At 53.9% G+C, this 61,481-nt stretch overlaps 1 protein-coding gene, 1 long non-coding RNA gene and 13 other non-coding genes across 20 annotated transcripts; 9 read left to right on the top strand and 6 right to left on the bottom strand.

Moving 5' to 3' along the window:
* Nucleotides 1-802: 802 nt before the first annotated feature.
* On the bottom strand, nt 803-26,063 carry LOC132244782 (uncharacterized). Of its 2 annotated transcripts, XR_009456540.1 has the most exons (9): nt 25,200-26,063; nt 7,524-7,638; nt 5,417-5,577; nt 4,889-4,981; nt 4,062-4,115; nt 3,112-3,192; nt 2,207-2,260; nt 1,532-1,622; nt 803-1,008 (listed from the first exon to the last, which is right to left on the bottom strand). It is a non-coding gene; the product is annotated as an uncharacterized LOC132244782 (long non-coding RNA). The 2 variants fall into 2 exon arrangements; XR_009456539.1 differs by lacking the exon at nt 5,417-5,577.
* On the top strand, nt 25,792-25,864 carry TRNAF-GAA (transfer RNA phenylalanine (anticodon GAA)). Its single transcript has one exon. It is a non-coding gene; the product is annotated as a tRNA-Phe (tRNA).
* Nucleotides 26,064-27,136: 1,073 nt separating the features above from the next.
* On the top strand, nt 27,137-27,209 carry TRNAF-GAA (transfer RNA phenylalanine (anticodon GAA)). The gene has a single exon. It is a non-coding gene; the product is annotated as a tRNA-Phe (tRNA).
* Nucleotides 27,210-27,462: 253 nt separating this feature from the next.
* On the bottom strand, nt 27,463-27,550 carry TRNAY-GUA (transfer RNA tyrosine (anticodon GUA)). Its single transcript is given in 2 exon segments — nt 27,463-27,498; nt 27,514-27,550. It is a non-coding gene; the product is annotated as a tRNA-Tyr (tRNA).
* Nucleotides 27,551-29,061: 1,511 nt separating this feature from the next.
* TRNAF-GAA (transfer RNA phenylalanine (anticodon GAA)) lies at nt 29,062-29,134 on the top strand. Its single transcript has one exon. It is a non-coding gene; the product is annotated as a tRNA-Phe (tRNA).
* Nucleotides 29,135-30,406: 1,272 nt separating this feature from the next.
* Nucleotides 30,407-30,479, top strand: TRNAF-GAA (transfer RNA phenylalanine (anticodon GAA)). Its single transcript has one exon. It is a non-coding gene; the product is annotated as a tRNA-Phe (tRNA).
* Nucleotides 30,480-30,732: 253 nt separating this feature from the next.
* On the bottom strand, nt 30,733-30,820 carry TRNAY-GUA (transfer RNA tyrosine (anticodon GUA)). Its single transcript is given in 2 exon segments — nt 30,733-30,768; nt 30,784-30,820. It is a non-coding gene; the product is annotated as a tRNA-Tyr (tRNA).
* Nucleotides 30,821-32,331: 1,511 nt separating this feature from the next.
* Nucleotides 32,332-32,404, top strand: TRNAF-GAA (transfer RNA phenylalanine (anticodon GAA)). The gene has a single exon. It is a non-coding gene; the product is annotated as a tRNA-Phe (tRNA).
* A 1,272-nt stretch (nt 32,405-33,676) lies between these two features.
* Nucleotides 33,677-33,749, top strand: TRNAF-GAA (transfer RNA phenylalanine (anticodon GAA)). Its single transcript has one exon. It is a non-coding gene; the product is annotated as a tRNA-Phe (tRNA).
* Nucleotides 33,750-34,002: 253 nt separating this feature from the next.
* On the bottom strand, nt 34,003-34,090 carry TRNAY-GUA (transfer RNA tyrosine (anticodon GUA)). The gene is given in 2 exon segments: nt 34,003-34,038; nt 34,054-34,090. It is a non-coding gene; the product is annotated as a tRNA-Tyr (tRNA).
* A 1,511-nt stretch (nt 34,091-35,601) lies between these two features.
* On the top strand, nt 35,602-35,674 carry TRNAF-GAA (transfer RNA phenylalanine (anticodon GAA)). Its single transcript has one exon. It is a non-coding gene; the product is annotated as a tRNA-Phe (tRNA).
* A 2,253-nt stretch (nt 35,675-37,927) lies between these two features.
* TRNAF-GAA (transfer RNA phenylalanine (anticodon GAA)) lies at nt 37,928-38,000 on the top strand. Its single transcript has one exon. It is a non-coding gene; the product is annotated as a tRNA-Phe (tRNA).
* A 1,236-nt stretch (nt 38,001-39,236) lies between these two features.
* On the top strand, nt 39,237-39,309 carry TRNAF-GAA (transfer RNA phenylalanine (anticodon GAA)). The gene has a single exon. It is a non-coding gene; the product is annotated as a tRNA-Phe (tRNA).
* Nucleotides 39,310-39,562: 253 nt separating this feature from the next.
* TRNAY-GUA (transfer RNA tyrosine (anticodon GUA)) lies at nt 39,563-39,650 on the bottom strand. Its single transcript is given in 2 exon segments — nt 39,563-39,598; nt 39,614-39,650. It is a non-coding gene; the product is annotated as a tRNA-Tyr (tRNA).
* A 10,612-nt stretch (nt 39,651-50,262) lies between these two features.
* On the bottom strand, nt 50,263-59,742 carry LOC132244764 (uncharacterized). Of its 5 annotated transcripts, XM_059717193.1 has the most exons (7): nt 55,717-59,742; nt 55,434-55,501; nt 55,235-55,262; nt 54,463-54,987; nt 54,101-54,303; nt 53,704-53,922; nt 50,263-52,975 (listed from the first exon to the last, which is right to left on the bottom strand). In XM_059717193.1, exon 1 carries the CDS (start codon nt 59,338-59,340, stop codon nt 58,021-58,023), a length of 1,320 nt encoding a protein of 439 aa, XP_059573176.1. In that variant the 5' UTR covers nt 59,341-59,742; the 3' UTR covers nt 50,263-52,975; nt 53,704-53,922; nt 54,101-54,303; nt 54,463-54,987; nt 55,235-55,262; nt 55,434-55,501; nt 55,717-58,020. The 5 variants fall into 5 exon arrangements, with proteins under 5 accessions (XP_059573176.1, XP_059573175.1, XP_059573177.1 ...); XM_059717192.1 differs by having other exon boundaries at nt 54,463-55,262; XM_059717194.1 differs by having other exon boundaries at nt 54,463-54,539; nt 54,889-55,501.
* Between the last annotated feature and the right edge of the window lie 1,739 nt (nt 59,743-61,481).

Genomic DNA, 61,481 nt, shown 5'->3' on the forward strand with positions numbered 1-61,481 from the left:
GTCTCCTGTTGGAGCTTGTGCAGTACCGGGGCCAGGTGCCGCAAACCTCCCCCCAAAAGAACGTGTCTCCTCAGCAGCCTGGTGTCTCCCTGCTACCCCTGCACACACGGAGCTGCCAGCGGCTCCTGGCTCTTATTTGACTGAGAAAGTCACAGACCAGGGGAGCAAAAGCCCTTCTGTGAAAACTCAGCACATCACCTCATCCACCACTGTGCTAAACCCCTCCTGCCTCTCCAGCCAGGCACAGCTCTTGTGTCACTCGGCCCTGCTTCCTTTCTTGATGCTGAGAGCAGAACAGACCGCGTCTCTGCTTCCCAGCTCCTGGGGACTCACTGGAAGGAAAAGCCAGGTTTCACTTCGGCCTTGACTACCCCAAAAGCTAAGCACCTCCTGCTCCCCTCACGCTGCAGTCCCCCTGGGCAGCCCAGGCACAGCCCCAGGCAGCAGGGCTGAGCACTGCATGACCATGCACAGGCTGTGCCTCTGGTCTGCTTGTTCCCAGTGTATTTCCCCTCCTGCCTTCCAGAATGTGCCCAGGCCTGAAGGAGCTGTGCACCAGCACTGGGGTGGGACAGGGAATCAAGGCTGGTCCAGTGTAGCTACATGCACTGCACAGCCCAACACAGAGGGAGCAGGATGGAACAACTGCTGCTTTGTACCCAGTTGTCCCAGATGGATGTCAGCACAGTTGCATGTTATGGGCAGGCTACAACAAACAGCTGCTTCTGTCTAAAGAAGCACAGAGGCGCACAAATAACCAGCATCTAATATATACTACAAGGCAGTTCACCACAATACCATATAATAGGAAATAAAACAATATAATATAACTTAACCTAGCCTAACCTAACATAATATATAGGGGGAAAGGAGAGGCAGGGAGGGTGGTGAGGGCTGGAGAGGGAAGGGGTAGAACAGAGGGAGTAGCTTTCTGGTGCTGATTTTCTGCCCTACATCATACAGCCCCCACATCCACTCCTTCATGCTTGATGTCCTGCAGACCAGGTCCTGAAATACAAAAAGGCAACAGAGAAACTTTCAGCAACTTCCCAGGTGGCAGAGGAGGGAGAAAAAACAAAGGGTGATGTATAGGGGTGTGCAGAGACCACCACACAGCTAGAATCACTTGTCAAGACCCTTAGCAAATACTCTGAGCACAGCCTTGCTGTTCCACAGGGCACCAGCCCATCAGAGCTGTCTTCACCCATCCATCCTGCCCAGCTGCCTAGAAGTTCGTCCTGACTAACATCAGCTGAGTCACAAGAGTAGAAACTTCTACCAAGGAGACAGGGTGGACCCCACAGTGTGCTGGGGTTCCCACAGCACTGACACCTGCTGCCTGCCTGGGACATATGTTGGAAATCCAGTCTCTAGCAGTGGGAACTGTCCCCAGGGGTAGGGCAAACAATGCCCCCATGCAGTGAGGAAGCTTGCCCAAGGTGCCAAGAAGAGGCAGGCACCAAACCCTAGGCTCTCTCCCCACTGAGCTCTACCCAGCAGCCACTGGGGCTCTACTGTTCTCGCATCTTACCAGGAGAGAGCTGGGGGTCGCGGGTCACAGTCCGTGTTCCCAGAGAGGCGTGGGAACTGCCATAGTACAGCCGTAGAATCATCTTTAGTGGCTGCGGTGAAAGGCATCGTGACATGGCATCAGTGAGAGAGAAGAAAACTCATGGGATTAAAACCAATACAAAGCCATGGCCACACCCTGATCCCAACGGGGCGGCACCCCCGGCAATGCCCATGGCTGTGCCTGGGTGAGTGCACTGCTGCCAGTGAAAGCTGCTGTCTGTTGCTAACCCTCACTTCCATCCAGCTATTCGTTCCCGGTCCCTATTCCAGGGTTAGACCCCCTAAACCTCTCACTGCTGCTTTCAATTCCTGCCCAGGGCCCCTTCCCTAGAAGATGTGTCCTAGAAGACTTCCTCGGAGTCCCAGCTGTGGGGCTCCTAGGTGTCAAGAGATATCTCTGGTGAGTAACACAAGACATGTCTGAGGGGAGAGGTGATGGAGCTGCCTCCAAAACTCAGCCATCTTGTGTGAGCGCAGCCACTTCTGCTTTACACAAAGTTCCCATCACTGTAAATAATTTCAGGGCTTGGAAGCCCCCAATGCATGCGCTTCTGGAGATAATCTCTGTACAGGCCAGAGGCTGCACAAAGCAGTTGCTGTAAGGGGATACTGGGAAACTTAAGAGGAGACCAACCATAGAAAGCAGATTTCGGATGCTGCACCAAGCTGCACAGTTCTTGCCTGGAATCTGGAAATAAAATACAAATTATTTCCGATGGACTACCAGTTCTCAAAAGTAAAAAGAAACATTCACTAATAACTTCACGTGAACAACTTAAAACATAAAATCATAGAGAAGTGGGGCTGGAAGAAGGGACCAGCAGAGGTCACAGCCAGTCCAGCCCCTGCCTGAGAGAGGAACATCCCTATCCAAACCATCCTATACAATCCATCATCTAAACTCTACATCAGACTGCCCTCAACCCTGGCATGACGCAAGACGTAACACCCTCACCTGCCACAGGTGAAGCAGGAGAACCATGGCAGCCAACGTCCTGCTTCTATGAAATGTTATCAATATACACTTGAGAGATCTTGCATACAAGTCACACTCCCCACTACAGAGGAAAGAACCCCGCACCCCGACAGACCATACCTATCTCACCACAGGGTAAAATTCTTTCCTGACCCCAAATGTGGCGTTGGTCTGATCCTAGGCAGATGGGTAAGACCCTCTAGCCAGGAGCCTCTGGCTTTGGTCCCAGCAGGAGCATTGGCACAGCACAGTCAAGGTCCCCAGCCATAACACCCTCAAGGCACATATGTCCCAAAACATAACACCTTCACCTGCCTGTCTCCCCTGACTTCATAAAGAGGAAGAACAATCTGAGTGGCCTCAAGCTAATTCAATTCCCTTGCTTGAAGGGGTTTCTCACTTGAAGCTTGGATTCTCACTTGGATTCTCACTTGAAGCTGAGATGACATGTAAACATATTCCAGCCCAGCACATGAAAGGGCAATTTCAGATACATCCTTACCACACGGGCCATTGCTGGAGTGCAGAACTGGAAAATCTGTTACCACTAACAGACATGATACCTTTTGCAATGACTCCAAGACATGCTGGATCCTCCCCTTCCCAGTGGGTCGAAGCTGACCAGGACTCCAAGTTTTTCCTGTCTGGAAAGTTTAACATGATGTTACTGGCAGAACTGTGAAGTCCAAGAGGTGCCCAGGAGGCCCGCTGTGTTAGGACTCGGGCAAGAGAAGACTGTGCACCAACCCAGCACTTCCACTCCCAAGGGATGCAGTTGGGAAAGGTGGAAAAATACAGGAGCTACTGCATGAAGAACATCTCCACAGGAGCTTTAGGATTTCTGTTCCAATTGTATGATAAACAGCTGACAAAAGCCTCCCAGTTGCTCGGCAGTCTCACCTACCCATTAAGGCTGCCATGCTCTGCCACCTGATCTTGCAGGTTCCAGGCTTGGAGACATTGGCCAATAGCTCCTAGGCAGAATGGGGTTTTCTACATGTCTGTACAAAACATGAATTATCTCAGTGGGAACCTCTGAGAAAGGCAAAAGCTGCAAAGGGACATTCATGGACAAAGGTTCCTGCATCATGAGTCTAGAGGAGGCCGGGGCACAAACCTCTGCTTCCAGCAGTACCAAACGTCTGATCTTGCATCACAAGGTTGGCTTCCCTGGCAGTGGGGCCAGGGTGAGTGATAGCACTGGCATGGTGTCATATGGGAATTGGAGGGCACATTGTATTTCCATCACCTTCTCTCTCTGTCCATCCTGTCCATTTGGCTAGAAGTTGATACTTGGGATACTGTAAGCATCCCAAGAATCAGAAACTCCTGTTAGGGAGACAGGATGGGTCCCATGGGTTTCCGTTCCCACAGCACTGATAGGTGCTGCCTGCTAGGGACACTTGTTGGAAATCTAGCTTCAAGCAGTGTGAAGTGTCCCCATGGGTAGTGGCCTGAAGGGATCCTAGCCTGGGTTCAAAGGCACAAGTGGACAGCTGGGAGAAAAACTCACCTCTGCCTGCCCTGGCTTCTTCCCAGACATGGCATCATCCTTGGTTCATGCCCTCTGAAAAGATCAAGGCCATAAACAAAAGGTACTTTCCACCAGCTAAGGTGGTTGCTGATCAAACAAGGGGTCCCTCCACCTCCAGGCCTTCAGCTTTTCCCTGAGGAAAACCCCTTGAGTTTGCAGATTCTGCCCAGGGCCAAGTGATCTTCTGGTTCTGCCTTGGTCTGCACTTGAGCTCAGCCCTGGTCCTCAGCACGGCAGGGGAGCCCCAGCCCTGCCTCTCTCAGCACAAGAGAGGGCTCGTGCACACATGGTGTCTGGGGGGAAACTGGGTGCTCAGGCAGCAGCTGTCCCAGCAGCAGAACAGCAGCACATCCGTGCAAAGGGCTCATTTGCTGGAAGCAGTGCGGCTTCTAAGTACCAAGAGATCTGGCTGGGGAGCAACACAGGCCTAGTCTGAGGGCAGACGCTAGGACCACACCAGCCCTTTCAGGTTGGGGTGGGGGATGAAAAGAACTAACCAGTGCTGGTGTCTCCCGCTGCCACAGCTGCTCACTTTTGAAGGGTGCCAAAGCACCTGTTCCACCCTGCCACCCTCCCCTGCAGCAGGTTGGCCCTGCTGGACGCTGCCAGATGCACCTTGAACATCATATTACTAGTTGGACCTTGAGACATTGCAATCTCAAAGTACTGAGACAGAAAGGTATCCAACGTGACAGCAAAGATTTCCCAAGATGCAAAAAGGAGGCACACACCAAGCCCCTAGGTCCTCTCGAACCTGGGCTCTGCCACTAAGCAGCTGTTGATGTTCTACTGTTATTGTGTCTTACCGGGAGGGCACCAGGAGGTCGTCTGTCCAAAATCCTTTTCCTGGGAGGGCTTGGGTACTGCCATGGTACAGCCCCCAGAAGCATCTTAAGTATCTGCAGTGAAAGACATGGTGACATGATGTCAGTGACGGAGAAGATGAAGCATTTGATTAAAACCAATGCAATGCCCAAGCCACAACCCCACTCCCAGTGACAGGCACCCCTAGCAATGCCCCTGGATGCGCCTGGGTGAGCACTGAGACAGCTCTCAAGTAAAACGTAGTCAAAGCTGCTGACTGTTGCTAATGAGCATTTCCATCCAGTCCTTCACTTCCTGGTCCTCCTAAACCTCATGCACCTGCTATCAGTACCTCAAGTATGTCTCCCACCACCTCAAGGTTACTGATGCTCCTGATCCAGGCCACAGCCACCCCAGGCAGGAAGAGCCCTGTGCCCTTTCACTGGGAATAGCTCTGAGGGGATCTTACAAGTCAGATTCAGCAGAGCCCTTGGACAAGGACAACTCCTAACTCCAAAGTGTTTTCCTACCTGCTAGCTGGATGCCGTGGGATGTATTCATGGCACCTTTCCAGCCTGAAGTGGGGGTACTTAGCCTGCAGGGTGCTCAATTGCTGCATTTTGTAACTTCACAAACAAAGCATTTCTGTTTAGACCCTGCAATCCTTGCCACAGGGCTGCGTCCCACTCACCTGAGGAAAAACCATGGATTGGGCCTTGTCACTAACCTGATGCATGGGATTAAAGGAGTAGGACAGAGGGTATTTCAAACCAGTTATGTCTTGTGTGGATTGATAGTATTGCAGAAGGCTGCCCCTGAGACCCAGAGTAAGCCTCAGTCCTCAGCTGTCTAGTGCTCCATGCGCCCAACTGCTACCAGTCTTGTCCTTAGCCACTATATCTCCTGAGAGGCATAAGTGGCTCCATCTGTCCCTGTAGCCATACCCATGCCTTGCAGGTGGTACTTCATATCACTTCAGGGGGTCCCTGGCTCCATCACAACACTTGGACCGCTCAGGCCTCAAATCTTTGTTGGGGCTTCAGCCTTCCTGGCTTTGGTCCCTTTTCTCTGGCTGTGCTCCGTCAGCCAAGGTCCATGGCCTTAGACTTCAGGTTCTGGACTTCAATCCCGTCTTGCCCTTCTCAGCCCCCTTAGGCCCCTGACCCTGGTCTTGCCCATCTTGGGCTACTTGGGCCCCTGGCCCTGCTCTCAACCATCTTGAGCTGCTTGGTCCCCTGGCCCTAGCCCTGGCAAAGCTGCTGCCTTGCATCCCCACCCCCAGGGTCCCTGACCCAGGCTGGGCTGCTCTCATGCTGCTCAGGCCCTTTAAGGTCTCTCCCCTCTGCACAGCTCTATGCTGGGTGTCTCGCAGGTGCCCCCGTGACTTCCATAGCACCCCCATAGCCACAACCCAGTCCTCCAGTCTTAGACTTCAGTGTAACACAAGTATAAGCAAGCAGCTTCCCAAGCTAAACTTTACCCTCACTCTGGGTCAATGCCCCACCACAAGGCATACCTCCCTTTAGCTAGGCTGACCATAACAAGATCATGGACATCCGGGACATTGCCCCAAACCTCTCCTCCCGCACTCTCACAAGCTGGCAGGGGGCTGGGTCGCTTTTAGGTGGGCAGCCGTTCCTGGCTGCTGCCTGCTAGCTGGGTTGTGCCACTCAGTGCTGTTCTGACTCCCTACCCTGCACCCCTGCATTCCCGAGGCACCCATTATAATTCTTCTCAGCCAGCCAGGCTGACCTCTTTAATCTGGGACTGTCTCGGCAAACCAGGCCAGGTGGTCACCCTTCCTTTAGCTGCTCTGTCTAGCACCCCTGGGTAGCTCGGGTGTCCATGGCACTGTTCCATGAGGCCTCTCTCTCTCCCAGGAGCTCCTTCCCCCCAGCATGCAGGGCAAGACTGCCCCTTTTGCCACAGGCCCTGGGCTTATGTACCTCTAAGCCGCACCCCTTCCGGTCATGTGGCTCACCAGCCACACACAGGGGTTTCCCCTTTTCCCCATGGCCAGCACGTGCTCTCCTGCTGCAGCTGCACACAGCCCACTTGGCCCGCTGCACCCTCATTAAAGTGACAGGAGCCTCTGGCTTCCTGCCACGCCATTGATCCACACAGGAAACGGGTGCCGAGGGCGTTCCCTCTGACCTGATGATTTATTCTCTGACCAGGAAGATGAGCTGGAGAAAGATCCAGTCTGACAATGGAGGAGCAAAATGTTGGGAACACAGAGGAGAGGAGAGGAGAGGAGAGGAGAGGAGAGGAGAGGAGAGGAGAGGAGAGGAGGGCTGGCCGCCTCTCAGCAGAGGGTCACACAGCCCTGGGGCCCAGCACTGCCAGCGATGGGCCCTTCTTATTCCCATACCCAAGCCGAGGAGGTCTCCACTACTACCACGTGAATTCAGCTGCACTCTGCGAAGCAACTGTTTTGCCAGTGGTGGTCTCTCTTCTGTGAATCGTACTGACCAGAAGCCCAGGGGTCCTGGACACGGCTGCCTGGGGCCCCATGGAAAACAGTCCCAGCCGTCCACCTCTTAGGAGAGGCAGCGAAGGTAGGAAAAGCCCCACATTTCTCTCACTGCTCTCTCTGGAAAAATGTAACGTGGTATTTTCCCTAAACATTTCTCTTACCTCAGCAGATGTTTTGGGGGACTCAGCCAGGCTCCCTCTCAGGGCTGATCCAAAACGCCCACAAGGTAGCAAACAAATTGCTCTCCGAGCTCGTCTCCTGTGCCATTGGCAGGCCCTGAGTGGAGAGAGGGGGTTAGCTGTGTGAGACTGGACTCGGGCAGAAGGCAGCGCAGGGGTCTGTATTTCAGACTACTAGAGTTGCAAGTCAATGCTTTCACATGGAGATGGAGCTAATTGTCACGTGCATGTGAAATCAAGGCTGTTACAGGCAGGATGGCATGACCGATTTCTTGGCACTAAGCTTTGTTGCCAAACAGTGCCTATTAGGGCTAAGCAAAGCAGTTTGCGATGGCATTTCGAAATCCTCCACTTGCATGGCCTAAGAAACTGGGGAAAAGGAAAAAACAGAAGTAAAGCCTCCCTTTGGTATTTTTGAAGTGAGATGGTTCACACTATACCTGCAAACTATATTTCTGCTTCAGTCTTTACCTGAATGTATTTGTTTTGAAATGCATCTCCCCAAATTCAAATGAAATGCTTCAAGTACACACCAACTGCTGAAACTTCCTTAGCCTGACGAAGGGTTTTTGAACTTGAAAGCTTGCTTAATAACTATTCTCCAACTATTTGGGTTGGTCTAATAAAAGATATCAAATTCACTCAAGGAACCTTGTCTGCCTCATTCAAGCAAAACATTCGTTGCCTTCTTAGCTTGCCTTGGCTACTGCCTGAAAAACCAAATCCTCAGACACTTGCCATGGTCACAGGGGTGAGATTTCACTTCACAGCTGAACAGAAATGGGATTATTTCCCTCAGAGGAAGTAGCATCTCCTCTAGTTCAAGGTCTCCGCATCCCCAGACACCTGCTGCTCAGCTTCCTTTCCAGGCAACTTTCCCAGAAGACCAGTCGAAATGCTAAGGAAGAGAACAGTCCAGGTAGGGGCTAAAAATCAGATGATGCCCACAAATAAGGGACTGTGCATCGCACCCTGAAAGGAGGAGGGGCATAATTAAAAAGGGAGCTCGCCACACTATGGATTCTCCTTACGCCTGGAGACAAGGAGTCCCCACGGGCAGAAAGAGATTCTGCCGACTAAGTGAGAGCAGCAGGCAGCTGTCGCCTGAAAGGGCGGCCGGGATACCTGGGAAGGAGTTGATGGAGTGGCCTGGCCATCTTTGGAAGCAGGCTCTTGTTTTGCCAGAGTCTGAAAAAAGGAAACCCAGGTAGTCAGACAGTCTTCCAAGGGTTTTGTGGCTCCAGCAAAACTCAGCATCAGTCAAACACAGAACACAAGTAAATCACACATAATAAACTGAAGCAAAGCCAGAGACAGTCGGTTCTGTTTGCTCTGTAAGGAGAGAAGGAGTAAGCCAGCAGTAAAGAGCGGGCACAGCCAGATGTCAGTCCTTCCTAGGGAACGCCTCTGTGGGCACAACACCTTCCCCAGGCTGTTTCCCTCAGGGGGGTTGTAACTGGTCAAGCAGTTTCCAAAACCTGCTCCCACAGGAATGGCTCCATCTCTGCTCCATCAACTCAGGTGAGATTGTGCCATTAAACCAAGGGGATTCATTAGAAACAATTCCAGCCACCTCTACAGCTTTACCCTGTCGACAAAAGCCTCCTCGCTGTTTGGGAGTGTCACCCACTGGGTGCCTATGCACCTGCTCTGACCCGCTCTATTTAGAACCCAGCTCAGTGACTCTGGCCAAGTCCTGGAGGGCCGACCGCCTTGGATCGGCATTAACGGTGGTGCAATGAAGCTGCTTTCTGGCTGGGGCCCTGGATGAGGTCAGAAAAGTTATTTAAAGTTGCGGCCACTTGGCCTGATCTCTCTTCTTGTTCCTGGGGTGCTGAAGTCTGAATGCTGATTTGGGAGCCAGGAAAGCCTAATACCCATGGGTGGGGGGTGGCAGGGGGGGCACCCCTGCTCTTCACTGATGAAGCAAACTGAAACAATGTGCAGGACAAGCCTCAGGGACAGCGAGAGAAAATCTGTCTCAGGGCTTGAGACCTCTGTTCTCTCCCTCTGCTTTCTGGGGTTTTGAGTGGGATAAAGCTGTGTGAGGGACATCAATCCCTGCAGCAAACTGGCCAAGGTTGAAACCTGGCGTGAATCCAAAACACCATAAAACCAGTGGGACGTGTTCTTTTATTAGTATGATGAGATGTCCAAAAGGCGAACAAAATCTCAAACTGAAAGTCTAAAAGACTCTCAAAAAAAATTAAAACAGCAGTTAAAAGCTGTTCGGGAAAAATTGGCTGCTCCCCCAAATTACACACCGGCCACCGCACCAATGTATCCAGCATTGCCCGGGGTGCCCCCACTGCCAAAGCCAGCAAAGAATATCCTTAACTTTTGTTCGAACCCTGCTCTCCTGAAACTCCCACATCAGCAACAACCGGTTCAACATCAGGCTGCAGCCCAGGCTAGTAACCCATTAGCTGAAGCTCCTTTGGTAAACTCATCTACGGAGTTTAATAGTCCGAACTCATCCACCATACCTGCTACTCAATCATCACCAGTGTGGCAATTTACTCCTGGGTCACAACCCACCACAGGTGTATTTAGAAGAATGGGAATAGGCATGCAAAGATCTGCCATTAATCTTAGATCACGGGATGTACAAATTCTCCCCCTAAGACAAATGCCAGGCATTGGCACCAATGGACAAAATATAGTAACCGTGCATGCACCCTGGACTCCAGGTGATCTCTACAATTTAACTCAAAAATTCCCCCAAATCAGGGAAGACCCAGAAAAATTTCAGGAAGAATTGCAGACTGTTATAAATTGTTATAATCCAACATGGGCTGACATTAATCAGCTCATGCGATCCATTTTGCCCAAGGAAACTATGCTGAGTCTGTACGCTGCCAGTACTTGGCCAGATCAAAACCCAGGGACTGGCCAAGACTTTATTGACAAGAGAAATGCTTTGGTTCGGGCAGTTCTCACAATTTGCCCAAAAAAGGCAGACTGAACCAAAATAAATACCTGTAAACAAAACAAAAATGAACACCCCAGTGACTATTTGGAACTCCTCAAACAGGCATTTGAACGATATTCAGGAATGGATGACCGGGTCGAAAATGCTAAACAAGCAATAGTGGCAGCATTCGTCCAGGGACTTAACCCTAAAATTGCTGAGAAAATTCAAACAGTAATTATTGGCTGGGAAACTAAAGATTTGACTGAAGTCCTTGCTGCAGCTAACCATTTTCATAACAAATTGGAACGGTTCAAAGACAATGCTGAGTTTAAGTTAATGGCCTTACAGATTTCTCAATTGCAGGGTCCAGGTAGAGGAAGGGGATGAGGACGGGGAAGGAGAGGCCCCAGTAGATTCAGGGGAAGAGACAGATCCTCGGGCCCACAAAACCCAGGCTATGGGAACCAATGTCATTATTGCAAGCAAGAAGCACATTGGAAATCAGAATGCCCCAACCACCTCGGCCAAGGACCCAGCCCCCAGCCCCCACCTCCTCTTCCTGTCAGTTTTCCCAGTGTTGAATAGGACAGCCTGAGGGACAGTGACATCATTGCTCCTTTGCTTGCTACTGACCAATCTGGTCCCTTTGTTGAATGCCTTATTTCTGGTAAACCTGTCTCCTGTCTTGTTGATACCGAAGCTTCCCGCTCCACGCTAAAGGCTACTGAATTTCCTTTCCTACCTCATTCCCCTGAAACTGTAAATGCTGTCGGTATAGGCAGACAGCCTATCCCATATCCCATCTCTGAACCTGTCTCCATCTCTATTGGCCCTTTGTCTGAAAATCATGCCTTCCTTCTTAGCCCTTGTGCACCTGTCAACCTTCTTGGAAAGGATTTGCTGTGTAAACTGGGATGCGTGATTTATTGTAGCCCAGATGGTGTTTACCTTGAGGTACCAGAACAGAGGGAAACCGAGCTTGTGGCTTTGCTAACCCAGGAGTACTCTGATCCTGACACTTCCTACTTGCAAGAGGAACTGTTGGCACGAGTACCTCCACAGCTGTGGTCCACCCATGCGAATGAAGTGGGGCACATGCTAAGTGCTGAACCAGTGCGTATCACCCTGAACCCTACCAAGCCACTTCCTCGTGTCCCACAGTACCTCATCTCAAAGGAAGCTGAGGAAGGGATCAAGCCTGTCGTTTCCTCACTCCTTGAGCAAGGGATTATTGTCCCAACATGCTCCCCTTGTAACACACCTATCCTACCTGTCAAGAAACCTGGTAAAGATACTTATCGCTGTGCGGGCCGGCTGTGATCCGGGCCCTTTTCATGCTGCATGCGGGCTGTGGCCACCAGCCCGGGCACGCCGGGTTGGAGAGGACGGGCGACGAGCTAGAATTAGGCACAGACGCGTAATGGTAGATTTGAAGATTGTTTACTTACACCGGAGATGGTCGTGGTGCAGGCTGGAAAACTTGCTTGAGTTGCGGTTACAGACAACACGAAACGAAAAATCACGTGGAGTTTGCTAGGCTCCATGTAAACAGAGCTCCGGATGCCTTGGACAAGTGCGCCACCGAATTGGAAACTCGTAGATACGTCTTATAAAATTTTATCGTTCGAAGACGGGAAGAGGTGGGCGGTGGATCAGGCCGCCAGACTCCTCTGAATCTCACACAAGGTTTCTATTGCCCTGCCGTGTACCCAGAGTCCCCACGAGATCGGTGTGGAGTCCTCCTCGGCTTAGGCGGAAACCGCTCAAGCCTCTTATACGGCTAGCGGGCCAATCGCTAGCCGCCACGTGGGAATAATTTTAGAACTAGCCAATAGCGGGGAACAAACTTGCATACGGGTGGCGGGAACTCCTTTGCACCGTGCATTTCTCTTGCAACTTGAGAAATGCACCCCGCAAATAGAGCTGCAAATTGGCGGGAACTTTTCTCTTGCACGTGGGTTCTCTATGCAGCAAAACTCCACCGTGCAATGAAGCTGTAATTTAACGGGGATAATTCTAGTGCCGAAGCACACACAAAATCATACCTTTGGGTTATGACAATCGCTTTGTGCAAGACCATCGAGCTGTAAATGCTGCTGTTTTACCCGCTTTCCCCGTGGTCCCTAACCCCACCACTTTTCTTTCCTGTATCCCTTCAGATGCTACATATTTCACAGTAGTGGACCTTTGTTCTCCTTTTTCTCTATCCCCGTTCATGAGGATAGCCAGTATGTGTTTGCATTTACTTATCAGGGATTTCAATATACCTGGACAAGACTCCCTCAGGGATATACAGAGTCCCCCACTCTGTTTTCCCAGATCCTGAAGAAGGATTTGGATCCTATCATGTTCAAAGGTGGGGTCCACCCTTGTTCAGTATATTGATGATCTGTTGTTAGCCTCACCCACTTTAGAGGCCTGTAAGCAAGATACTTTGACACTCCTCACAGCCTTAGCTCAAAAAAAAAAAAAATAAAAAGCCACAAGGCCTCAAAATCTAAACTGCAGCTCTGTAATTCTAAAGTACACTATTTAGGGAAAAACTCAGCACATTTCCAATTCCCGTCTTACTAAATATGAAAACTTCTACTGTCAGCTGCAAATGTAACCTTAAATCGCTGTTCAATTCTGAATCCTGCCTCACTTCTGCCAATCGCCTATGATGGTGAGCCTCATGATTGCCTGTCTGTCACAACTCAATTCTTAACCCCTCGAACTGACCTCAAGGACATGCCTATCCCAAACTCTGACCTTGTTTTGTTTGTTGATGGTTCTGGTCTTAAAAATTATGCAGGCAAATTAGTTGCGGGATATGCAGTATGCAATGAGTATGCTGTTTTAGAAGCCTATTCTTTACCCCAAGCTCGTTCTGCTCAAGTTGCTGAACTCATTGCTTTAACACGTACTTGCATTCTTGCAAAAAATCAAACCACAACCATTTATACTGACTCTAAGTATGCTTTTGGTGTTGTTCATGATTTTGGACAAATCTGGAAACAAAGAGGGTTCCTCACTTCATCAGGGACCCAAATCAGTCATGGTTGTTATGTAAAAGCGCTCTTAGAAGCTGTTCAACTGCCTCTTGCTATTGCTATTGTTAAATGTAAAGCTCATGAGAAACCCTTTGATGATGTCACACGAGGAAATGATCTGGCAGACCGTTCTGCCAGAAACGCGGCCCTTTCTGGCCCACAGGCTCCTAACTCTGGTCTTGTTTGTTTTTCAGACCAGTCTCCTTTGGCTAGCCTTTCAAGTCTGGCCCTTCTTCAAAAACAGGCCCTAAAAAAAGGAAAGGATGACTGGCTGCGTGCAGGATGTTCACTGTACCCCGACTCTCTCTGGTGCTCCCCGGACGGCCGCCTGGTGGCGCCTAGAGAGCTTTTGCCACATCTTGCTCGTTTAACCCACTCTGTGGCCCATACGAGCAAAGGGGGAATGATTGCTACAGTACAAAGAGATTGGTTTGCCCCAAATTTTCCTTCCATGGCACAACAGTACTGTAGCTCCTGTCCCATCTGTCTAGCTCCCAACATTGGGCAACGGGTAAAAACAACACCCGCAGCCCATCCCCCTCCATGGGGAACATTTGTAAATCTGCAAATTGATTTTGTGCAGCTACTTAAGTGCTGTTCTTATGAGTACATTCTTGTTATTATTGATGTGTTCTCTGGATGGGTAGAAGCCTATCCATGCGTACATGCTGATTCCATCACTGTAGCAAAGAAATTGCTCAAAGAATTAATCCCTAGATTTAGATTGCCCCTCACAATAGATAGCGATCGAGGCACCCATTTCACAGGACAGATAGTAAAAAACATCTGCCAAGCACTCAACATACAGCAACACCTACACTGTAGTTATCATCCACAATCAAGTGGTGCTATAGAACATAAAAACTCTGATTTAAAAATGCGCATTTCGAAAATTTGTGCTGAAACAGGCCTCAAATGGCCTGATGCCCTGCCCATTGCTCTTATGGACATTAGAAACACTTTTAACAGAAAACTTGGCCTAACCCCTTATGAAATACTCATGGCACGACCCATGAGGATGCCAGCCACACCACCTGTTGCCCCACATCAAACAGACCTACAATTAACTGATGAAACTGTACTAAATTATTGCAAGGCATTAATGAAGTATGCCAGGTCAGTTCATTCACAGGTCCAAAAAGCCTTACCTCAACCACCAGATGTTCCCTGTCAGAAGCTCGAACCAGGAGATTGGGTCTATCTAAAGGTCCATCAACGGAAAAACGCACTTCAACCCAGATGGAAGGGACCTTTCCAGGTACTTCTGACAACTAATACTGCTGTTCGTTGCCAAGGTCACCACACGTGGACTCACGCCTCGCACTGCAAGAAGGTATCACCTTCATTGGACCCCAAAGCAGCTGAATTCCAACCAAGGTTGGGGCCTTTCCCTGAGGCCAGGGACAAAGACCCTCAGGACCTCGCTCAGGCAAGTGAGGAGCATCAGGGTACAAGTGCTAGTAACCTCTCCCCTGAACCCAACACCTCAGCCCAGCCGGATTCATCAGTTAAAAAACAAAGATATCATCTCCGGCCTCAGAGAAAGTAAATGCTCCCATTCGGAAGATCACCACCTCGATCAAGACCCAGAGCCAACGTTCTCAGTCCTTTAGGTAACCTGAGCCCAGAGGACGAAGAAAGACTTTGGCTGCCATCCTGAGTTTGGCTGGATAGCAGCCGAACGTGGTCCGTCCTATACAATGCATGTCAACCAAAAGTGTTGACATGCATTGTATAGGTGTTAAAACAAGGAGATGAGACACAGAATCCAAATGCCAGCATGGATCCTATGGGCCTGCTCTCCAGCTTTGAGTGTGGGTCATAGTCGGTGACTTAGCTGGCATTCTGAAAGCGATCCCTCCCATGGAGAAGCACCGTCCTTTGGACGGCTGGGTAAGAATTGTAAACCTCTATCCCTTGGGAGTCTCAACGCTGCTCAGCTGAGCATGGGGTTAGTGCTGAGTTACCAGGGGAAGACTCAGATATTTGTTATTTTCTTCTAAGACCAGGAAAATAATCCCCAGCATGTAATTCATTAAAAGTATTTGGAGCCTTCTGACCATAATGCTCTGTGAGTAGTTCAAAATTACCCTGAGATCTGGCCACTTCAATTTACAAGGGATGGGGAGAAATGAGAGATGGGCTAAAGGTGAGCAACACAAATGATAAAAGGAAGGCAACTTAGATGAGGAGAAGTTGAAAGAAATGGGCATATTTTTCTTGCAGAAAAAGATGAGTAAGGTGGGGGTATGATAACAGTCTTCAAATATTTGAAGTGCTACCCTAAAGAGGAGGGAGAAGAACTTTCTCCCACAGTGCAGAGAGTAGGGAAGGTAGCCATGACTTTAAAGTGCAGCAAATTAGGTTTAGAGTGTGTATCAGGAAAATACTTCCTAGTGGAATAGACTGCCTAGTGATGTTGTGGAATCTCCTTCTTAGGGAGCAGGTCGGGCATTCAGAGCCAGGGCCAGGGCCATAGGATGGTGACAGCCTGGGCCCGGGGTCCAGGTCCCGGGAAAGACCCATGATCCATTCTCTGCACGTGTCTGCAACAGATACCATCTCTTGGGAGGTTGGATCTGGTCCATGGGCCATATTTTGCCCACTCCTGAGTTTGGATGTGTGATATATTGGGGGGGCAGGGGGGGTAGTTGCAGTCTGCAGGTTGCAATGCAGAATGAACTTGTTTGGTTTTCTCATGTTTCTGGCTGCCACATGGAGTTAAGAAGGATTTTTTTTCTTGTCCGGCTACAGGTGTCAGTTTCTTAATTTTTTATGTCACTTTCCTCAGAAGCAATGGGTGTTGTCTACAACCTGGGTTGTGGGTTTTGACTTGGTTGTGCTGATGCTTCTTCTGGAGCTGAAGTTGATGCTCTGAGACTCTTGCTACTGTACTCAGGGTCAGACCAATCATCACAATTAGGATCAGAAAGGACTTCTAGCCCTTGGTCATATTGAATGGAATATGAGGGTTTGGCCTTCTTCTGTATCGGGGGAATGATCCTCTTCCTTGGATAACTTAAACATGGTTTAAGAAACTACTTTCTGTCCTCGTAGTAACAAGACACTTACAATACCCTTGCCCTCCGCTTTCCCTAGGATAGGTGAAAGAATGATTATGCCTGACAGTTGTGTGTGAGGGTTGTTTCTTAAGTCTTCAAGAATAGTTTAGGAAAAGACTTACCTAAAATGGCTTAGATAGGGATGATCCTGGTTCAAGCAAGGGGTTGAACTACACGTTCTCTACTTTTCTATGTTTATAAGAACCTGGGAACCCTGCTGTACTGCCTCTGAAGTTTACTATACCAGTTAACAGAGCCATCCCGGGGGGGTTGGGGGGTGGGAGGGGGAATCAGGGCAACCATCCCAGGCCCTGCACTGGCCCCACAGAGCCGGGTGGAGTGGCCACAGCCCCTCCTAGCCCCACTCTGCGCCGCCACCGCACACCATTTCCCCGCACTGCCAGCTTCGCATCCAGCCACTCAACCCCCTCCCATGCTAAAGATTGTGTGCTGTCCAGGGCATGCAGGGCAGTGCTACAGCACTGGATTTACCCCAGGCCCTGCACCCCGCTAGGGTCAGCTCTGCCAGTAAACATCTCCTTTTTAAAGCTGTTGGGGTTATGGTGTTGTATGAAAGAAGCAGAACATCAAGTGCCTGCCATGGAGAAATCTCAAACTGTTACCTCCACAAGGCTTCAGCTCCTAGTCAATAAGGTCTCTGTCATTAAGAAAGGACCCAAGGCTGAGCAGGGAAAGCATTGTCCTGGGAAAAACCTAGGGCATGAACAAAAGTAGCATCTGACGTGGTCCAGATTATCCTGGTATTTGTCCTGGATCAAATAAGTTGTGGCACCATTGTGTACACACATCACTCTTCCAAGCATCGTCCCACAGCATTGCTGCTTCTCCATTAGTAGGTAGACAGTGAGAGCACAAATTCCAGCATGCCTCATTCAGGGATCCTGGTTTTCTCAAACTGTTTCAAATTTGCAAATTCTCTGATGAAACTCCCCCAGATCTGTGTTTTTCCATGATTTCAATGAAACACCACTATATATGTAGGTTTCAGTTGAACATAATGTTTTATAGACATAATTACAATTTTAAATATACCTCTGACAACATTCAGGAAAAGATCAACGCCAAAAAGTCCAAAAAAACATCAGATTGGACACCTCACAGTGGACGAAACCCTAACCTTGACCGCTGCATTGACTGCTTCAGGGAAAGAATGAACAATGAAATAATCAGCAACACACGCCACCACAACAACCTCTCTCTATCAGAGAAAAAGGCCATAGCAGACTTTCTACGGAAGCTTAAAAACATAGGCTACCTTCCCAGCAACACACTCCTAGCCACCATGGACGTTACCAGCCTATATACCAACATCCCACACCAGGATGGCATCCAAGCCTGCCTTATATATCTACAGGAACAAGATTACAACTCAGAATACAGACCCAAAGATATTACTGACCTTATACACTTCATCCTCATACACAACAATTTCACTTTTAATAATCAACACTTCCTCCAGATGATGGGAACAGCTAAGGGGCACTAAAATGGCCCCACAGTATGCCAACCTTTTTATGAGCCACCTGGAAGAAGACTTCCTCAAAAACTGCCCCATCAAACCCTTGCTATACTTAAGATATATCGATGACATCTTCATCATTTGGACCGAAAACCTACAATCTCTGATTGAGTTCCATCAGAAATTCAACAATCACCATCCCTCCATCCAACTTTCTCTAGAATACTCCAACACCAGCATCTCCTTTTTAGACACGATGATCAGTATCCAGAATGATAAAATACAGACTTTGGAAGCCTACCAGTGCCTCAACCACTATAATGAAATAGATTCTAAGTACCTTTACATTTTGGCACTGAATTTCATAGATTTCATAGACATTAGGGCTGGAAGGGACCTTGGAAGATCATCAAGTCCAGCCCCCTGCCCAAAGGGCAGGAAGTCAGCTGGGGTCATAGGATCCCAGCAAGATAAGCATCCAGTTTGCTCTTCAAGGTGTTCAATGTAGGCGCCTGAACCACCTCTGGTGGCAGGCTGTTCCAGACTTTGGGGGCTCAGACAGTAAAGAAATTCTTCCTTATGTCCAGCCTGAAACAGTCTTGTAGTAGTTTATGACCGTTTGACCTAGTCGTCATCGCTTGGGGAGCTCTGGTGAACAAATGTTCCCCCAAATACTGGTGGTCACCCCTGATAAACTTTTAGGTGGCCATCAGATCACCCCTGAGCCTGCGCTTTTCCATGCTAAAGAGCCCCATGGCTCTCAGCCTGTCATCGTAGGGTCTGCTTCCCTGACCTCTGATCATGTGCGTGGCTCTTCTCTGGACTCTCTCAAGCTTTTCCACATCCTTTTTGAGTTGTGGAGCCCAAAACTGGACACAGTGCTCCAGCTGCTGCCTCACCAAGGCCGAGTACAAGGGGAGAATGACGTCCCGGGATTTGCTTGAGAAGCATCTATGGATGCAAGGCAGCGTTTTGGTCGTTTGAGGGGTTTTACCATGGAAAAATCAGAGCTCACCCTGTCCCCTTTGCTCACTCGGACATGGGTCCAGCTGTGGCTGTCCCCCCACTTTGTGGTGCTGAGCAGCCCTGCCATTCTGGTGCCCCACTCTGCTGCCTTCCCCCGGGGGCCTCTGTGGTACAGCGGGGAAGACCCAGCATGGGAGGGTAGAGTGGGCTGGGTAGGGAGGCTTAGTGCCACCGTCTGGAGCCCGACGCCTCCTGCTTGCCCCGCAGCAGCGGCGGGCACAACTCCATGCTGCCACCCCACTGCTGCTGGGCAGACTGGGGCACCTTGCTATGGCAGTGCAGAAGTCCCAGTGGAAGCAGAGCCTCACTACCCCACTCTGCCTTGCCACCATGCTGGGTCCCACCTTCTCTCCCATGGAGGCCCCCTGGTGGGGCAGCCCTGAGCCCACAGCAGGCAACTCATATCTACTCCATGCAAAAATATGGGGAGCATGTGCCCCCCATGCCTTCCCTTGGGGGCGTGTGCAGCGGTGAGGGAGTCAGGCTGCCACCTGCAACTCTGTCCCACTTCCTGCCCAGGGTCCTGGGGCTCTGCATTTCCACCCCAAGGCCCAGGCCCCATGTAAACCAACCCGGTTGGGCAGCGCCTCCAGGACTGCCCAAATTCCTCCCTCCCTCATGGCAAGGGCATTAATCCTTCCATACCCAAACCTACCTGTGGGGAGCTGTGGGAACTGCTCTCCATGCTGGCTGGCTGCCATGTGCATGTGAGCATGAGCACATACATGTAGCACCCCTTGCTTGATCACATTCCTCCTGCTATTTCCTGTTTTGCTCCTTTAAAGAAGAAAATGCACATGTTTCTCCTCAAAATGAGAAAATAGGTGTTTTTCCAGATTTTTCCATGGCAAATAGAAAACTGAATCCCTATTTATAATGGTCCAGTGTCTGGGAATTCCCAGGGATTCCCCATCATGGCAGAAAGCACTGACTGGGTGGTCAGCTGGGTGGGAGTGACTAGGAGTGAATGCCCATCAGTTCCATTGTTACCATAACTTACTGTTCCTACCACTACTAGTCTGCTCCTACTGCCAAGACTGCAAAACAGACTTGTATGTGATCTCTCTCACCCCGCTCTTATTTAGTTAGTCTGTAGTGATGCATGTTAGTGCTGTGCAGAACAGCAGCGTTCTGCTTCAACTTCCATTTCTATGGAACAGTGTTTTGTTTCGAGTTTCATTTCATTTCAGAAGGACTGTTCCATTCTGTTTCCTTGCAATGGTTTCACTGTTTTGACATTTTGCCATAGGCTATAATGAGGAAGCACAAAACGGCCTATAACTTTGTCATTTCTTGCCTGATTCTGATGAAACTTGCAGGGATGGTAGCCCCTTCTGAGGGCATGAAGCTTGCCAAGCTTCAAGGACATAGGTGCAGGGGTTTCTAGGGAACTGCACCTCAAGCTGCTGACAAGCAGGAGCAGCATCCTGTGATCCAGCAGGCAGATCGGGGGCCTGCACTCTTGGGAGGAGTCTGGCAGAGGCCCCGCAGCCCTCCCGGGGGTGCAGGTGGGCCCCCAATTTGCCTGCTGGATCACAGGAGGCTGCTTCTGCTGCTTGGGACCCAGTGCTGGGAAACCGAGCCCGGCTGGGGGAAGCGCTTCCCACTGCTGGGCACAGTTCCCAGCACTGGGATGCTGACTAGTGGCATCTGGGATGTTACTTTCTGGGGATGGTTGCTGTCCATGTCCAGGAGAGGCAAGGAGTCTTCAACTTGGACGAGCTCCAGCTTGGTCCATTTCTTGGGTCTGTGTGGGGGTGAGTTGGGATAGCTGTGTACAGCCAAACAAGAACCAGTGCCATTAAAGTGGATGATGCAGGTGATGTCCATAATATAGGGGGGCTGCACTATGACATGAACCAGGAAGTTGAGAGAGACATCCTCATACTACTTGACTTCCCTGATGCAGGCATCCTACTGCTGATGGCGACTGCTGACCTGGAAGGATGGATGAGAAGACCACCTGTGCTCCTCTGCTGCATCATCCTCCAGTGCTGCCAGGGCCTTGTTTCTGTTCCCCAGTTGCACTGGGGAAACAGTCACAGCCTCACGCTGCCTAGCTCTGGAGGTGACCGTCCTCCATTCAGCTGTTATAGATGTTAGGGTCGGAAGGGACCTCAATAGATCATCAAGTCCACCCCCCTGCATAGGCAGGAAAGAGTGCTGGGTCTAGATGACCCCAGCTAGATGCCTATCTAACCTCCTCTTGAAGACCCCCAGGGTAGGGGAGAGCACCACCTCCCTTGGGAGCCCATTCCAGACTTTGGCCACTCTAACTGTAAAGAAGTTCTTCCCAATGTCTAGTCTAAATCTGCTCCCTGCTAGCTTGTGGCCATTATTTCTTGTAATCCCCAGGGGCGCCTTGGTGAGTAAAGCCTCACCAATTCCCTTCTGTGCCCCCATAATGAACTTATAGGCAGCCACAAGGTCGCCTCTCAACCTTCTCTTGCGGAGGCTGAAGAGGTCCAGGTGCCCTAGTCTCTCCTCATAGGGCTTGGCCTGCAAGCCCTTAACCATACGTGTGGCCCTTCTTTGGACCCTCTCCAGGTTATCCACATCCCTCTTGAAGTGCGGCGCCCAAAACTGTACGCAGTATTCCAACTGCGGTCTGACCAGCACCCTCTAGAGGGGAAGTATCACCTCTTTGGTTCTGTTCATCATGCATCTGCTGATGCACGATAAAGTGCCATTAGCTTTTCTGATAACTTCGTCACACTGACGATTCATGTTCATCTTGGAGTCCACTGGGACTCCAAGATCCTTTCCGCTTCCATGCCACCAAGCAGGTCATTTCCTAGGCAGTAGGTATGCTGGACATTTTTCCTCCCTAGGTGCAGCACTTTGCATTTCTCCTTGTTGAATTGCATTCTGTTGTTTTGTGCCCATATGTCCAACCTGTCCAGGTCTGCTTGTAGTTGTTCCCTGTCTTCCAGTGTGTCCACTTCTCCCCACAGTTTTGTGTCATCCGCAAACTTGGACAGAGTACACTTCAGTCCCTCGTCCAAGTCGCTGATGAAGACATTGAAGAGTATCGGTCCAAGGACCGAGCCATGCAGGACCCCACTGCCCACACCTTTCCAGGTCGATACCAGCCCATCCACTACGACTCTCTGGGTACGACCCTCTAGCCAATTCGCTGTCCTGCGACTCTCCCGTGATGTCTCTGCGTTAGGTGTTTGGTCCTGCTTGCAGAGAATGAAATTATTCATCAATCTCATCCTCTGCAGCCTTGATCCCCCGCAGCCTGCTCACCTCTGCCTTAAGTTCCCTCACCTGCCCCTCCATGGCCTCAATCCAGGCACATGTGGGACAGGTGAGGGGACCCCCACCCACTATGTTACCCCCCAGGCCTCAGAGGTCCTACCAGGCAACCCCCACAGACAGGGGGCTAGGGCACTGCCAACTCATCCAAGAGGTCTGTCTGGGTGGAGGCCTCACAGGAGCTCCGGGCCAGAGGCAGCAGCAGGGCAGGGTCCTTGGCTGTGTCACACCCCCCCCCCCCCCGTAGTAACCCCTCTCCTCATTCACTTAACTGAAGTCTCTGCCAAGCTCCCATTTACTCCTACATGGTGCGTACTACTACCTATGAACTGGCCTGCAAACTGCTCCCCTGTTGGCAGTCCCTGTTCACTAGCTCCCTGGTCACCTGGGGAGTCTGCTTTCATACCCTTCTAGGCCTGGGCTGACTCAAGCCCAGGCAGCAATCACACAGCAATCAACAATGAACAGTCACTCAGCAGTCAGCACTCACTTCCAGCTTTGCAGAGCACCCCCCCGCCGCCCCCACCCCAAACCTCCTTTCGGTTCCAGCTGTTTCTCCACTTGGAAACAACAGTAAACATGGATAATGGGGCCATGGCTTGTGTTTCTGATGTCCCTGATGGATGTCCTGGGAGTGGCTCACTTTCACAACTCAGTTCCAATACTGATTTCAAGGGTGTGGCTGGTGAGCACATCATGACTGGGAAATTGTCAGGGTAGGCCATAAATAGGTGGGGAAAGCCACCTGTGACTTGTTAGCTTGGGGTATTAGATGTCTTCCTCCCATGCTAGACTGGCCACCCCAAGTACAAGAGCGGCTGAGGCTGGGGCAGGAACAGGACACTGTGGGATGCCTGGAGGACTGCAGGGCTGGCTTGCCCTGGGATGCTATGCCAGGACAATTATACAGACACAATTCATAATGGCCTAGGAGAAAGTACTAGCATATATTATTCCTCACCTACACTGCCTCTTTTCCACTCCTCTGGTCCCTGACCAAACTTCCCCAACTTCATAAAGATCATTGCCAAGGAACCCGAGATCTCCTCTGCCCATTCCTGCAGGGTCCTGAGATTAAATTGATCTGGCCCTGCTGGCTTGATCAGACCCAACAAAAGCTCACTGACAGCCTATTTTTTCTTTATCTCCTGCCTCAGCTTGTTCCCTTCCTTCTCCACATAATCCCTGTTAGTTCTCCAGCAGCTTAATTTTTTGGGAGAAGATTAAGCCAAAGGCCACAGTTGCTCCTTAAGAGAGGATACAAGTATGCTAGCTTGCCCACTGGGAAGGAGCCAATGAGAGTTTTCTCTTTTTCTACCACTGTTTTTTTTGTGGGACACAGACATCCATTGTTCCAAAGGAGAAAGCTTCCTTAAGGGTCTGATACCCGATCACTGTGACCTCCTGTTCTTTGAGATCAATACCCCTTGTCCCATGCAGTTTATTGCCAGTACTCCCCAACCACCAAATTTGGATCCTTGGGGAATCCCATGGTCCAGGACACACAGACTCCAGCAATCCGCATAGCAAAAGCCAAAGCAACCAGATACCTCCGCTCTACCAGCTGAGCTACCAAAGGCAAAACATCCACCCACTCTTGCAGCTTCAGTTAACACACGCCCAAAAGTACCTGGCTCACCCACCCAGGACCCAGCACTCCTGCCACCATCACCGTCCCCTCCCGCTCGGCCCTCTGCTCCTTGCCCTGCCACCCGGTGAGCCCTGAGCTCTTTGGCACTCGCACCTGCCAGCCAGGCACTGCTCTCGCCCAGCTAACACCCGCCACATGCACCAGCCCAAGGAAGGCCAGGTGCAGGGCCCGACAGGTCGCACATCCCACTGGGCGGCCCATCCCACCCCACCCCAACCCAGGGCTGCGGCTGGGCCGCCTACCTCTCCCCTTACATTCCCCATTCGGCTTTCCCCGCAGGCCCCACACACCGCCAAGACCACACGCCTGTCCCTCTGGGTCAGGCCTCCACAGTTTCCACATGCCTTGACTTCGACAGCCTGCCTGACACCAGCCCGGCTCCAGAGACGCCTGTCTGAAGAAGGAGACGCACCAGCTGCCGCGTCCCACGGCCTGAGCGCGCAGGGAACGCGCTCGCTGCCCACCCCAAACGGGTCTCGCCCGCAGCCGACCTGGGCAGGGTTTGGCTCGGCTTAGCCGTCTAGGCTTGGTCTCGCCTGCCTGGCACGGCTGCATTGCCTCCAGCCCTGGCCACACAAGGCCAGCCAGTGCCCTCCCAAAGGAGGCCACAGCTGCTGGCCATCAAGCCCAGCCCCTGCCATGTAGCCGGCCCGGAGCCTGGCAGCCGCAGGCTCCCCAGGCCGTGTGGCGGGCCAGTAGGGGGCGCTCCTGCCTTGAGCCGCCCTCCTCACTGCGCCCGACCACCTTCCAGGCTCCGAGTGCCTCCCTGGGGTGCCTCACGTCCGGCCGACCCCTTCCCTGCAGCACACCCGCTAGCCTGGGCTTCCCGCTGCCACCACCCACCCAAGGCTCTGGACTCAATTCTGGCTCTGCGCACCTTGGAAAACACAGGCCTGATCGTCCACTTGGCACTACACCCAATACAGGCACTTGGGGCACTTTCCCAAGTCAGGGCCTTAATAGGAAAGTGTCCCTTAGTCCACAGACCTAAGGGGCCACCTCGGCATAACTTAGACCCACCCCTCAATAAGTCTCCCACACCGGTCACAAAGGAGAACGTTATTGATTACAGGGGGTAGGGCGAAAACAGGGTAAAAGGTAGAGCAGCGTCATGGAAATATCACAGGGATCAATCCCATAGAGCAAACCAGCACGGCTGAGGTAGCCTTTTGATCACGCATCTGAGTTACTGTAAGCTACGGATCTAGTTGGATGTCGAGTAGCTTACTCACCCGCATCATCCAGAGCTGGTTGCAGTTTTGCTCTGGAGGCAGGTCACTCTTTGAGGAGAAAGCCAGTTTCAGATGGTGAAGCTCCTCTGCCAGTTTCAGATGCATCTCGATGACCGCATGGCTAATGGCTGCCTTCTTCCTGGACCGGGCCTTTAAATAACCTTTCTGACCTCAGCAGCCCGGGCCAATCGAAGCTGCCAGTGCTGGCCACTAGCCAACCAACTTACAAAGCATCACGGGTCACCTGGGCCCCTGAAGGGGCTTTTTCCCTCCCCCTCCCCACCGACCAGAGAATCCTCTTCGGAGGCACCAGGCTTTTGTGATCCCCCGCCCTGAGGAATTCAACACCAGCCTCTCACGCTGGCAGAGACAGATTTCTGGAGAGGGACACAGACGGTGGCAATTGTGCCACAGGCCTTGCCACTTCTTGGCTCCCCTTGTCAAGCACGGGCACTGGCCAAGCAGCCGCAGGTCCCGGAGCCAGGCAAGAGGCCCAGGCGCCTGCAGCCCAGAGCCCCAAGCCCAGCCTTCCACCTTGGGCTCAGGGCCTGGGGAGGAAGGCCCAGCCAGAGCCACCACAGGCCCCCTGGCAGCCGGAGTAGCTCAGTTGGGAGAGCGTTAGACTGAAGATCTAAAGGTCCCTGGATCGATCCCGGGCTTTGGCAGCCCTCGGGTCTTCCTTTGGCTGCTGCTGGCTACCCAAGCCTGCTCCCCCTTTGCTTCCTGGCCACCCGTGGGCCAGCCTCACCCCTGCTGCCTAATCCCCTTGCGCTCGCAGAGAGGAAGACTTTTTCGCAGGGGCAGCGCCTCCCAGGCAGGCAGTAGGCCCTTTTGGTGTGCCCTTGCACAACTCAGCAGCGCTCACCTTCCATGCAAGCTGCCCCTGCCACCCTCAGGTGCAGAGCTTTCCTATGCAAGCCCCAAAAGGGAGGCATTCCTTCGAGCCGGACTCGAATCAGCCACCTAAGGATGTCTTGCCCAACGCTCTACAGTCCTCTGCTCTACCAGCTGAGCTACCGAAAGAAAAACACCCCCTCGCTCTTGCAGCATCAGGTAACACACGCCCAAAAGTACCTGGCTCAGCAACCCAGGACCCAGCACTCCTGCCACCATCACCGTCCCCTCCCCCTCGGCCCTCTGCTCCTTGCCCTGCCACCCGGTGAGCCCTGAGCTCTTTGGCACTCGCACCTGCCAGCCAGGCGCTGCTCTCGCCCAGCTAACACCCGCCACATGCACCAGCCCCAGGAAGGCCAGGCGAGGGCCCGCCAGGTTGCACATCCCACTGGGCGGCCCACCCCACCCCACCCCAACCCAGGGCTGCGGCTGGGCCGCCTACCTCTCCCCTTACATTCCCCATTCGGCTTTCCCCGCAGGCCCCACTCACCGCCAAGACCACACGCCTGTCCCTCTGGGTCAGGCCTCCACAGGTTCCACATGCCTTGCCTTCGACAGCCTGCCTGACACCAGCCCGGCTCCAGAGACGCCTGTCTGAAGAAGGAGACGCACCAGCTGCCGCGTCCCACGGCCTGAGCGCGCAGGGAACGCGCTCGCTGCCCACCCCAAACGGGTCTCGCCCGCAGCCGACCTGGGCAGGGTTTGGCTCGGCTTAGCCGTCTAGGCTTGGTCTCGCCTGCCTGGCACGGCTGCATTGCCTCCAGCCCTGGCCACACAAGGCCAGCCAGTGCCCTCCCAAAGGAGGCCACAGCTGCTGGCCATCAAGCCCAGCCCCTGCCATGTAGCCGGCCCGGAGCCTGGCAGCCGCAGGCTCCCCACGCCGTGCCACTTCTTGGGCCTCCCTTGTCAAGCACGGGCGCTGGCCAAGCAACCGCAGGTCCGGGAGCCAAGCAAGACGCCCAGAGCCCCAAGCCCAGCCTTCCACCTTGGGCTCAGGGCCTGGGGAGATAGGCCCAGCCAGAGCCACCACTCCCCCTCTACCAGCCGGAGTAGCTCAGTTGGGAGAGCGTTAGACTGAAGATCTAAAGGTCCCTGGATCAATCCCGGGTTTCGGCAGCTCTCAGGTCTTCCTTTGGCTGTCGCTGCCTACTCCAGCCTGCCCCTTCTTTGCTTCCTGGCCACCCCTGCCGCCTAACCCACTTGCGCTCCCAGAGACAGGTTCTTTTTGCCATGGGCAGCGCCTCCCAGGCAGGCAGTAGGCCCTTTTGGTGTGCCCTTGCACAACTCTCCAGTGCTCACCTTGCACACAAGCTGTCCCTGCCACCCCCAGGTGCAGAGCTTTCCTGTACAAGCCCCAAAAGGGAGGCGCTCCTTCGAGCCGGACTCGAACCAGCCACCTAAGGATGTCTTGCCCAACCCTCTACAGTCCTCCGCTCTACCAGCTGAGCTACCGAAGGAAACGCAGCCCCCTTCTTTTGGGGCGTCAGGTAACACTCACCCAAAAGCACCTGGCTCACCCACCAGGGACCCAGCACTCCTGCCACCATCACCGTCCCCTCCCGCTCGGCCCTCTGCTCCCTGCCCTGCCTCCCGGCGAGCCCTGGGCTCTTTGGCACTCGCACCTGCCAGCCTCGCGCTGCTCTCGCCCAACTACCACCCGCCACATGCACCAGCCCCAGGAAGGCCAGGTGCAGGGCCCGCCAGGTCGCACATCCCACACAAGGCCAGCCAGTGCCCTCCCAAAGGAGGCCACAGCTGCTGGCCATCAAGCCCAGCCCCTGCCATGTAGCCGGCCCGGAGCCTGGCAGCCGCAGGCTCCCCAGGCCGTGTGGCGGGCCAGTAGGGGGCGCTCCTGCCTTGAGCCGCCCTCCTCACTGCGCCCGACCACCTTCCAGGCTCCGAGTGCCTCCCTGGGGTGCCTCACGTCCGGCCGACCCCTTCCCTGCAGCACACCCGCTAGCCTGGGCTTCCCGCTGCCACCACCCACCCAAGGCTCTGGACTCAATTCTGGCTCTGCGCACCTTGGAAAACACAGGCCTGATCGTCCACTTGGCACTACACCCAATACAGGCACTTGGGGCACTTTCCCAAGTCAGGGCCTTAATAGGAAAGTGTCCCTTAGTCCACAGACCTAAGGGGCCACCTCGGCATAACTTAGACCCACCCCTCAATAAGTCTCCCACACCGGTCACAAAGGAGAACGTTATTGATTACAGGGGGTAGGGTGAAAACAGGGTAAAAGGTAGAGCAGCGTCATGGAAATATCACAGGGATCAATCCCATAGAGCAAACCAGCACGGCTGAGGTAGCCTTTTGATCACGCATCTGAGTTACTGTAAGCTACGGATCTAGTTGGATGTCGAGTAGCTTACTCACCCGCATCATCCAGAGCTGGTTGCAGTTTTGCTCTGGAGGCAGGTCACTCTTTGAGGAGAAAGCCAGTTTCAGATGGTGAAGCTCCTCTGCCAGTTTCAGATGCATCTCGATGACCGCATGGCTAATGGCTGCCTTCTTCCTGGACCGGGCCTTTAAATAACCTTTCTGACCTCAGCAGCCCGGGCCAATCGAAGCTGCCAGTGCTGGCCACTAGCCAACCAACTTACAAAGCATCACGGGTCACCTGGGCCCCTGAAGGGGCTTTTTCCCTCCCCCTCCCCACCGACCAGAGAATCCTCTTCGGAGGCACCAGGCTTTTGTGATCCCCCGCCCTGAGGAATTCAACACCAGCCTCTCACGCTGGCAGAGACAGATTTCTGGAGAGGGACACAGACGGTGGCAATTGTGCCACAGGCCTTGCCACTTCTTGGCTCCCCTTGTCAAGCACGGGCACTGGCCAAGCAGCCGCAGGTCCCGGAGCCAGGCAAGAGGCCCAGGCGCCTGCAGCCCAGAGCCCCAAGCCCAGCCTTCCACCTTGGGCTCAGGGCCTGGGGAGGAAGGCCCAGCCAGAGCCACCATAGGCCCCCTAGCAGCCGGAGTAGCTCAGTTGGGAGAGCGTTAGACTGAAGATCTAAAGGTCCCTGGATCGATCCCGGGCTTTGGCAGCCCTCGGGTCTTCCTTTGGCTGCTGCTGGCTACCCAAGCCTGCTCCCCCTTTGCTTCCTGGCCACCCGTGGGCCAGCCTCACCCCTGCTGCCTAATCCCCTTGCGCTCGCAGAGAGGAAGACTTTTTCGCAGGGGCAGCGCCTCCCAGGCAGGCAGTAGGCCCTTTTGGTGTGCCCTTGCACAACTCAGCAGCGCTCACCTTCCACGCAAGCTGCCCCTGCCACCCTCAGGTGCAGAGCTTTCCTATGCAAGCCCCAAAAGGGAGGCATTCCTTCGAGCCGGACTCGAATCAGCCACCTAAGGATGTCTTGCCCAACGCTCTACAGTCCTCTGCTCTACCAGCTGAGCTACCGAAAGAAAAACACCCCCTCGCTCTTGCAGCATCAGGTAACACACGCCCAAAAGTACCTGGCTCACCCACCCAGGACCCAGCACTCCTGCCACCATCACCGTCCCCTCCCGCTCGGCCCTCTGCTCCTTGCCCTGCCACCCGGTGAGCCCTGAGCTCTTTGGCACTCGCACCTGCCAGCCAGGCGCTGCTCTCGCCCAGCTAACACCCGCCACATGCACCAGCCCCAGGAAGGCCAGGCGAGGGCCCGCCAGGTTGCACATCCCACTGGGCGGCCCACCCCACCCCACCCCAACCCAGGGCTGCGGCTGGGCCGCCTACCTCTCCCCTTACATTCCCCATTCGGCTTTCCCCGCAGGCCCCACTCACCGCCAAGACCACACGCCTGTCCCTCTGGGTCAGGCCTCCACAGGTTCCACATGCCTTGCCTTCGACAGCCTGCCTGACACCAGCCCGGCTCCAGAGACGCCTGTCTGAAGAAGGAGACGCACCAGCTGCCGCGTCCCACGGCCTGAGCGCGCAGGGAACGCGCTCGCTGCCCACCCCAAACGGGTCTCGCCCGCAGCCGACCTGGGCAGGGTTTGGCTCGGCTTAGCCGTCTAGGCTTGGTCTCGCCTGCCTGGCACGGCTGCATTGCCTCCAGCCCTGGCCACACAAGGCCAGCCAGTGCCCTCCCAAAGGAGGCCACAGCTGCTGGCCATCAAGCCCAGCCCCTGCCATGTAGCCGGCCCGGAGCCTGGCAGCCGCAGGCTCCCCACGCCGTGCCACTTCTTGGGCCTCCCTTGTCAAGCACGGGCGCTGGCCAAGCAACCGCAGGTCCGGGAGCCAAGCAAGACGCCCAGAGCCCCAAGCCCAGCCTTCCACCTTGGGCTCAGGGCCTGGGGAGATAGGCCCAGCCAGAGCCACCACTCCCCCTCTACCAGCCGGAGTAGCTCAGTTGGGAGAGCGTTAGACTGAAGATCTAAAGGTCCCTGGATCAATCCCGGGTTTCGGCAGCTCTCAGGTCTTCCTTTGGCTGTCGCTGCCTACTCCAGCCTGCCCCTTCTTTGCTTCCTGGCCACCCCTGCCGCCTAACCCACTTGCGCTCCCAGAGACAGGTTCTTTTTGCCATGGGCAGCGCCTCCCAGGCAGGCAGTAGGCCCTTTTGGTGTGCCCTTGCACAACTCTCCAGTGCTCACCTTGCACACAAGCTGTCCCTGCCACCCCCAGGTGCAGAGCTTTCCTGTACAAGCCCCAAAAGGGAGGCGCTCCTTCGAGCCGGACTCGAACCAGCCACCTAAGGATGTCTTGCCCAACCCTCTACAGTCCTCCGCTCTACCAGCTGAGCTACCGAAGGAAACGCAGCCCCCTTCTTTTGGGGCGTCAGGTAACACTCACCCAAAAGCACCTGGCTCACCCACCAGGGACCCAGCACTCCTGCCACCATCACCGTCCCCTCCCGCTCGGCCCTCTGCTCCCTGCCCTGCCTCCCGGCGAGCCCTGGGCTCTTTGGCACTCGCACCTGCCAGCCTCGCGCTGCTCTCGCCCAACTACCACCCGCCACATGCACCAGCCCCAGGAAGGCCAGGTGCAGGGCCCGCCAGGTCGCACATCCCACACAAGGCCAGCCAGTGCCCTCCCAAAGGAGGCCACAGCTGCTGGCCATCAAGCCCAGCCCCTGCCATGTAGCCGGCCCGGAGCCTGGCAGCCGCAGGCTCCCCAGGCCGTGTGGCGGGCCAGTAGGGGGCGCTCCTGCCTTGAGCCGCCCTCCTCACTGCGCCCGACCACCTTCCAGGCTCCGAGTGCCTCCCTGGGGTGCCTCACGTCCGGCCGACCCCTTCCCTGCAGCACACCCGCTAGCCTGGGCTTCCCGCTGCCACCACCCACCCAAGGCTCTGGACTCAATTCTGGCTCTGCGCACCTTGGAAAACACAGGCCTGATCGTCCACTTGGCACTACACCCAATACAGGCACTTGGGGCACTTTCCCAAGTCAGGGCCTTAATAGGAAAGTGTCCCTTAGTCCACAGACCTAAGGGGCCACCTCGGCATAACTTAGACCCACCCCTCAATAAGTCTCCCACACCGGTCACAAAGGAGAACGTTATTGATTACAGGGGGTAGGGTGAAAACAGGGTAAAAGGTAGAGCAGCGTCATGGAAATATCACAGGGATCAATCCCATAGAGCAAACCAGCACGGCTGAGGTAGCCTTTTGATCACGCATCTGAGTTACTGTAAGCTACGGATCTAGTTGGATGTCGAGTAGCTTACTCACCCGCATCATCCAGAGCTGGTTGCAGTTTTGCTCTGGAGGCAGGTCACTCTTTGAGGAGAAAGCCAGTTTCAGATGGTGAAGCTCCTCTGCCAGTTTCAGATGCATCTCGATGACCGCATGGCTAATGGCTGCCTTCTTCCTGGACCGGGCCTTTAAATAACCTTTCTGACCTCAGCAGCCCGGGCCAATCGAAGCTGCCAGTGCTGGCCACTAGCCAACCAACTTACAAAGCATCACGGGTCACCTGGGCCCCTGAAGGGGCTTTTTCCCTCCCCCTCCCCACCGACCAGAGAATCCTCTTCGGAGGCACCAGGCTTTTGTGATCCCCCGCCCTGAGGAATTCAACACCAGCCTCTCACGCTGGCAGAGACAGATTTCTGGAGAGGGACACAGACGGTGGCAATTGTGCCACAGGCCTTGCCACTTCTTGGCTCCCCTTGTCAAGCACGGGCACTGGCCAAGCAGCCGCAGGTCCCGGAGCCAGGCAAGAGGCCCAGGCGCCTGCAGCCCAGAGCCCCAAGCCCAGCCTTCCACCTTGGGCTCAGGGCCTGGGGAGGAAGGCCCAGCCAGAGCCACCACAGGCCCCCTGGCAGCCGGAGTAGCTCAGTTGGGAGAGCGTTAGACTGAAGATCTAAAGGTCCCTGGATCGATCCCGGGCTTTGGCAGCCCTCGGGTCTTCCTTTGGCTGCTGCTGGCTACCCAAGCCTGCTCCCCCTTTGCTTCCTGGCCACCCGTGGGCCAGCCTCACCCCTGCTGCCTAATCCCCTTGCGCTCGCAGAGAGGAAGACTTTTTCGCAGGGGCAGCGCCTCCCAGGCAGGCAGTAGGCCCTTTTGGTGTGCCCTTGCACAACTCAGCAGCGCTCACCTTCCACGCAAGCTGCCCCTGCCACCCTCAGGTGCAGAGCTTTCCTATGCAAGCCCCAAAAGGGAGGCATTCCTTCGAGCCGGACTCGAATCAGCCACCTAAGGATGTCTTGCCCAACGCTCTACAGTCCTCTGCTCTACCAGCTGAGCTACCGAAAGAAAAACACCCCCTCGCTCTTGCAGCATCAGGTAACACACGCCCAAAAGTACCTGGCTCACCCACCCAGGACCCAGCACTCCTGCCACCATCACCGTCCCCTCCCGCTCGGCCCTCTGCTCCTTGCCCTGCCACCCGGTGAGCCCTGAGCTCTTTGGCACTCGCACCTGCCAGCCAGGCGCTGCTCTCGCCCAGCTAACACCCGCCACATGCACCAGCCCCAGGAAGGCCAGGCGAGGGCCCGCCAGGTTGCACATCCCACTGGGCGGCCCACCCCACCCCACCCCAACCCAGGGCTGCGGCTGGGCCGCCTACCTCTCCCCTTACATTCCCCATTCGGCTTTCCCCGCAGGCCCCACTCACCGCCAAGACCACACGCCTGTCCCTCTGGGTCAGGCCTCCACAGGTTCCACATGCCTTGCCTTCGACAGCCTGCCTGACACCAGCCCGGCTCCAGAGACGCCTGTCTGAAGAAGGAGACGCACCAGCTGCCGCGTCCCACGGCCTGAGCGCGCAGGGAACGCGCTCGCTGCCCACCCCAAACGGGTCTCGCCCGCAGCCGACCTGGGCAGGGTTTGGCTCGGCTTAGCCGTCTAGGCTTGGTCTCGCCTGCCTGGCACGGCTGCATTGCCTCCAGCCCTGGCCACACAAGGCCAGCCAGTGCCCTCCCAAAGGAGGCCACAGCTGCTGGCCATCAAGCCCAGCCCCTGCCATGTAGCCGGCCCGGAGCCTGGCAGCCGCAGGCTCCCCACGCCGTGCCACTTCTTGGGCCTCCCTTGTCAAGCACGGGCGCTGGCCAAGCAACCGCAGGTCCGGGAGCCAAGCAAGACGCCCAGAGCCCCAAGCCCAGCCTTCCACCTTGGGCTCAGGGCCTGGGGAGATAGGCCCAGCCAGAGCCACCACTCCCCCTCTACCAGCCGGAGTAGCTCAGTTGGGAGAGCGTTAGACTGAAGATCTAAAGGTCCCTGGATCAATCCCGGGTTTCGGCAGCTCTCAGGTCTTCCTTTGGCTGTCGCTGCCTACTCCAGCCTGCCCCTTCTTTGCTTCCTGGCCACCCCTGCCGCCTAACCCACTTGCACTCCCAGAGACAGGTTCTTTTTGCCATGGGCAGCGCCTCCCAGGCAGGCAGTAGGCCCTTTTGGTGTGCCCTTGCACAACTCTCCAGTGCTCACCTTGCACACAAGCTGTCCCTGCCACCCCCAGGTGCAGAGCTTTCCTGTACAAGCCCCAAAAGGGAGGCGCTCCTTCGAGCCGGACTCGAACCAGCCACCTAAGGATGTCTTGCCCAACCCTCTACAGTCCGCCGCTCTACCAGCTGAGCTACCGAAGGAAACGCAGCCCCCTTCTTTTGTAGCGTCAGGTAACACTCACCCAAAAGCACCTGGCTCACCCACCAGGGACCCAGCACTCCTGCCACCATCACCGTCCCCTCCCGCTCGGCCCTCTGCTCCCTGCCCTGCCTCCCGGCGAGCCCTGGGCTCTTTGGCACTCGCACCTGCCAGCCTCGCGCTGCTCTCGCCCAACTACCACCCGCCACATGCACCAGCCCCAGGAAGGCCAGGTGCAGGGCCCGCCAGGTCGCACATCCCACACAAGGCCAGCCAGTGCCCTCCCAAAGGAGGCCACAGCTGCTGGCCATCAAGCCCAGCCCCTGCCATGTAGCCGGCCCGGAGCCTGGCAGCCGCAGGCTCCCCAGGCCGTGTGGCGGGCCAGTAGGGGGCGCTCCTGCCTTGAGCCGCCCTCCTCACTGCGCCCGACCACCTTCCAGGCTCCGAGTGCCTCCCTGGGGTGCCTCACGTCCGGCCGACCCCTTCCCTGCAGCACACCCGCTAGCCTGGGCTTCCCGCTGCCACCACCCACCCAAGGCTCTGGACTCAATTCTGGCTCTGCGCACCTTGGAAAACACAGGCCTGATCGTCCACTTGGCACTACACCCAATACAGGCACTTGGGGCACTTTCCCAAGTCTGGGCCTTAATAGGAAAGTGTCCCTTAGTCCACAGACCTAAGGGGCCACCTCGGCATAACTTAGACCCACCCCTCAATAAGTCTCCCACACCGGTCACAAAGGAGAACGTTATTGATTACAGGGGGTAGGGTGAAAACAGGGTAAAAGGTAGAGCAGCGTCATGGAAATATCACAGGGATCAATCCCATAGAGCAAACCAGCACGGCTGAGGTAGCCTTTTGATCACGCATCTGAGTTACTGTAAGCTACGGATCTAGTTGGATGTCGAGTAGCTTACTCACCCGCATCATCCAGAGCTGGTTGCAGTTTTGCTCTGGAGGCAGGTCACTCTTTGAGGAGAAAGCCAGTTTCAGATGGTGAAGCTCCTCTGCCAGTTTCAGATGCATCTCGATGACCGCATGGCTAATGGCTGCCTTCTTCCTGGACCGGGCCTTTAAATAACCTTTCTGACCTCAGCAGCCCGGGCCAATCGAAGCTGCCAGTGCTGGCCACTAGCCAACCAACTTACAAAGCATCACGGGTCACCTGGGCCCCTGAAGGGGCTTTTTCCCTCCCCCTCCCCACCGACCAGAGAATCCTCTTCGGAGGCACCAGGCTTTTGTGATCCCCCGCCCTGAGGAATTCAACACCAGCCTCTCACGCTGGCAGAGACAGATTTCTGGAGAGGGACACAGACGGTGGCAATTGTGCCACAGGCCTTGCCACTTCTTGGCTCCCCTTGTCAAGCACGGGCACTGGCCAAGCAGCCGCAGGTCCCGGAGCCAGGCAAGAGGCCCAGGCGCCTGCAGCCCAGAGCCCCAAGCCCAGCCTTCCACCTTGGGCTCAGGGCCTGGGGAGGAAGGCCCAGCCAGAGCCACCACAGGCCCCCCGGCAGCCGGAGTAGCTCAGTTGGGAGAGCGTTAGACTGAAGATCTAAAGGTCCCTGGATCGATCCCGGGCTTCGGCAGCCCTCGGGTCTTCCTTTGGCTGCTGCTGGCTACCCAAGCCTGCTCCCCCTTTGCTTCCTGGCCACCCGTGGGCCAGCCTCACCCCTGCTGCCTAATCCCCTTGCGCTCGCAGAGAGGAAGACTTTTTCGCAGGGGCAGCGCCTCCCAGGCAGGCAGTAGGCCCTTTTGGTGTGCCCTTGCACAACTCAGCAGCGCTCACCTTCCACGCAAGCTGCCCCTGCCACCCTCAGGTGCAGAGCTTTCCTATGCAAGCCCCAAAAGGGAGGCATTCCTTCGAGCCGGACTCGAATCAGCCACCTAAGGATGTCTTGCCCAACGCTCTACAGTCCTCTGCTCTACCAGCTGAGCTACCGAAAGAAAAACACCCCCTCGCTCTTGCAGCATCAGGTAACACACGCCCAAAAGTACCTGGCTCACCCACCCAGGACCCAGCACTCCTGCCACCATCACCGTCCCCTCCCGCTCGGCCCTCTGCTCCTTGCCCTGCCACCCGGTGAGCCCTGAGCTCTTTGGCACTCGCACCTGCCAGCCAGGCGCTGCTCTCGCCCAGCTAACACCCGCCACATGCACCAGCCCCAGGAAGGCCAGGCGAGGGCCCGCCAGGTTGCACATCCCACTGGGCGGCCCACCCCACCCCACCCCAACCCAGGGCTGCGGCTGGGCCGCCTACCTCTCCCCTTACATTCCCCATTCGGCTTTCCCCGCAGGCCCCACTCACCGCCAAGACCACACGCCTGTCCCTCTGGGTCAGGCCTCCACAGGTTCCACATGCCTTGCCTTCGACAGCCTGCCTGACACCAGCCCGGCTCCAGAGACGCCTGTCTGAAGAAGGAGACGCACCAGCTGCCGCGTCCCACGGCCTGAGCGCGCAGGGAACGCGCTCGCTGCCCACCCCAAACGGGTCTCGCCCGCAGCCGACCTGGGCAGGGTTTGGCTCGGCTTAGCCGTCTAGGCTTGGTCTCGCCTGCCTGGCACGGCTGCATTGCCTCCAGCCCTGGCCACACAAGGCCAGCCAGTGCCCTCCCAAAGGAGGCCACAGCTGCTGGCCATCAAGCCCAGCCCCTGCCATGTAGCCGGCCCGGAGCCTGGCAGCCGCAGGCTCCCCAGGCCGTGTGGCGGGCCAGTAGGGGGCGCTCCTGCCTTGAGCCGCCCTCCTCACTGCGCCCGACCACCTTCCAGGCTCCGAGTGCCTCCCTGGGGTGCCTCACGTCCGGCCGACCCCTTCCCTGCAGCACACCCGCTAGCCTGGGCTTCCCGCTGCCACCACCCACCCAAGGCTCTGGACTCAATTCTGGCTCTGCGCACCTTGGAAAACACAGGCCTGATCGTCCACTTGGCACTACACCCAATACAGGCACTTGGGGCACTTTCCCAAGTCAGGGCCTTAATAGGAAAGTGTCCCTTAGTCCACAGACCTAAGGGGCCACCTCGGCATAACTTAGACCCACCCCTCAATAAGTCTCCCACACCGGTCACAAAGGAGAACGTTATTGATTACAGGGGGTAGGGTGAAAACAGGGTAAAAGGTAGAGCAGCGTCATGGAAATATCACAGGGATCAATCCCATAGAGCAAACCAGCACGGCTGAGGTAGCCTTTTGATCACGCATCTGAGTTACTGTAAGCTACGGATCTAGTTGGATGTCGAGTAGCTTACTCACCCGCATCATCCAGAGCTGGTTGCAGTTTTGCTCTGGAGGCAGGTCACTCTTTGAGGAGAAAGCCAGTTTCAGATGGTGAAGCTCCTCTGCCAGTTTCAGATGCATCTCGATGACCGCATGGCTAATGGCTGCCTTCTTCCTGGACCGGGCCTTTAAATAACCTTTCTGACCTCAGCAGCCCGGGCCAATCGAAGCTGCCAGTGCTGGCCACTAGCCAACCAACTTACAAAGCATCACGGGTCACCTGGGCCCCTGAAGGGGCTTTTTCCCTCCCCCTCCCCACCGACCAGAGAATCCTCTTCGGAGGCACCAGGCTTTTGTGATCCCCCGCCCTGAGGAATTCAACACCAGCCTCTCACGCTGGCAGAGACAGATTTCTGGAGAGGGACACAGACGGTGGCAATTGTGCCACAGGCCTTGCCACTTCTTGGCTCCCCTTGTCAAGCACGGGCACTGGCCAAGCAGCCGCAGGTCCCGGAGCCAGGCAAGAGGCCCAGGCGCCTGCAGCCCAGAGCCCCAAGCCCAGCCTTCCACCTTGGGCTCAGGGCCTGGGGAGGAAGGCCCAGCCAGAGCCACCACAGGCCCCCCGGCAGCCGGAGTAGCTCAGTTGGGAGAGCGTTAGACTGAAGATCTAAAGGTCCCTGGATCGATCCCGGGCTTCGGCAGCCCTCGGGTCTTCCTTTGGCTGCTGCTGGCTACCCAAGCCTGCTCCCCCTTTGCTTCCTGGCCACCCGTGGGCCAGCCTCACCCCTGCTGCCTAATCCCCTTGCGCTCGCAGAGAGGAAGACTTTTTCGCAGGGGCAGCGCCTCCCAGGCAGGCAGTAGGCCCTTTTGGTGTGCCCTTGCACAACTCAGCAGCGCTCACCTTCCACGCAAGCTGCCCCTGCCACCCTCAGGTGCAGAGCTTTCCTTCGAGCCGGACTCGAATCAGCCACCTAAGGATGTCTTGCCCAACGCTCTACAGTCCTCTGCTCTACCAGCTGAGCTACCGAAAGAAAAACACCCCCTCGCTCTTGCAGCATCAGGTAACACACGCCCAAAAGTACCTGGCTCACCCACCCAGGACCCAGCACTCCTGCCACCATCACCGTCCCCTCCCGCTCGGCCCTCTGCTCCTTGCCCTGCCACCCGGTGAGCCCTGAGCTCTTTGGCACTCGCACCTGCCAGCCAGGCGCTGCTCTCGCCCAGCTAACACCCGCCACATGCACCAGCCCCAGGAAGGCCAGGCGAGGGCCCGCCAGGTTGCACATCCCACTGGGCGGCCCACCCCACCCCACCCCAACCCAGGGCTGCGGCTGGGCCGCCTACCTCTCCCCTTACATTCCCCATTCGGCTTTCCCCGCAGGCCCCACTCACCGCCAAGACCACACGCCTGTCCCTCTGGGTCAGGCCTCCACAGGTTCCACATGCCTTGCCTTCGACAGCCTGCCTGACACCAGCCCGGCTCCAGAGACGCCTGTCTGAAGAAGGAGACGCACCAGCTGCCGCGTCCCACGGCCTGAGCGCGCAGGGAACGCGCTCGCTGCCCACCCCAAACGGGTCTCGCCCGCAGCCGACCTGGGCAGGGTTTGGCTTGGTCTAGGCTTGGTCTCGCCTGCCTGGCACGGCTGCATTGCCTCCAGCCCTGGCCACACAAGGCCAGCCAGTGCCCTCCCAAAGGAGGCCACAGCTGCTGGCCATCAAGCCCAGCCCCTGCCATGTAGCCGGCCCGGAGCCTGGCAGCCGCAGGCTCCCCACGCCGTGCCACTTCTTGGGCCTCCCTTGTCAAGCACGGGCGCTGGCCAAGCAACCGCAGGTCCGGGAGCCAAGCAAGACGCCCAGAGCCCCAAGCCCAGCCTTCCACCTTGGGCTCAGGGCCTGGGGAGATAGGCCCAGCCAGAGCCACCACTCCCCCTCTACCAGCCGGAGTAGCTCAGTTGGGAGAGCGTTAGACTGAAGATCTAAAGGTCCCTGGATCAATCCCGGGTTTCGGCAGCTCTCAGGTCTTCCTTTGGCTGTCGCTGCCTACTCCAGCCTGCCCCTTCTTTGCTTCCTGGCCACCCCTGCCGCCTAACCCACTTGCGCTCCCAGAGACAGGTTCTTTTTGCCATGGGCAGCGCCTCCCAGGCAGGCAGTAGGCCCTTTTGGTGTGCCCTTGCACAACTCTCCAGTGCTCACCTTGCACACAAGCTGTCCCTGCCACCCCCAGGTGCAGAGCTTTCCTGTACAAGCCCCAAAAGGGAGGCGCTCCTTCGAGCCGGACTCGAACCAGCCACCTAAGGATGTCTTGCCCAACCCTCTACAGTCCTCCGCTCTACCAGCTGAGCTACCGAAGGAAACGCAGCCCCCTTCTTTTGTAGCGTCAGGTAACACTCACCCAAAAGCACCTGGCTCACCCACCAGGGACCCAGCACTCCTGCCACCATCACCGTCCCCTCCCGCTCGGCCCTCTGCTCCCTGCCCTGCCTCCCGGCGAGCCCTGGGCTCTTTGGCACTCGCACCTGCCAGCCTCGCGCTGCTCTCGCCCAACTACCACCCGCCACATGCACCAGCCCCAGGAAGGCCAGGTGCAGGGCCCGCCAGGTCGCACATCCCACACAAGGCCAGCCAGTGCCCTCCCAAAGGAGGCCACAGCTGCTGGCCATCAAGCCCAGCCCCTGCCATGTAGCCGGCCCGGAGCCTGGCAGCCGCAGGCTCCCCAGGCCGTGTGGCGGGCCAGTAGGGGGCGCTCCTGCCTTGAGCCGCCCTCCTCACTGCGCCCGACCACCTTCCAGGCTCCGAGTGCCTCCCTGGGGTGCCTCACGTCCGGCCGACCCCTTCCCTGCAGCACACCCGCTAGCCTGGGCTTCCCGCTGCCACCACCCACCCAAGGCTCTGGACTCAATTCTGGCTCTGCGCACCTTGGAAAACACACGCCCAAAAGTACCTGGCTCACCCACCCAGGACCCAGCACTCCTGCCACCATCACCGTCCCCTCCCGCTCGGCCCTCTGCTCCCTGCCCTGCCTCCCGGTGAGCCCTGGTCTCTTTGGCACTCGCACCTGCCAGCCTTGCGCTTCTCTCCCCCAACTACCACCCGCTACATCCACCAGCTCCAGGAAGGCCATGTGCAGGGCCCACCAGGTCACATGCCCCACTGTGCTGCTCACCGCACCCTACCCCACCCCACTCCACCCCAAACCAGGGCTGCGGCTTGGCGTAATGCTTCTGCCCTTACACTCCCCTCTTGGCTTTCCCCAGAGGCCCCACTCACCGCCAAGACCTGTCCCGCCGACCAGGCCTCCTCAGTTTCCACCTGGCTTGCCCTCCACAGCCTGCCAGAGCCCCGCCCAGCTCGAGTAACGCCTGTCTGAAAAAGGAGACGCACCAGCTGTTTTGTCTCACTGTTGGGGGCATTTTTTCCTGGTTCGTTAGGCGGAGGCTGAAACAGGCCATTCGAATATGAACTTGTAGACTTAGTGTATTGAAGAATGCATTCTGGACAGAGTCATGCACTAGTTTCAAAAATTGTGCAGGAGTCTGACCCTGTACATTGAACAAAGCAGGTTAGTATAAGAAACGTTACATCATAAGCTGAGCAACAGTATATACCAATCAGCACTGGCCACGATACAAGTACATTTGCACATGTCTATAACTTGTTGACTGCCTGATGAGGCTGGTTTGAACTAGTCTGTGACCACAAGGTCATGACCTGGCTACGTGACTTGCTCACTTACAGGTAATGGCAGACTGGAACCATTTACTTTTTCCCCTTTAAACCCTTGTTGACAATGACGGGTAGATGCTGTCGAACAGATCCGTAGTGGGCATTGACACTGCAGCTCCCCAACGTTTCCACGCTCTCTCCATTACAGTCACGCAGGTGACGCTCAGGTTTCATTAACTTGGGGAGAGGTGTCGAAACAACTGGAAGAATGTGTTTTCACCTATAAGGGATACTCCTGAACCCGAGTCCACTTCTATTTTGCTTGCCTTTCCATTCATTTAGTGGGGACAAGTCTAATGTGTGAGTGGTTTTGCAGTGAATACTTTTGCCGCAGTGTTTTTGTCTCCTGGAACTGGCCCTCGAGCAGCAAACCCTCTCTGCGTGGCCCTTCTTCTTGCAGGCACGATACTCCGTCTTCCTGATGCTGGCTCCCTTCGTCTATGTTGGCCGCCACAACTGAAACATGTCTGTGGATTAATCTGCTTACGTGATGCAGTTGGTGAGGGTATGATGCACTGATTTTGCTGGTGATGATCTGATTCTTGATCTTTTTGGAGGAAGCGGACATGACTGGAGAACACCTGGCCAATTTCTCTCACATTATGGGATGCTGCTTCAGCTGCCAAGGTTTTTTCTTGTTCAGTAGCCAAAGTCAAATTTGAGCAGGAAACGTTGGATTGCTTTATCTTGAACCCCACAGACAAGACAGTCATGAAGCAGTCATCCAGGAGACCCCCACTCTCCCAAAATTCGGCAAGGGGGTGGAGCTCAGCCATGTGATCTGCTATGCCTTCGCTTGCCCTTTGGTCCCATTTAATAAATGAAATCTCTGCAGGGTAACAGATGATCGTGGGCAAAAATGGGCCTTTAGTGGGGCAGTTAGTTCAGCATAAGACTTAGTGTTTGGTAAGGCAGGTGCTGGGGGGGAACGGACAATGGCAAATATTTTGGCACCGCAGACTCTCCGGAGCATCGTGCGCTTCTGTGCTGGATTTTCCAGTACGTTGGCTTCCAGGTAATCGGATAGCCTTGCCGCTGGACAGCCCCAAGGAGCTGGCTGCTCACATCAATTGTACGGGCCCCAGTGTGACCATTTTAATTAACATCAGCCATAATAGGGAGAAAAGAAGAAGAAGAAGAAAACTTCCCTCTCATCACAAAACACAGCCTGGTCTCAGAACGTCATCCCACAATCTAGGGGGGCCTTTTCAGCAAAGGATCCCATGCTCATTGCCAGATGCTATGTTGTGAGTTCAGCGTCAATGCTCTGGACACTTCTGGGTTGAACTAATAGTAATTTATTATGATAACTATCTTGAATCATATCCAGATGGATCCAACAATTGCCCTCAGTAGATATATGCATAACGTATACTTGCTCTGCCGCTGACATGACCCAGCCCAGTCCCGTGCAGGGAGAGGCACCAAGAAAGCCTCTGGCTCCTCATGGCAGAGAGCAGGGAGTCCCCAGAGCTGCAAAACTGCCCCAAAGTCACTGAATCCTACAGTGCTGAACAGCAGGGCTTTGGCCTTCAAGGGACAGTACAACAAAAACACAAGAAGACACAACAGCACCTGTGCGGCAAACTTCACTGATGGCTTGCTTCATTTTTGCAAAGTGCTCTGGCAGCTTGGCTTTTGCTCCACTGTGTGCACACTTGCTTCTGCAGACATAACTCGGGCCTGAGCACTTGTGAGAGCCTTTGCTCTGCAGATATCCACAGCCAGGGGTAGGGTGATGGAGGGGTTTCCAGCAGCTTTTCTTTGAGTTTGCAGGAAGTTATGCTGAAGATAATTTAGTCCCTCAACGTAACATCCTCAGCAAGTGCAAATTCACAATGCTGTGCTCTGCTTCTGAGCTCTGAAACAAAATCATCTATCCTTCCACATCCCATTGTACCTAAGTTGCCAGAACTGCTACCTTTCAAAGACAGGGTTTTTCCCAGGTTGGCAGTAGTTCTCGAATGCTGCCATCACCTCTGGAAGGGTTTTGTTATTAGAGTCTGCAAACACGCCCTGTATACTGTCGTAAATACCTAGGACTTTATCCCAATGCAGTGAAGCCTGGCTGCAATTTTATAATCCTCTGCCTCTTCCTCAGCCTTTGTGACTGCAAGGTGTAACCTAAGCTTCTGTTCCCATCTCCTCCAATTCTCCCCAAGATTTCCAGCAAAGGAAAAATCTGGGGGAGGTTTGAAATGCTCCATTTTTTCTCTTTGAACGACAAGCTTAAGCCCCTTAATCAGGCTGCTGATGACTCCTCCAAGAGACAAGTCACTTGTGACACCTTATAGTGTTTGCTCTATGCCACTGGGTCCCCGGGATGGGGGACTGACTCAGACCTCTGTGCAGTGAGTTCCCATCTCCCCATGATGCAGGGCTGGCGGCCCCCCAAGCCCTGGGGCCAGGCAGGGCTCCTAGAGCTGGGCCCTGGGGATCCCAGCGGTTGGTTGTTACCACCTGTCTCAGGTAAGTCCCCACCTCCCAGCTCCAGGTCCCAGGTCTCCTCTGCAAATTTGAACAAGGTGCTTTTCACCCCCTTGTCCAAGTTGCTGATGAAGATGTTGAACAGTGCGGGCCTGAGGACCGAGTCCTGGGGGACCCCACTGCCCACGTCCCTCCAGGTTGAAAATGACCCGTCCTCCACCACTCTCTGGGTGCGGTCCCTCTAGCCAATTTGCGACCCACCTGACTGTGCAGGCATCAATGCCACAGTCGCTTAATTTTTGGATGAGAATGGGGTGAGAGTCAGTGTCGAAGGCCTTCCTAAAGTCCAGAAAGACTATGTCCACTATGACACCTGCGTCCAAGGATTTTGTGACTTGGACATAGAAGGCAACCAGGTTGGTCTGACAGCATCTACCTGTAATGAACCCATGTTGGTTGCCCTTAAGCATAATCTCCCCTACTGGTCCCTCACAGATGTGCTCCTGGATAAGAGCGTCCTGAGGACCAAGGTAAGACTAATGGGCCTCTAGTTTCCTGGGTCCTCCTTCCTTCCTTTTTTGAAAATGGGGACCACATTGGCCCTTTTCCAATCCTCTGGCACCTGGCCAGAGCACCACGAGTGCTCGTAAAGCTGTGCCAGGGCTCCCGCAATGACCCCTGCTAATTCCCTCAGCACTCTGGGGCAGAGATCTTCTGGACCTGCTGCTTTGAACATGTGCAGCCCCTCCAGAAATTCCCTAACTTGGTCCTCCCTGACCCTAGGCCTGGCAGTGCCTCTCCTGAGTCCACCCGGGATCCCAGTGGGGGGATGTCCCAGTCCCTGCTCAGAGAAATGGAGGCAAAGAATTTGTTAAAGAGGTCAGCTTTATCATCTGGTGCAAGCACCAGATTGCCAAGCGTGTCCTGCAGGGGCCCCACGTTACCTGGTACCGTCTTCTACCCAGTATGTATTTAAAAGAGGACTAATTCTTATCTTTGATCTGGGTTTGCTAGTTCTGTCTCCGTCTTGGCCTTCCTAACAGCCCCGCTACAGTATCGAGCAATGGAGGTGTAATCCTCCTTGGTGATGGCCCCTCCCTTCCACTGGGTGTAGCCCTCCTTTTTAGCTTTCAGATGCTCCTGAATGCCTTTGGTGAGCCATGGGGGCTTTTGAGCACTCTTGCCCCCTTTGATTCGCATTGGGGCTGTCACCCTTTGGGCTTGGAGGATCATCTTCTTAAGGAATGACCACTCATTCCCAGTGGTTTGTTATATGCCATTGGCTCCCAGGGATGGGGGACTCACTCAGACCTCCATGCCTTTGGGGTCCTGCTCAAGTAACCATTCAGCAGAGACTGGTGGGGTGGGAAACAGCTTTGTCTTGATTAGCAACAGGAGTCATCAACTCACATGCTTACATCATGTAGGGAGAACTACAACTACCCACCACCACAAACTGCACCCGCAGGGCATCACAGCGAGAGACTGGGTGGTCCCATTGCTGCCCCTTGAAGGTACATGCCATATACCACAAACTGTGCTCACATCCAAAGGAGCGTGATGGCGAATCCAAAAGAACTTGCCCAGGCTTCCCCAGCAGGTACAGGGAGGGTAAGCCCAGGGACAGATAGGTACACGTGCCCTCTCACCTGTCCCAGCCTCCCCTGGCCTGGCCCTGGCACACTCCCTCTAGGAAAATCCCAGTTTGATCCTGCTTAGTTCGATCCTGCCCTAGTGTGGTAAAAATGTTTCATGATCCTTTGTGCAAACTGCACAAGGTCTAATGGTTAAACTGTGAACTGCTTTTTTTCCTACAGTAGAAAAGCAGTGTCATAATAAGGAACAGTCTGGCTAAACGCTCGCTTATGATAAGACTCAAGGCCTCCTGTTGGAACACACAAATTAACTCTTGCTCTGCACATAACTCATGTTACAACCATCATACTTGCTCATTGCCCTAGAGTTACACCAAGATACAAGGTTACTAAAAGGCATTAATTTTGCTGCAGTTCCTCTTTGAACTGCGCATGCGGCAGGCCTGTTTGCCGCAGTTCCGTGTTAGGACTACGCATGTACTAAACTTTGCAGAAAAATGTAACCAATTACAAATTGCCACGCTGGAATCTATTGTTCATGTTAGCTATAAAAATGGAACCTCGGGCACGGCTCGGGGTCGACTTTGCTTTGAGCAGCTGAGCTCCTCTGTCGAACTTGTTTGCAAACAATAAACTCGAGTTGGACCCAGCCTGAGTGTGTGACTCTCTCCTTGAGGTAAATTGGACAAGCCTCCAGGGGCACGAAACTAGCATTTGTGCAACACTAGGGTGCTCAGAAACAGTGCACCATGACCGCCCTGGTCTGGGCCCTGCTCCTCCTGGCCCTGCTCACACATGAGTGCTTGGGGTAGGGCTGGGGCTGGCAGCAGGGGTAGAGTCAGGGCCCTGGTGCCCAGTGCCAGGTGCCCCAGAGCCGGGTTGGCCCTGCCAGCTAGTGCTGCTGTGACTTGGCTCAGTGTGCTGTCATCTGGATGTGCTTGCACACATGCACCCAGGAGTTTTGCCCCCGAAAGGCACGTGTAGACGCTCCCACTGAATCTCCTATGCTGTAGGCAAGACCTTCTGTCCTGGGTCTAGGGGAGCCTTTGGAAGCAGCTCATTCACTTACTATAGCTTGGATATTGCTCTGCCTTACACCAAGGCTAGGGAAAGCACCTGCATGGCTCCATGATACAGGGAACACAGTAAGGGAGGAAATGAGACTCAGGCTGCCTGCCTTCTCTAGGACACAGTTGTCTTAATATTTTTGGTTGGGGGCCTGTCTATATGTGGACAATTCCACAGCACCTTGGCTCCCTGGCCCTAGGCCTAACTTAGGATGTAGATATGGTCCATTTCTTTACAAAGCAGAAAGATCCCAACAAAAATGGCAGGAAGCGTTTAGCATGAGAAAAGCCATTGCAGCGCTGGCTAGCTGTGGCAAAAGGCCATGTCAACAAAACCGCTTTAGCATTCTTTGAGGCACACTTTCTTTTTTAAAGAATGTTTTTATATTCCAAGCCAAATCAGCCAAATGAAGTACAGATCAGCGAGTCAGCCCAGACCCATTAGTGGCCCTACACCGGCAAACATCCTCCACCCTCACCAAGGGCTTCAGATATTTCCAAAGTCTTTTGGCAGTTATCCTACGTGCAGGCCCAAGCCCAGAGGCTTGGGGGTTGGATGCCCCCAAGTTTTGCCTGCCCTCAGCCATATGACCGCAGAAGCATGCAAGGGAGGAGCCTCCCATTTCTATAAAGTGGGCTTTAAGCCCCAACACCTTGGCAGGTACTAAACCACACCAGAAGAACAGTTTCCCCCTGAAACACTTAAGGAAAACTGCCTTCATGGACCCAGATACATGATGTTTCCCCTGCCAGGAGCAGCCTCTCTGCACCCCTGCTCCCAGCCCTGCCAGCCTGTCCTGCAGCAGGAACGCTGCGTGCGACACCCCCAGTTCCCCCACACACTGACAGTATGAAAAGCACCATACCTCTCCCTGTGTCCTCCCGGAATTGGACAGCGGCGAGCCTCTGTCTGCGTGCCCACGTCACCCAGGCAGAGGGCCCTGGTTTGGGTGCTGGCGTGCACCAGGTGGGGGCCCTCTGCCTGGATGCTGGCTTCTGGTCTTGGGGGCAGGATGGTCTGGGCCCCAGTACTGGTCCCAGGACAGTGCCTTGGGGGCTCCGTTGCCCACATTTCTCCAGGTAGAAACTGACCCGGCCACCACCGCTCTCTGGGGGTGTCCCATAAGCCAATTTTCTACCCACCGAACTGTGTAATAACCTACAGTGCAACTGTTTAGTTTATTTATCAGAATTGGCTGTGACACTGTGTCAAAGGCCTTTTTAAAATCTAAGTAAATAACATCTACCTCTCTTCCTTCAGCCAAGCATTTTGTGACCTGGTCATAAAATGAAACCAGGCTAGTCAGGCAGGATCTCCCTGCTATAAACCCATGGTGATTGCCCCTTACCATTATTTTACCTGCTGGTCCCTCACAAATGGGATTCTTAACAATATTCTCAAAGGTCTTGCCAAGGAGAGAGGTGAGACTAACCAGCCTATAATTACCCCGTTCCTCCTTCTGCTTCCTGAAAGTAAGAACCACATAGGCCCTTTACTTATTACCCCATCAGTGCGGGCCCAAAGACCAAGCCCTGGGGTACCCCACTGCTCACATCTACCAGTTTGAGTACAACTCGTCCACCACTACTCTCTAGGTGCGCCCCATCAGCCAATGTTTTACCCATCCACCTGTGCATGCATCAATGCACAGTCACTTAATTTATAGATGAGAATGGGGTGAGAGAGTGTCAAAGACCTTCTTCAAGTCCAGAAAGACTACGTCCACAATGACACCATCATCCAAGGATTTAGTTACTTGGTCATAAAAGGCAATCAGGGTTGGTCTGGCAGGACCTGCCTTTGGTGAAGCCATGCTGATTGCCCCTGAGCATGATCTCCCCTGCTGGCCCCCACAGATGTGCTCCTTGATGATTCTCTCCAAGAGCTTCCCGAGCACCAAGGTGAGGCTTACTGGCCTATAATTACTTGGGTCCTCCTTCCTCCCCTTCTTAAAAATAGGACAACATTAGCCATTTCCCAATCCCTCGGCACCTGGCCAGATGACCATGAATGCTCAAACAGCCAGGCCAAAGGCTCCGCGATGACAACTCCCTCAACACCGTTGGGTGGAGGGCATCTGGACCTGCAGATTTAAGCCCTTCCAGAAGATCCCTAACTACATCTGCACTGACTGAAGGCTTGATAAAGCTATCCCCAAGATTGTCCCTACATCTGGTAGGTGGGATATCCTGGTCCCTGTTCAGGAAAACAGAGGCAAAGAAACTGTTGAAAATATCTGCTTTCTTGTCTGGCGTGGCCACCAGATTACCTGTTTCTGCCCCCAGGCCCTCCACCAGCCAATAAAACGACACGGGTGCAAATGACATGGCTGCAAACACTTGCAGGAGTTTATTATGGCAGATGTGCAGTGATCATATCAACCAGCTGAGAAGGACCGGATGTGCGGTATATCGGCCCAGCACGTACAAGCAGAGCCACCTGAGCTCTCATGTGCTGATCCAGAACAGCAGGTCTTCCTTCACTTACCTGTGCTGTGCCCAGTGTCTGGCCTTGCAGGTTTTCCCAGCAAGCTGCCCAGCCTGCCCTCACATGCAACAGCGCAGGAAGGCCCAGGTTATCTGCAGGAGGGTTCAGAGACAATCCTGGGCAGGAACTGGAGAAGGGACTGATTTTGTTTGAGGACAAACCCAAAGGTCATGTTTTTACAGAGTCAAAAGAAAATTTCCCATAGAGGTTAGGGGGACCAAGATGCACTCCTATACACTTCACTGACTTTGCCCTTATCCCAGGAGCTTGGAGAGGCAATGACGGGCAGGGTCTGAGGCAGGACTGCAGCCTACTGAAATAAAAACAACTGCCCCATCAGATCCCCTCGACAGCACCACATGTGCCTTTATTTTATTCATCGCATATGTCACGGCGGGGTCCTCCAGGAGGGCTGTGGTCTCCTTAAGGCCCCCTCTCCATGCCTATTTGGCCCAAGGGCACCCTCTATTCTCGCCCACCACGTCTTTCATGTTCAGTATATATTGGGAGGCTGCCTTACATCTCCTAGGCACGGTTAGCTGGGACCTCCGTCCCTGCGTTCTCCTGGACCCACCAGGGGTCTCCGTGTATACTGGGTGCTGTCCAGGCACCCTAGCCTTATGGGCTACGCGTGGCTCCTACCAACCCCTAATACCACGCCCCAAGCCTCGCTGATGGGATAGACGCTGGTATGTCTCTCTCTATATATACTGCCTGTCTCTCGGGCCTCCTCTACGTACTCTCGCCCGCTCTCTGGGGCCTCCTCTGCTGTACTGCCCTCTCTTGGGCTCTCTGAGCCCACTCGGGGCCTCCCTGTAATGTTGCCCCTTTCTGGGGCCTTCTCTATAGTGTTGCCCCCTGTCTGGGGCCTTTACAATAGTGCCCCCTCCTGGGGCTTTCCCTGCAATGTCGCCCGAACTCGGACTTCTAAAATACAGCCCCCTGTCTGGGGCTCTCTGCGCCCACTCTGGGGACTTCTCGGCAACACCCCCTGACTCTCGGGCCCACCGCACTGCTACCCCCTTCTCCCAGGGCTCACCGCGCCACTACCCCCTCTCGCTGGGGGCAACCGCAGCGCACCACCCTGCTCCGGGGTTTATTGCCGCACTAGTCCTTCTTCAGAGGCTCCCTGCGCCCGCACTGGGCTTCCTAATAATATTGCCCCCTCTCTAGGGCTCGCTGGGCCCCTATTGGGCTTCCTAATAACACTGCCCCCCCTCTGGGGCTTGTCGTGCCCGTGCTGGGGCTTCTCAAAGCCGCCCCTCTCTGGGGCTGGGGTCTACGCACCCTGCAAGTTGTGCCCTCACTGGTGCCGGGGTTCCCATACCACTGGGGTTCCCCCTTAGAATACTGCGCCCTCACTGGCGCCAGGGTCCCACCCCCTGTGCGTCCCTATGAAGCCTCCTCCTACTACTATAGCCTCACCCAAACCACCGGTGTAATATCAAAGCCAAACATAAACTCGAGCCTCCTGGCTATAACTCAAACACAAAGCCTCCTGGCAGAACCATGGTGCTCAAACCTCTCCAGGCTGCCATCCTTCACCCAGCTAGAGCGGTTCCTGTAATGCTCGCATCCTAGCTCCAGGAGCCCGAGCCCGAGCCCGAGCCCGAGCCCCTGCCCCTGCCCCTGCCCCTGCCCCTGCCCCTGCCCCTGCCCCTGCCCCTCCGGCTGCTCAGCCTGGCCTCAGCCCTGGGCTTTATAAGGACCAGGCCCTGCCTCCTGCAGACAGCTGGCCCTCCCTAGATGCCCCGGCAACCCGCAGCGGTGCTCTATCCCTGACAACCCACAGCTGGGCTCGTTATGTCCTGCCAGGGCTCGCTCTCTCTCTCCCTGGCAGTTTCCACTCTCTAGGAGCAGGCACCGAGGTGCCCTGCGACAGCATATTTTTGCCTTGTCAAATAAAAACCATTCCAAGCCAAAAGTGAAACGTGGCTGCTCAGCTGACCAGCCCGCCTCTCCTGGCCCCCAACTTCTCAAGCCAGCAACCTTCACCTATGCCAAGGACCCTTTACATAAACAAAGGCATAAAAGCATAAAAATAGAGGGAAAACAAGTTAACTTTCTGGGGTGCATTTTTCTAATAAAAATCTATTGGGTTTTCTAGTACAAATCTATTTTTCTAATTCAAATCTACTGGATATCATTTTAAACAGTACTCTTTTTTTTCAGCTGAGTGTGTGACGCATTCCCTGACTAAGGGGACAGTTATCTGTGGTAAAAGGACACAATGCTTGCCTGGATCTTTTTATACTTATAACTGAGCTGAAAAACACAAAAGGGTAAACCTCTTCCATGGCAGTGTCATTGTAGGCCTGCAGTTTGTCTCTGACGCGAGATGTGGGTTCTGTGCACGAATCCCAGAGGAAGTCATCTTGAAAACTCGGGGCACTGGGCAGAGCTTTACAATTAAACAGCTGTTGTTCATCCCAAATCATTTTCAGGATGATATGGGCTCACCAACTTCAGACATGAATCGCATCACCTACTGGCGAGCTACCATTGCCCCTGTGGATGCAGCCAACTGCAATGATACAAAGCTCAGCGACAAGGGACAATAAGGGAAAAAGGATGTTGCATCAAACTGAAACTCCTGGGGGACCCAGGTTTCAGACTGTAGTTACCCAAAGCAGAGCCTGGCCATGGCATGGGGGTTACTCTCACGTAAACCGGCAAAAGCTCTTTAATGGCCACACAGGTGGTAGCTCAGCTCCACAATTCACAACAGCAGCTCAATGCCCCCTGGCACCATGAAGGGAACCTAGGTCAACCCTGCTTACTAGGACTGCCGCCGACTGAATTACCAAGACTGCTTCCTACAGTATATAGGCATCCTTGGGCTCCCACCCAAAAAGTGACTGCTCAGCTCACAAGGCCTGACAGAAATTGCAGTATTAGATGAAGGCATATCGCTGAATAGAAACATAGGGTTAGAATATATCTGATGTAATGTGGCGCATCCATGTCTACAACTAGCATGTACAGATCAGATAATAATTGATAGTACAGCTAGCACTTGTGACTTAAACTATGGCAGACCCTTATGGATAATGACATCATCTTTCTACTGGACAGTACTAGCATCTCAGGTGAGAGACAAATAGAGGTGGATTGTAACTGTGAGAAGACACTTGAGCTAAGGAGCTCTACAGACTTCCAGGCTGTACCCATGGGATGCCAGAAGCATACAAGGATTATGAAAACAGAGGCTTGCTCATCCTGTTCTGAACAGCCCTGAGGATTTTACCAACTGCAGAATGATTTCAGGGCCAAAGAATGTCACGCAGGCACACCTGTCCTGGGACGTGATGGTGGTCTTGCACAGCAGCACTAAATTTGGCCTAATGTACTGATGTTATGTCACAACACCATCAGACAAATGGTCTAAAGCTGCAGGCCATCCTCCAAAAACTGGCAAGCCCAGCAAGAAAACAGGCATCTGAAAACAGTGGAAACAGCTATAAATGGGAAAGATGACTAGATCACAATTAGAGACAAGTGACGGGAACTACTCGCACGCATTTGCAGGCAGAGTTTGGCACCGCCGTAACGATGACAGATTAGCTGGGTAGTCTTGTTCTTGGCAGGCTGGTGTTTTGCACAGGTTCCTGAAGGAAAGGCAGCTCCCCAGGAGGGAACCCCACAGCTGGCATGCATCTTAGCATATTTCCCACACCAGCACACTAGGCAAGTAAATCACATCTGGGTTCTCCCTTGTGCATGTCACAAAACCTGCCATTTTCTTGCTTCCTTCACAACCCCAGTCTTCAGGTACTTGTGGTATGCTGCAGTTCATTGCTGGTCTTTCTAGGATCTTACAAGTACCATGGAAGTGCAACACCACATTTCAGACTCATTCATCTGTTGGAAGGCTTGGGGCGATTTTGCATCTTTCTCCCATGGAAGACACTTGGGGCTTGGCTTCGAAAGCGCTCGGAATGTCAAGGGCTATCTGCAGGGACAGAGGCATCCCAACTGATGACTGGACCTTCAAAGCTGCTTGTGAAAGCCAAAGCTGCCCTGGTGCAGTGAGACAACCTATGCAAGTTACTGGAGACTCCAGTCCCTCGCCCTGCTTATTGTGCAGGGAGAGCATACTGTGGAGAGCAGCCATCTCCTCCCAGTCTTGGGTCAGACCCTGCAATGCAGAGGTTTCCTGGAGAGGGGTTCCTCTTGGCAGCAGGAGAAGAGAATCATGTCACAGAACCAATACGTCTCTCTTCCACACGTCAGCCAGTCCAGTTGGGCCCATCCCAGATCAGGCAGGGGACGATGGACGTAGGGAGGGGACAACAGGGGTGGGCGGGGAGGGGAGGAGTGCAGGGCTTCACCTCCGTTGGGTGAAGCAGCAGGGGAGCAGCCAGGTGAGCTGGAACCTGCGGGAGAAGGGCAGAGTCAGGGAAAGTTCAGTGTGCGGCTCCTCCGCTCACCCCCGGGAACAACCACGGGGTAAAGGAGCATCTCCGCAGCAGGGAGCAGGATGTGGCTCTGAACGTGGCTCAGCGGGGTTTCTGTCCCAGCAGGCCTGGCCTGGACCATAGCGCTGAGCTCAAACCTTAGGGCCCAGAGGTGGGCAATGAGGGGCCAACTCAGGAGATAGCCGGTCTGTCCGGGGCACTAGGGCCCTGGCGGAGGCAGGACAGGTCATCCTGAGCGGCCTGGAGGCAGGGGGCACCCGGTCATCATGTGGGCTGGTGGAGGGGCAGCCCCTCAGGCCTGGGGCTGGCTGGGGTGCAGGGGGGACACTCAGCTTCTGGCTGCCCCCGACCTTCCCCTCCTCCCCTCCGCCACAGTGTCAGGCCTGGGGATGGGAGGCAGAGACACTGGTCACCTCGCATTCACCCCAAACCACCAGGCTCCGGCCACTGCCGCCACCCCATGCCCAGGCCTCCCCTCTCTCCATCACTGCCTCCGCACCAGGGACCAGCCCTGGGCGTCCTATCACATCCATCTCCCTTCCTCCCTATGCTGCCTGCGCCTAGCCCTGGTTCCTGCCTGCCATCTGCATAGACACAACTGGACTAACTCTTGGATCTGGCTCATATGTCTTGGAACAGAAAACATTTTTTAAAAAAGGCAAAACAAACTAGGGAAAGCATCGTACCTTTCACGCTGTCCCGGTTTTTTTGGACCTTGAAATTCAATTGTCTTCACTGACAAGTGTGGCGGGGGGTCACAGCCCACATCTACCAGGCAGAGGGCCCTACACTGGGTGGAGGTGTCCCCGTGTCTAGGGCCCTCTGCCTGGGTGCTGGCCTCCATTGTAGGGGGAAGAGGAGCGGTCTGTGTCCCCTGCTCCATGATCTTGGAGGGGCGTTTCCACCTGATTGCACAAGAAGCAACTGCTCAGAGATGGGTCATGGACTGAATTCAAGACCAACAGGCCCTCCCCGACCTGCAAACACCCTGGATCCCAGCCCCGCCAGCCTGCCCTGCAGTGGAAACACTGTGTGTGACACCCCCAGTGCCCCCATACCCTGACAACATGAAAAGCACCATACCTCTCCCTGTGTCCTCCTGGATTTGGACAGCGAGCCTCTGTGCACCCACATCACCCAGGCAGAGGGCCCTGGTTTGGGTGCTGGTGTGCACCAGGTGGGGGCCCTCTGCCTGGGTGCTGGCTTCTGGTCTTGGGGGAAGGATGGTCTGGGTCCCAGCATGCACTTGGGACCCTGCCCCCTTGTCCTGGTGGGTGCTAATGCTCCTGATTGCACAGAAAGGAACTGGTCAGAAATGGATCCCAGACTGAATTCATCCCCGCCAGCACCCGGGAAGGAACAAGCCCCCAAGATGTGAGAAGCACCACTTGCAGCACTGCAGAGCCTGCCCCACCGCCCATGAGTTACCCATGAGGGCCCCGCACCTCACACTCCCCTCTCTGTGCCCCACTTATGCCTCCCAGGCTGGGCAGCACACCTCCGCTGTCCCCTCCACGGGAGGCTGTTGCAAAGGAGAAAGCATACGGCAGTGAGGACAAAATGCAAGCCCCTGGCCCAGAGCTGGCCCCTGGCAGAGGATGGGGGGTGGCTATGGCAGGGGACAGCCATCCATGAAGCAGGGGAGGTCGGTGCAGCACAGACCTATCACCCCACCAGTCCTACAGTGTGACACCCGCAAGGCTCACATGGTGCCCAGCACTGCACACACAAGACCTCCACCCACAGAGCCAGGGCAGCACCCGGCCCCTCGAGTGCAGGCCTGGTACAGTGGGGCACAGCCTTCCCTGGGCACACACAGGCACACACACACTCCCCCTCTCCCTGGGCAGGGGCATACAGGGCAGGCTCACCTCCATGGGGCGGTCCTCCATGTCATGGCCCTACTTCCTCTGCCCCTGGAGGGCCAGCACCAGGGCGCAATTCTCCCTCCTGAGCTCCTCCACTTGAGTCTGCACCAGAATCGCCCCAGCCCATCACATCATGCCCATGGCTGCACCGAGCATATCAGGCCTCAGCACCCAACAGCGACACAGCCTGAGGCACCAGCCAGGCCCCACCTGTCCCCACATGCAAGGTGCCAGGACTCTGTTCCCTGCTTTCACATCCTCTTGGATTTACCCAGCTGGCCAAGCTCAGCCTCAGCCTGCTCCCTCCCTTGCCCCACGGCCCTGCCGGCCTCAGCCCCACCAAACTCACCAGGAGCTCCTCTTCCCTTTGCCAAGCACTGTGGTGACAAAACACATTTTTGGGCTCAGGGAGACTGACGACGCCGTCCCACAAAACAGCCCTTCCCCAAAGAGAGAGTCGCGCAGAAGCAGGGACGGGCCCTGGGTTCAGCCCCAAGCCCTGCGCCACACCCCGGGAACAGCCCGGTCCCTCCCAGCCCCACACCTACCGGGACAGGAGTACCTCTGTGTCCTGTTCCTGGGCTGCCAGGTGGGCCCGCAGCACCTTCAGCTCCAGCTGCAGCAAAGGAGACCGTGCAGGTTAGAGAGGCCTCACGCCACTGCCCATCTGTCTGCGATGGAGCCACCTCTTGCCCCATCTGTCCCTCTGTCCCTGCCTTTGTCCTCCATCCCCCAACCCCAGGATTGTCCCTCTGGTCCACCCCGCCATGCAGCCATCACCTAGCCCACATGGTCTCCTCACAGCCCCCCGCCCCACTGGAACCCACTCACCTGCTGGTGCCGGTACCCGCAGGGGCCTTTCAGCTCCTGGGGAAAGAAAGTGCGTCTGGGGCGATGGGCTCCCTTGGGCAGTGTAGGGGAAAACTTCGTCCCCTGGTTCGTTGGGTGGAGGCTCAAATGAACCAGCCGATTGAAATTTAAAGACTTAGTTTAATAAAGAAAGCATTCCTGGTCAGTGTCATACACGAATTCAGAATTTTGCCATGAGGTCTGACTCTGAGCATAGGCAGTGAGGCGGTAATATAGAAAACGTGACGTCATAAGCATAGCAACAGTATAAACCAATCAACATTAGCCATCACTCAGACAAGTCTGCACATGTCTTCAACTTGTTACTGGAGAAAAAAAAAAACTAGTTTAAACCAGTCTGTAACAGCAAGGTCATGACCTGGCTACATGACTTGCTCACAAACAAAATGGCAGACTGGAACCATTTTGTTTTTCCCCTTCATTTCACCCATTTGATCCTTCCGAAGGAGGATCACTCTATTTCTATTTGGCACAGGTCTGTCCATAGTTTCTCTTGCTTTATTTGATTATTTCTTAGTTCTAACACCATGTTTTTAACCATTTCTTTAGATAGTTTGTTCAGCCTTTTTAACACACAACTTTGTGCAACATAAAACTAGCTGCACAATCACATACAAACTTAACCCTAAAATTAAAACCATACACAAAGCAGACATTATTTTCCCAAGCAGACCTTTGAATAATCCCCTAGGATCTAACCAAGCAAACCAATCTACTGAAGAAACTTTGGGAACGAAGGCTGCTTCAGCGGCTTTTGCAGCATGAACCATCGCATTATTAACTTGGTTTTCTACTAAGTCAAAGGTACTATTTACATAAGTGCAACACTCTTGGCCTATTACAGCACAGGCACCCCCTTCAGATGCTAAAACATAGTCAAGGGCTAATCGGTTCTGCATAACCATTAGTCGTAAATTATCTTGATTTCGGGCTATGATCTTTATAGCGTTTCCCAGACTGGTTATGGCAGTTTCAGTTTCTAGGGCCAATATTTCAACTACCGCTTGTAGTTGCAGGGTATATCTTCCCAAACAGGAGACAGCTGGACCGGTAACTAGTGGAAATATTCCTGCTACAGAACACCCTATTCATTTTCCCACGGTTGAAGGATTTTTATAAGTTTCAAGGGTAGCTATCGCATCTCGTTCTCAATCTGCTCTCTCGGGGCTTTCTCTTTTATTTCGGTGATGCCCTGGAGGCAGAACTTTTGTAACTCTGACTGGAGGGGTTAGCCAGGCTAGATAACAAGATGCGAACCAATTTGGTGGTAGCTGATGGTAGGCTTTAGTCCCGCATACCCAATAGGTTCCTTGCAGGGCCTGGTTATTACTAAAGGAGCCTTCATACCAGTCTAGGGTAAACCGACCTCCAATAGGAGATGGCCTTCCCAAACTGTCAGGAGATGCTGACTTTATGGTGCCATCTCTATAGCAATGGCCTCCTAAAATAAAACATTCCCATATGGTGATACGTGACCACTTCATTGGTTTGCAGGATATTGCTCCAGTTCCGCTAATCTGGTTATTTGGGCTATACCATCCATTAAAACTTTGGCACCATGTTCTCTCTTTAGTATGATTGTTCATCCACACTCCTTTTCCCATATCATAATGTTTACAACTACTATTTCCCACTGAATAAAAATTTTGTTGGGAGTAGTTGTGTACCCAACACATTTCTCCCTGTAAAGAAATCACCGTAAGGTACCTTGCATCAGTCCAAGTGGCATTATTTGGGTCTGCCCACCGCACAGTTAAACTTTCTAAACTCAAGGGGCGAGGTATCATAAGAAATCCTTCGCTATGAGCCCTAGGACTAAGACCACACACCCAGCAATCTGAGACGTTTAGGGCTATTGATACCTTTTGTAGCAGACCAAGGTATGTGTTAGGGGCACCTAATACGGCTACATTAAGTAGCACTGTAGCCATAATAAACTTAACAGTCATGTTGGCAAGTATTGTTTGGTTTGCCTCTGCAGGCAATTCTTCTGGGTTTCGTTGTCTGAGTTCACCTTGGTGTTAATAACACTGATTAGTTACCTTTTCTTGGCTTGTCTTCTAGGACGAAGGTTATAGTTGTGAGGGGGTGCAACAAGGTGAGGGGTATCTGCACTCGTTTCTTGAAGACCTTCTTCCTCAGTTTCCTTTTGAGTGGGATCTAATTCCAGCTGGGCTGGTTCTGGGTTGATTTGTTCTTCTTTCTTTGGTGTTAATGTCCTTTTGCAATGAGATGTGTGTATCCAGGCAGATCTTCCATCAACCTTTACGGCAGTATGGGTTGCAGGCAGTCTTTTCGGCAAAATTCCTTTACTAGAACCCATTCACCAGGTCTCAAAGCATGGCAGGGAACATCAGTTGGAATGGGTAAAGCTGCACTGACCTGTGGAAATAAAGCTTTGAAAGTCTTCATGAGTCCTTTGCAATAACTTAACACACTTTCATGACCTTCTAACAGATCTACTGCTTTAATCTCTATGATAGGGTTTAAACCCACGTTCATAGGTCTACCAAATAAAATTTCATATGGCGTAAGTCCATGTTTTCTATTAGGCATGTTCCTGAGGTGCATTAGCACAATCAGAAGAATGTCAGGCCAAGAAAGTCCAGTTTGTTTACAAAGTTTGGGTAATTTTGATTTAATATCTTGGTTAATGCGTTCTACCTTCCCTGAGCTTGCTGGATGATAGGGTGTATGAAATTGCCATGAAAATCCTAAAGCTTTACTAAGAACCTTTTGGATTTGAGAAGTAAAATGCGGTCCCTGATCTGAATCTAATGTAAGTGGTATGCCAAATTGTGGAATCAATTCGGTCATTAATTCCTTTGCTACAGAGACTGCATCTGCTCTTCTAGTGGGGTAAGCTTCTGTCCACCCACTGAAGTGACACACGATAACAAGGACATGCTTGAACCCTTTGCTAGGCGGTAAATCAATGAAATCTACTTGTAAGTTTTGAAATGGTCCATAAGACCAGGGAGTGGCACTAGCCTGGACATATGTGGGTTTGCTAATTCCATGTTGCAAGCATATCGCACAAGTTTGTGAGATCCTTTTCGCTACTGCATGTATAGTGGGTGCGTACCAGTATCTTAAAATGTTTTCTGCTACCCCCCTTTTGCACACATGTCCCATTTCATGGGATGCGCGTGCAAGATGAGGGACAAGGGTTTTAGGGGCAATGATGCTCCCGTCAGGAGACTTCCACAAGGTATCAGAATGTAAGATACAGCCGGCAGAAAGCCACGCATGTTTTTCGGATTCTGGAGCTGCATCCTGGAGAAGAGAAATGTTAGAGGTTGAAAGATCAAGGACTAAACAAAAGGGACTGGCAAGTGGGGTACCATCAAGGGCTGCATGCTGCGTATGTTTATCTGCACAAGCATTTCCTTGGCTCACATCATCAGAACCTCCTGTATGAGCTTTACAGTGCATAACGGAAATCTGTTTAGGGAGTAAAATAGCATCCAGCAAGGCATTAATTAAAGGAGCATGAGAAATAGGAGACCCAGAAGAGGTAAGGAATCCACAATGCTTGTTGCGCGCTCCGGATACCAGGAAGACTGTGAGCTTCAATGACTGCATGTGGTGAACATACGGCAAACCCAGCACGAAGTTGCCCAGTCACGTCTCTTTTGCATGAGCCGTCTACAAAAAAAAATACAATCAGGGTTAACTAGAGGTGTATCTCTGGGATGTGGACGCGGGGTAAATACCTGATCTGTCTGAGTAATGCAGTAGTATCTCCATCGTGCGGTAAAGGTAAAAGAGAAGCAGGGTTTAAAACATTACAACGAACAATAGTAACATTATTAGCAGCTAGAATAGTGCGTTCATAAGAAGATAACCTTGGAGAGGACAAGTGTTGAGTTTTCCTGCAATTTAACAAGGCAGAGACAGCATGGGGAACAGCAAGGGTAAGGGGAGACCCTAACACTATAGCTGCTGATTTTTCTAAAAGTGATGCACCAGCAGCTACAGCACGCAAACAAGGTGGAAATCCTAAAGCAACAGGGTCAAGCAAGGAAGAAAAGTAAGCAATTGGTTTGTAAGAAGAACCAAAAGGTTGGGTTAGGACTCCAGTAGCAACACCTTCTCTTTCATGACAGTATAGTGTAAAGGGTTTATCATAGTCAGGGCGTCCCAATGCTGGTGCAGAGGCTAGTGCAGTTTTTAGGTTAACAAAGGCTTGTTCATGGTGCTCAGTCCACGGGAGAGGGTTATTAGGAGAATCATCCTTTGTAAGCTCATTTAAGGGTTTAGCTAGTAAAGAAAAGTTAGGTATCCATTGCCGACAATAAGATGCAGAGCCTAAAAATCCTTTGAGCTGCTTCTTGGTAGTGGGTCTGGGGAGAGAAAGAACAGCAGAAATACGATCTGCAGTTAGATGTCTATGTCCTTTGGAGATTTCGTGCCCTAGATATATAACTTTTGGCTGACAAAACTGCAACTTAGCTTTAGAAGCTTTATGACCTTGTTGGGCTAAACATTTCAGGAGCTGAATTGTATCTGTAACACAGGCAATTTCAGTTTCCGAGGCAACTATAAGATCATCAATATACTGAATAAGTACTGAGTTACAAGGCAAAATTATAGTATCTAAATCCTTTTTTAACGCTTTAGAAAATATAGAAGGGCTTTCAGTAAACCCTTGAGGCAAACATGTCTACGTATATTGCCTTCCTTTGTAGGTAAATGCAAGAAGAAATTGGGAGTCAGGGTGTACTGGGATGGAGAAAAAAGCAGAACGTAAATCAACAACAGAAAAAAAAGTAGCAGAGGCGGGAATCATGCTAAGGATGGTAGAGGGATTAGGCACAACAGGATGAGAAGGGACAACAAATTGATTAATTTTTCTTAAATCTTGTACAAAACGATAAACAGGTTTTCCATGCTCATCTGTTTTCCCTGGCTTTTTCACGGGTAGGATAGGAGTGTTACAGGGAGAGCGAGTTGGGATTAAAACACCCTGTTGCAAAAGAGCATCAATGACCGGGGCGATACCTTCTTCAGCTTTGCGGGAAAGGGGATACTGTTCTATTGCAGGAAAAGGTTTGCATGCATTGTATGTTAACTGAACTGGCTCAATGTTCAAGAGTTTCCCCGTTTCATTGAGGTGGGAAGCCCACAAGGACTCTGGAACGTCCAAAAGAGATGGAGAGTTGGAGGAGTCTCCATCTATTTGGTTATTCTCAGGGTCTGTAGAGAACAAGAGCATTAAATTTGGGGTCTGATCAGAAGGCAGATCTAAATATATACCCTCAGGGGAACAGTAGATTGTGGCACCTAATTTACACAGCAAATCTCTTCCTAACAAGTTTACCGGAGCAGTAGGACTTAACAAAAAGGCATGTTCAGCAGACAGAGGTCCTATTTTAACTAGAGCAGGGTTAGCGTATACATGTGGAATGACCTGACCCCCTAGTCCAATTGCATTAACTATTTTAGTTGTAGGCACAAGTTCCTTAGCTTCCTCACACTTTATAGTGGACATAGAGGCTCCCGTATCTACTAAGAAATCATGAGGTTGTTCATTGACCACTATGGTTACACTAGCGTCTTCAGAGGCTTTTACAAGAGAATTTAGCAAGGCACAATCAGGAGATACAGAAGTCTCTGAAAACCGTCATTGGGGGGGGTTTGGAGAGTGGAAAGCTAGAGAGCGGACTGGTTGAGGCCGGTTTGGGCAGTTTGTTTTCCAATGTCCTCTTTGCTTGCAATAATTG

The sequence above is a fragment of the Alligator mississippiensis genome, chromosome 14 (assembly GCF_030867095.1).
Source record: "Alligator mississippiensis isolate rAllMis1 chromosome 14, rAllMis1, whole genome shotgun sequence".
In the NCBI taxonomy this organism is placed as follows: domain Eukaryota; kingdom Metazoa; phylum Chordata; order Crocodylia; family Alligatoridae; genus Alligator; species Alligator mississippiensis.

Bases quoted from the DNA above. Each gene is read 5' to 3' on its own strand.
- LOC132244764 (XM_059717193.1), bottom strand. From the start codon at position 59,340: ATGCAGTCATTGAAGCTCACAGTCTTCCTGGTATCCGGAGCGCGCAAC.